This window comes from Triticum dicoccoides, chromosome 4B, assembly GCF_002162155.2.
Source record: "Triticum dicoccoides isolate Atlit2015 ecotype Zavitan chromosome 4B, WEW_v2.0, whole genome shotgun sequence".
NCBI classification, from domain to species: domain Eukaryota; kingdom Viridiplantae; phylum Streptophyta; class Magnoliopsida; order Poales; family Poaceae; genus Triticum; species Triticum dicoccoides.
In genome coordinates, this window is record NC_041387.1 from 27,741,952 (window position 1) to 27,814,040 (window position 72,089).

General features: G+C 46.8%; 2 protein-coding genes across 2 annotated transcripts; both read right to left on the minus strand.

Annotated features, from left to right (window-relative positions):
* Positions 1-21,704: 21,704 nt before the first annotated feature.
* LOC119294771 (protein OPAQUE10-like) lies at positions 21,705-26,095 on the minus strand. Its single transcript, XM_037573031.1, has 8 exons — positions 25,668-26,095; positions 24,319-24,410; positions 23,752-23,902; positions 23,474-23,605; positions 23,205-23,339; positions 22,543-23,100; positions 22,277-22,431; positions 21,705-22,117 (listed from the first exon to the last, which is right to left on the minus strand). Exons 1-8 carry the CDS (start codon positions 25,797-25,799, stop codon positions 21,982-21,984), a joined length of 1,491 nt encoding a protein of 496 aa, XP_037428928.1. The 5' UTR covers positions 25,800-26,095; the 3' UTR covers positions 21,705-21,981.
* Positions 26,096-27,171: 1,076 nt separating this feature from the next.
* LOC119294770 (mitogen-activated protein kinase kinase kinase 1-like) lies at positions 27,172-33,338 on the minus strand. Its single transcript, XM_037573030.1, has 9 exons — positions 31,978-33,338; positions 30,739-30,823; positions 30,547-30,609; positions 30,254-30,411; positions 28,902-28,977; positions 28,760-28,819; positions 28,516-28,623; positions 27,645-27,911; positions 27,172-27,513 (listed from the first exon to the last, which is right to left on the minus strand). The coding sequence occupies exons 1-8, from the start codon at positions 33,219-33,221 to the stop codon at positions 27,705-27,707; spliced, it is 2,001 nt and encodes a 666-aa protein (XP_037428927.1). The 5' UTR covers positions 33,222-33,338; the 3' UTR covers positions 27,172-27,513; positions 27,645-27,704.
* Between the last annotated feature and the right edge of the window lie 38,751 nt (positions 33,339-72,089).

Genomic DNA, 72,089 nt, shown 5'->3' on the forward strand with positions numbered 1-72,089 from the left:
GTGGCTATCACGCCCTGCTCGGACGAACCGCATTTGCAAAATTCAATGCGGTGCCGCACTACGCATATCTCAAGCTCAAGATGCCAGGCCCTCGCAGAGTCATCACGGTAAATGGAAACACCAAACGCTCTCTCCGAACGGAGGAGCACACAGCGGCCTTGGCGGCGGAAGTACAGAGCAGCCTCTCCAGGCAACTCTCCAATCCGGGTGTTAAACGTCCGGACAACGTCAAGCGCGCCCGCAGCAACCTACAACAGAGCAGGCCAGCACGATCCGAGCAAGCATAGCAGTGCGGCCCCAACCCCAGCCCTCGCCAGATGGTGATATCGGTACCATGCATACATAATTACGCTTTGAAAATACCATGGGCATAAGGGGAGGGGCACAACTATGGCACGCCCAGAATGCGGCTCAACCGCACTTAGGGGCTCCTTATTCCGCCGTTTTCCGTTTAATTTTTTTTACGCTTTCAGGACCCACCTATTCGGAAGGCCTGTCCGGCAATACACTCGCCGAACACACGATGCAACAGCCAGGGCGAGAACAAGCCGCGTCGAATGTCCAGGTGGCCTCTATAACGAGTTAAATACCTGTTTTTACTTAAAGACCCGCAGCCTGCCCCTGGAGGGGGACATGTCAAATAATCCCATCTCTTGCTTATTGCACTATTTGTATCATTCTGCTTTCATAGCAGCCCTTTTTCATAAATAAGACATAGCTCTTATCCTTTATTATATTCATCTATTTCTATACATATATGTTCAGTCATGACATTACGCAACCATACACTTTGGTACGGCCAATACACCAGGGGCTTAAGTACCCCATAACATGGTGTGAGAAGACCGAACACTCTCCTGAGTGCGGCACCCCGAACTTATAGCATTATATGCATCGGCTCCGAATCATGTCTTGGGTCAATAGTTGGGTTTGCCCGGCTCCCATGTTTTGGTACCTTACGTTCCGCAATGTTGGCTAAGGTAGCGCTGGGAGAACTACTGCGACTATGCCCCAGTTGAGCTGGGTTAACACCTCAGTAGAGAAAGCTAAAACTGACCGTCATGATAGTGCGAGAGACCGGTCGCTGTTCGCGAGGTTTTTCGAGTCCTTAAAGACTTATGCCGCTTAGAGCGGGGAGCCGGATTTATCTGGCCAAGGCGTGGATAGCGCCCCGAACTCGGTCTTCTGAATACTAGGGGCTTCACCGAAATTTAAAATTATAGAATTCTATGGCTAAGTGAGAGTGATAAAGCATTATAAGTCCGATGGCCTGGTTCGTTGTGCTGAGCGCCTCCCTAGATGGACCCAAGAATGGGAACAAGAGCGCTTAGGTTTATCGCGAACACCCCAGCACTCGTGGCATGGGGGTAGAAGCCGACGACTTGCATCTCTCAGATTTGATAAACGTCCACACAGAAGGTAATATTTTAAATCAACAAGCGTTGCTTAACGCACATGAACAAAGTTTTCAGCGTACAGGATAACATATGCGAGTCTACTCAAAAATTACATCTTTGGAGCACTCATCCGCTATACGGCGGGCACCCTTCAGGACGCCCTTATAATACATCTCGGGCGTGCGATACTCCTTGCCCGGCGGTGACACGTCCGTCAAAAGCTTCTCCGCGTCCAGCTTGCCCCAATGCACTTTAGCATGGGCAAGGGCCCGACGGGCACCTTCAATGCAGACGGAGCGCTTGACGACCTCAATCCACGGACACGCGTCCACCAGCCGCCGCACCAGACCAAAGTAGCTCCCAGGGTTGTCACGCCCAATATGCGACCCCATCCAAAAGGAACTCGAAGGTCCCACCAAGGATAGACCCGCATATTGAAACGCTTTTGCAAGGTGGATATCATTACATCAACATTACATAATAGATGGGGATACATACATAAGGCATACAATGCCACATGAATACAACATCACAATACATAAGAGCATTATCCGATTACGGATGAATCACAAACATAAACTCAAACGACATCCACCCTGCTAGCCCAGGCTGCCGACCTGGAACCTATCCCCTGATCGAAGAAGCAGAAGAAGAACTCAACGTAAGCAAGCATCGCTCTTGCGTCATGATCATCGCATAACCTGTACCTCCAACTGTTGTTGTAGTAATCTGTGAGCCACGAGGACTCAGCAATCCCATTACCATGGGTATCAAGACTAGCAAAGCTTAAAGGGAAAGGAAGGGGTAAAGTGGTGAGGCTGCAGCAGCGGCTAAGCATGATATGGTGGCTAACATACGCAAATAGGAGCGAGAAGAGAGCAAGCGGAACGGTCGTCAACTAGTAATGACCAAGAAGTGATCCTGAACTCCTACTTACGTCAAACATAACCCAGAAACCGTGTTCACTTCCCGGACTCCGCCGAGAAGAGACCATCACGGCTACACACGCGGTTGATGCGTTTTAATTCGGATCTGTGTCAAGTTATCTACAACCAGACATTAACAAATTCCCATCTGCCTATAATCGTAGGCACGGCTTTCGAAAGATTATACCCTGCAGGGGTGTCCCAACTTAGCCCATGACAAGCTCTCGCGATCAACGAAGGAATATACCTTCTCCCAGGAAGACCCGATCAGACTCAGAATCCCGGTTTACAAGACATTTTGATAATGGTAAAACAAGACCAGCAAGACCGCCCGATGCGCCGACAATCCCGATAGGAGCTGCACATATCTCGTTCTCAGGGAAACACCGGATGAGACAGGCTACGAGTAAAACCAGACTTCGAGTTTCCCCGAGGTGGCCCCGCAGGCGTCTCGGTTCGGACCAACACTTAGACAAGCACTGGCCCGGGGGGGCTAAAATAAAGATGACCCTCGGGATGCGCGACTCCCAAGGGAAAAAGGGCTAGGTGAGGCAAATGGTAAAACCAAGGTTGGGCCTTGCTGGAGGAGTTTTATTCAAAGCGAACTGTCAAGGGGGTCCCATAAATCACCCGACCGCGTAAGGAACGCAAAATCCGGGAACATAACACCGGTATGACGGAAACTAGGGCTGCAAGAGTGGAACAAAACAGTAGGCAAAAGGCCAAGTCTTCAACCCTTTACCAAGTATATAGATGCATTAATAATATAAGAGATATTGTGGTATCCCAACCAAAATCCTGTCCACCATGGAGAAATCTTCAACTTCACCTGCAACTAGCAACGCTATAAGAGGGGCTGAGCAAAAGCGGTAACATAGCCAAGCAATGGTTTGCATAGGAAAGGTGTCAAAGGTTAGAGGTTCATGGCAATTTGGGATGGCTTGATAAACAGGTGATAGGTAGCGCAGCAAAGCGATAGGACGAAGCAACTAGCATAGAAAAGATCGTAGTGAGATCCAGGGTAGCGATCATCTTGCCTGAAATCCCGCTAGGAAGAAGAACGAGTCCATGAAGAAGACGAGCGGGAGTAGTCGAACGAATCCTCACAATCGCAACATTACCGGAACTAAGAAGCAACACTGGAAAGAAACAAACACCATGGTAAACACACAAGCATAATTATGGCATGATGCACAATCGAGTATGATGCATGTCCGTTTTAAAGAGGCATGGCATGGCAAACTGCAACACACAATACTACAAATTAAATGGAGCTCAATATGCAACGAGTTGCATATTGACAAAACACCACATGCAATTATTTAGTTTGATCTCGGTTATGTACCCAACAATATTAAATGTTATTAGCATGGCAAGGGGGTGAAACATAATGAAACTACCTATCTAGGCAAGTTTAAATGAGGCCGGAAACAACAAACAATAATTCCGGAAAATTCCCATGTGCATATTTTAGATTCGGTACTGTTCTGCCCTAAACACAATTTTAATGTTGTTAAACAGCAACATAAAGTGCACCATGTTAATCTAGGCATTTTTCCACCCCATTTACATATAAAGTTTATTAAAATTGGAGCTACGGTTATTTAGTTATGAAATAAATCATTTTAGCATGGCAATTAAGCAAATTAATGCAAACAACATTTTAAACATTCCAAACATGGATGAAAGTGGCATAATGTGAAACTAGATGAAATTCTAAGCATTTTACATATTAAAATCATTTTAATCCGATGCATGGTTCTAAAGTTATTAAATGCATGATGCTTAGGGGTTTTCTGCAATTCTGTCAATTCCTTGGAAAATAGGAAATTCACAGAACAGAAAAAAAACATAACTGGTCGAATCTGGAGGGCTGGGGGGCCTCACCCATGGGCTCGGCCCAGTCGGTGTAGGAGGCCTGGCAGGCCGGCTTGGTGGTGAGGCTGGGCTGCAGGGGCACGCTGGACCGAAGTCGAGGCCGGCCAAGGCGCGGGGCAGCTCACATCGGGCCTTGGCCCAGGTCGGTGTAGGAGGTGAGGCCGAAAGGGGCGCTGGGCCTGGGGGCGCAGTCAGCGCGAGCGCTCCCCTCGCTCGCTCGATGGAGACGAGGCAGAGGCCGCGGCAGGGGACGACCGGAGTTGCGGGGACGGGGATCTCCGGCGCGGAGGTGAAGGACGGAGGGCGGAGACGGCGAGATCCGGCGGCGTCGAGCTCCATGGCGGCGAGGTCCCTGGGCGGCGGCGGCGGCCGTGGCATCCTGCGGGAGAGAGAGAGAGGGACGGCGTCAGAGAGAGAGGAGGAAACCGGACGGGGGCGGCGCGCAGCTCACCGACGGCGGAGATCCGGCAGTGCTCCAGCGGCCTCGGGCTCGCAGGACGCAGGGCCGGCGGCGCGCTCCTCATCCCATCGGGATTGAGCGGGAGGGGCGAGGCGAGCACCAGGGGCGCGGGCGCTGGCTGCGAGCGGGATGCGGGCTCGGGCGGGCCTCCCAGGGCCCGATCTGGGTCCTGGCGGCCTTGGCGGCGCTGACCGGTGGGGGGAGCGAGGCAGGGACGTGTGGCGCAAGGGGATTGGAGGGGAGCTGCAGCTGGCTGAGGTGGCGCCCTAGGAGTGGCTGGAAAGACGTGGCGACGGCGGCGCCAAGTGGCGGAGGCGGGATGGGTCGGCGCGGAAAACGAGGATAAGGTGGGAGGTGGCGGCTGCGGGAGGTTAGGGGAGGCTAGGGGCTAGGGTTGCCCAATTTAGGAAGGAGGGGTGTTTATATAGGGGTAAGGCTAGGGTTAGGGGGGTTTTGGAGGGGTTTCGGACCCTCGGATCTCGATCTGGCGGCTCCAGACGCGAGGGGGGAGTATGTTGGACCTAGGGGGCTGTGTAGAATGCCTTGGGCTGAGAAGAGAGGGATGAAGTGCGGCCCGGCACGGTTTTCGGATACCGAAAATGTCTGACGTATATACCGACTATATCGCGGTTATATATTTAACGGTTGGGCAATCAAACGAACTCCGAATGCGATGAAACTTGGCAGGCGCTCCGTCTACACTATAATAAGACCGCACGACAAGTTGCAACCCATTCCGAGAACATTTTTATGCCACTTATAAAATAATATTTCGGAGGTGCCGCGGGCGCGTGCGAGTGTGGTCGGGCTCAGAACGGACAACGGAGAGAACCGGCGGAACCCGAACGGATGCAAGTTTTTGAAAAACATGCAGATGAGTTGCAGATGAAGTGCAGATGATGACATGAGACGAGATGCATAACAAGAACAAAATGCAAAACAACAGACAAAAACCCAACCACGGAGGAAATAATAAACCACATAGCCGGAATGGCAAGAGTCGGAGTTACGAATATGGAAAGTTGTATCCGGGGCGTTACAACACTCCACCACTACGAGAGGATCTCGTCCCGAGATCTAGGATGGCACCGGAGAGAAACGGAAGAGGAAGAGAAGAGGTAAAACTAAGTTGCTTCTTTGACGAATGAGTGAAACCACGAACCTTGAGAGGTTGAGGATTATGAAAGAAAGAAAACAACGAAGATGAACAAGATTGCAAACAATCTGTTAGAAAAAAGGAACAAGGAACATTACGAGAACTTGAAGGTTGCAAAGACATGAATCAAGAGTTTAATGGACAAGATAGAATTCGAATCCACTCCAGTTAAAACAAGATGAGAGAGGAAGAATTTGGGCAGCACTCCGGTTGAACAAGGAAGGAATATGATTTGAACTTGGAAAAATGAAAGCACTTGGATGAGACTCCGGTTAAAAGAGGAATGATAGACACAACACTCCGGTTAAGTGGATAAGCATGGAAAAGAACATGATCTTGACAAAACAAGATGATGAGTGAAAAGAGCAACATCACAATGCCTCCGGAAGAAAGAATAGAAGACAGATCATTGGAATAACAGAATGGAGGAGAAAATGCCAACTTCTGCCACAATTGAGCTTGGAAAGCATCCTTGCAAAGAAGATTACAACGGGGTTGTTGGAAAATCAACAACGAGAAGGGCAAGTTTGTAGTGGGCTTATGGAAAACATCTCAAGACTATGAGGTGACATTCTGCCACTAACGAAAACAATTGCTTGCTTGAGAACAACGAAGAGATGAAAAACCTCTTTCACAGAGAAGGATATGGAGAAAGCTTGGATCATTGATAAGCACCACAATAGCAACATCCCTTAGGGAAGGCTTTAGGTGAAATATGACACAAGATAACTCCAACGAAGAGATTAATGGATTTAAAATACCTCATGATCAAAGAGAAAAATGATGGTTTTTAACATATCTCATTCTTGACAACATGTGAATCATGAAACACGAACTCAAATTGTCAAGAATGACATAACACCACCTCAAGAGATAAGGTAGAAGGAATTGCACTTCGAAATGCAAAAGAAGAATACTTGAACTCCTCAAAACAAGACATGTGTTGAGCACCATGTTTATTTGTTTGAGTATAGCTTGGCGGATCTTAGCTCTGAGAGAAATCTTGAAGAACAAAATGAGAATGAAAGAAATCCTTGATGAACCATCATGTAGAGCCTCCATGAAGAACTCCGGTAATAAAAGGATGATAAAAAGAAAGAGAAGTTGAAAACACAAGGTGAAGCCTTGCGATGATTTAGATGGAGCGTTGCGATGATATAATGCGGAAAACTTGGAACTCCGGAAAAGAAAAGATGAAACATCTCGAACCGGGAAATGTGACATGATGAACAACTCCGGAAAGAAGAAACTAGATTACTTGGATGAAACAATAATAAGAATTACGTTATGCCTATCCTTCACCAATTTAAATTGATGACAAGCAACGGATTTGGCATACTACTTATTCTCGTAGAAAGGATTAAGAGGGATATAGCGTAAACTTGAGAAGGTATTGATGGAACCACCGGTGGGATTTGTTAACAATGAATGAATTGATAAATTGATACGATAACGAAGAAAGTGAAATCTTGAACGAAGCATCGAAAGAATTGAAAACGAACGAAGTAAAGGGGTGAATCACCGGTAAGAATTAGAGAACTAATGAAGATACTTGAGGGAATTTGATACAAGAGAACGAAGAGATCACAAGCTGATTAGAGAATACTTGAGCAGTGTACCGGTAAGATTTGGATAACGAGAGCTGAAGGTTGAGAATGAGGAATTATGACATGATGGCCTTCGGAGGAAAGAAATGGAAACAACTCATGAAATGCTCCGGATGGGTGAAAAGAATTCTCACAATCAAAAACAATTATGAGAGGATGGCATCAAGCTAGAACCATGAATCTTGAAGAGAATGGAGCAAGATTTACGAGAAACTCTTCTTCGGTCTTCACATGTTGAGAATGATGATGAGAACCACCATGAATTGTTGAGATACTCTGGAACAAAGAAGAATAGTAATGATGAACCAACAATGAAAATATTCTGAAAGCGATCTAGGATAAGGAATATGACTGATGAAAATTCATTCTTACGTCAAACTCTGAAAAGTATTTGGAATAGCTCCGGAATAATTAGAAGAGTCAGGTAAGATCCTGGGAAAAGACCTGTGGGTTAGGGCCCACTAAAAATAAAACACCGTTGGAAATGATTTTAAAGAGAGATTGCACCGGTTGAATTAAATAGCTTGAATGAGATAATGATCTCCAAATAGATTCAGCGGATTAAGAATGGAAACACAAATCTTCTGAGATATCTTCAACACTCTGGAACACATGAATAGCAAGAGGTGAGTGATTGAGAGGTGCACCAGCATGAGAAAGCATTTGACACGAGGAAAGGAATATGATCAACACTGAAAGCTTGAATTGGATCCACCAGAGAAGAAACAACAATGAAGGATGATGAACTTAAAACTGTTGAGCATCTTCTTGGGAAATCACCGGATAAGAACATTGATTGAAAAGAGTGAAGAGACTTCACATCCATAAGATGGATACTTGATTAAGATATCTGAGTCCTTGAAGAAAAAGGGTGGGAGGGTGGGAAAACAAAGGCATCTTGGGGAAAATGGAACAAACACCGTTGAGAAAACTTAGAATTGATCTTGCGGATGTTGAAAATGATCGGCTCCACTTGAAGAGAAGCACACCGGTTGGAGAAGAATTAACATGACGATCTCGATGATCAAGAAGGATTAGTACTCACATAGCAATATGAGAACACCGTTTAGGAAAGGTATGGATTCAACATTTGACTTCGAAGCAACTCGAATACCACAAATAAAACAAAACAAAGGATTTGGCTTGCAGAATAAGCCGGAACAAACATATGATAGAGATTCCGTCTGAAGTTTTCGTGGTGGGGCCCACACGGGCTCGAGTGTACAGCACCATCATGTACAAGGCAGTGCACATGACATAAGAAGTGTCCCCGAACCAGCATAGCCAAGGGTTCTTTAAGACACAACGAGACCACTGTAAAAACGACCGTGGAAATGCGGACCACTAGACGTCGAACCCCAATCTCATATCATGCATCTGTCGAAAAGATATTCTAGGAGCTACTTGAATTCCCACCTATAAACTCCCGAAAATTTCTGGTTATGCAATCTGGTGTTGGGGATACAGGGGAAGCAATATATCTCACCCAAACTAACAATTCCTACATCCAGCTGTATCCATCCATCAACACATAATCAAGAAAACTCCGGAAATCGTGTACCTCAACCTTCGAAAAGCATCCGTTATACGAGTTATGGCAATACTCCCGAACTCCCCAGTACTGGGTGACGTCGAGGTTATCTCACCAACAACTGCATAAAAGAGATTTTCGATGTCGGCAAAACTCAGGTATTCCAGAACTGCAATGATAAAATTGTGACGACAACACCTCGGAGCTCAACTCCCCGGGTCAAAGCCACATAATAGACAGGAGGCACCAAGAACAATGTTCTCGTCACAAAACCATCGGAACAATTCCAAGATACCCGCGTGATCCTAAAAAAAATAGTGAAATTTGAGGAGAGGAAAGACAAAACATCTACGTCAGGAGACCTCACCAGAGCGACGAAGGGGGCTGAGGAGTAAAAAGAATCCTACTCTCCAATATATATAATCCTAAGACTCAAAAATAGTTTTCTTCTAGACTCAACAACGGCCAACAATCAAGGGGGCTCCTATGGTCGGTCGAGGCTCTGATACCAACTTGTCACGCCCAATATGCGACCCTATCCAAAAGGAACTCGAAGGTCCCACCAAGGATAGACCCGCATATTGAAACGCTTTTGCAAGGTGGATATCATTACATCAACATTACATAATAGATGGGGATACATACATAACGCATACAATGCCACATGAATACAACATCACAATACATAAGAGCATCATCCGACTACGGATGAATCACAAATAGAAACTCAAACGACATCCACCCTGCTAGCCCAGGCTGCCGACCTGGAACCTATCCCCTGATCGAAGAAGCAGAAGAAGAACTCAACGTAAGCAAGCATCGCTCTCGCGTCATGATCATCGCATAACCTGTACCTGCAATTGTTGTTGTAGTAATCTGTGAGCCACGAGGACTTAGCAATCCCATTACCATGGGTATCAAGACTAGCAAAGCTTAAAGGGAAAGGAAGGGGTAAAGTGGTGATGCTGCAGCAACGGCTAAGCATGATATGGTGGCTAACATACGCAAATAAGAGCGAGAAGAGAGCAAGTGGAACGGTCGTCAACTAGTAATGACCAAGAAGTGATCCTGAACTCCTACTTATGTCAAACATAACCCAGAAACCGTGTTCACTTTCCGGACTCCGCCGAGAAGAGACCATCACGGCTACACACGCGGTTGATGCGTTTTAATTCGGATCTGGTGTCAAGTTATCTACAACCGGACATTAACAAATTCCCATCTGCCTATAACTGCAGGCACGGCTTTCGAAAGATTATACCCTGCAGGGGTGTCCCAACTTAGCCCATGGCAAGCTCTCGCGATCAACGAAGGAATATACCTTCTCCCAGGAAGACCCGATCAGACTCGGAATCCCGGTTTACAAGACATTTTGACAATGGTAAAACAAGACCAGCAAGACCGCCCGATGCGCCGACAATCCCGATAGGAGCTGCACATATCTCGTTCTCAGGGCAACATCGGATGAGACAGGCTACGAGTAAAACCAGACTTCGAGTTTCCCCGAGGTGGCCCCGCAGGCGTCTCGGTTCGGACCAACACTTAGACAAGCACTGGCCCGGGGGGGCTAAAATAAAGATGACCCTCGGGATGCGCGACTCCCAAGGGAAAAAGGGCTAGGTGAGGCAAATGGTAAAACCAAGGTTGGGCCTTGCTGGAGGAGTTTTATTCAAAGCGAATTGTCAAGGGGGTCCCATAAATCACCCGACCGCGTAAGGAATGCAAAATCCGGGAACATAACACCGGTATGACGGAAACTAGGGCGGCAAGAGTGGAACAAAACACTAGGCATAAGGCCAAGTCTTCCACCCTTTACCAATTATATAGATGCATTAATAATATAAGAGATATTGTGAAATCCCAACCAAAATCCTATCCACCATGGAGAAATCTTCAACTTCACCTGCAACTAGCAACACTATAAGAGGGGCTGAGCAAAAGCGGTAACATAGCCAAGCAATGGTTTGCATAGGAAAGGTGTCAAAGGTTAGAGGTTCATGGCAATTTGGGATGGCTTGATAAACAGGTGATAGGTAGCGCAGCAAAGCGATAGGACGAAGCAACTAGCATAGCAAAGATAGTAGTGAGATCCAGGGTAGCGGTCATCTTGCCTGAAATCCCGCTAGGAAGAAGAACGAGTCCATGAAGAAGACGAGCGGGAGTAGTCAAACGAATCCTCACAATCGCAACATTACCGGAACTAAGAAGCAACACCGAAAAGAAACAAACACCATGGTAAACACACAAGCATAATCATGGCATGATGCACAATCGAGTATGATGCATGTCCGTTTTAAAGAGGCATGGCATGGCAAACTGCAACACACAATACTACAAATTAAATGGAGCTCAATATGCAACGAGTTGCATATTGACAAAACACCACATGCAATTATTTAGTTTGATCTCGGTTATGTACCCAACAATATTAAATGTTATTAGCATGGCAAGGGGGTGAAACATAATGAAACTACCTATCTAGGCAAGTTTAAATGAGGCCGGAAACAACAAACAATAATTCCGGAAAATCCCCATGTGCATATTTTAGATTCGGTACTGTTCTGCCCTAAACACAATTTTAATGTTGTTAAACAGCAACATAAAGTGCACCATGTTAATCTAGGCATTTTTCCACCCCATTTACATATAAAGTTTATTAAAATTGGAGCTACGGTTATTTAGTTATGAAATAAATCATTTTAGCATGGCAATTAAGCAAATTAATGCAAACAGCATTTTAAACATTCCAAACATGGATGAAAGTGTCATAATGTGAAACTAGATGAAATTCTAAGCATTTTACATATTAAAATCATTTTAATCCGATGCACAGTTCTAAAGTTATTAAATGCATGATGCTTAGGGGTTTTCTGCAATTCTGCCAATTCCTTGGAAAATAGGAAATTCACAGAACAGAAAAAAAACATAACGGGCCGAATCTGGAGGGCTGGGGGGCCTCACCCATGGGCTCGGCCCAGTCGGTGTAGGAGGCCTGGCAGGCCGGCTTGGTGGTGAGGCTGGGCTGCAGGGGCACGCTGGACCGAAGTCGAGGCCGGCCCAGGCGCGGGGCAGCTCACATCGGGCCTTGGCCCAGGTCGGTGTAGGAGGTGAGGCCGAAAGGGGCGCTGGGCCTGGGGGCGTGGTCAACGCGAGCGCTCCCCTCGCTCGCTCGATGCAGACGAGGCAAAGGCCGCGGCAGGGGACGACCGGAGTTGCGGGGACGGGGATCTCCGGCGCGGAGGTGAAGGACGGAGGGCGGAGACGGCGAGATCCGGCGGCGTCGAGCTCCATGGCGGCGAGGTCCTTGGGCGGTGGCGGCCGCCGCGGCATCCTGCGGGAGAGAGAGAGGGACGGGGTCAGAGAGAGAGAGGAGGAAACTGGACGAGGGCGGCGCGCAGCTCACCGACGGCGGAGATCCGGCAGTGCTCCGGCGGCCTTGGGCTCGCGGGACGCAGGGCCGGCGACGCGCTCCTGATCCCATCGGGATCGGGCGGGAGGGGCGAGGCGAGCACCAGGGGCGCGGGCGCTGGCTGCGAGCGGGATGCGGGCTCGGGCGGGCCTCCCAGGGCCCGATCTGGGTCCTGGCGGCCTTGGCGGCGCTGACCGGTAGGGGGAGCGAGGCAGGGACGTGTGGCGCGAGGGGATTGGAGGGGAGCTGCGGCTGGCTGAGGTGGCGCCCTAGGAGTGGCTGGAAAGATGTGGCGATGGGCGGCGCCAAGTGGCGGAGGCGGGATGGACCAGCGCGGAAAACGAGAAGAAGGTGGGAGGTAGCGGCTGCGGGAGGTTAGGGGAGGCTAGGGGCTAGGGTTGCCCAATTTAGGAAGGAGGGGTGTTTATATAGGGGTAAGGCTAGGGTTAGGGGGGTTTTGGAGGGGTTTCGGACCCTCGGATCTCGATCTGGCGGCTCCAGACGCGAGGGGGGAGTATGTTGGACCTAGGGGGCTGTGTAGAATGCCTTGGGCTGAGAAGAGAGGGATGAAGTGCGGCCCGGCACGGTTTCCGGATACCGAAAACGTCCGACGTATATACCGACTATATCGCGGTTATATATTTAACGGTTGGGCAGTCAAACGAACACCGAATGCGATGAAACTTGGCAGGCGCTCTGTCTACACTATAATAAGACCGCACGACAAGTTGCAACCCATTCCGAGAACATTTTTATGCCACTTATAAAATAATATTTCAGAGGTGCCGCGGGCGCGTGCGAGTGTGGTCGGGCTCAGAACGGGCAACGGAGAGAACCGGCGGAACCCGAACGGATGCAAGTTTTTGAAAAACATGCAGATGAGTTGCAGATGATGACATGAGACGAGATGCATAACAAGAACAAAATGCAAAACAACAGACAAAAACCCAACCACGGAGGAAATAATAAATCACATAGCCGGAAATGGCAAGAGTCGGAGTTACGAATATGGAAAGTTGTATCCAGGGCGTTACACAGGCATGGCTTCTCTAGGCCACAGCCGAACTATGAGGCCCTTCATGGCCTGTTCGGCCACCTTGTGGAGCTCGACCAGCTGCTTCAGCTGGTCGCTCAGGGGCACCAGATGTTCAGCCTCAGCATACTAAGACCAGAACACCTTTTTCGTCGAGCTCCCCTCCTCAACTCGGTAGAATGCGGCAGCATCAGACACACTACTGGGGAGATCGGCGAACGCTCCTGGAGAGCTTCGGATTCGGGTAAGTAACAGATAATTTACTTTTATGTTCTTGCTTTACATAAAGAATGCCTTACCCGCCGCTATCTTCTTCATCGCCTCGATCTCCTGGAGGGCCTTCTGGGCTTCGGCCTTAGCGGTTTTGGCACTCTCAAGAGCCAAGGCGAGCTCGGACTCCTGAGTCTTCGAGTCACGCTCCAAACTCTCGTGTTTTTCCACGAGAGCCTGGAGCTCTTGCCGCACCTCCGCCACCCACGCCTCCTGCTTCTCTCGCTTGGTGCGCTCAAGGGCCACACTGTTTTCGGCCTTGGAGACCGCCTCCTTCAGGGTTGCCACCTCGGCCGTGGCCCCTGCAACATTTATGTTGGTCCTGTCATTATTTGCAACCAAGTATTTCTATATACATTTACATGCGGTACTACGTGCCCTCTTTATCCTCGAGCTGCTTCTTGGCACGACCGAGCTCGCTCTCAGACCGCTCGAGGCTTTCCTTCAATGCATTGACCTCCGCAGTCAGTGCGGCAGAGGTCAGCAGCGCAGCCTGCATTCCCATATTGACATATTTTTATTAGACTCCTGCGTATATATTTTTAGATCCTCAGCTCGGCTTTTCTTTCCGAACGCCGAACTGAGCATCAGGGGCTACTATCTATGCGGTAACATTTTTTATGTGTTTTGAACACGTACCTCAAAGCCTGTTAACAGACTTGTACAGGCTTCTGTCAGCCCCCTCTTGGCGGACTGAACCTTCTGAATCACCGCACTCATAACAGTGCGGTGTTCTTCGTCGATGGAGGCGCCGTTAAGCACCTCCAGCAAATTGTCCGGCGCCTCTGGACGGACGGGGGTCGCCGGTGTCGTAGGCTTTCCCTTCTTATGAAGGCACCGCCTGTCGGACTCTGGAACTGTTGATGGTTCCGGAGCCGTGTCCGGCCCGGGGCCGGACTTAGATCCCTCTGGGGCTTTACCCCCTTTGGGCCTGGAGTCCGAGAGGTCGCCTTTAGGCGCCTCCAGGACCACCTCCTCCTAGTTCGGTCCCTTTTGGGACTCCACCTCGGCGTCGTCCGCAGGGAGCGGGGAGGAGGCCGTCGGAAGTGAAGCGCTATTCACATCCGACGAATTCAGGGAGCCGCTCGACGAATCACCGAGCTGAGCTCTGGGCGGACTGCATAATTAAATTCGGCGTCAGAAGCTATCGAATAATAGAGGAGCGCCATAAGTCATTCGGGTAGCCGGACACTTACGATTTTGCCAGGGGCTTGACCCTGGATGGCCATTCCTCCCCGCCGTCTTCGGCATCGGAGGCGTAGTCCGGCAGAAGGGTCTTCCCCTTCTTGGACCCTCTGGCCTTTCTTTTCTTTCCTCCCCCTGTTGGAGGGGGAGAGGCTTCTTCTTCTTCTTCCTCCTCCTCGTCTTCGGAGGCGGAGGGTGCGTCGGGGTTGTCGGGCGATGAATCCGACACCACCAGGCGCCGGGAGCTCTTTCGAGTCCCCGTGGCCTTCTTCTTGGCCTTCTTCTCCGACACCACGTGAGGTGCCGGAACCAGCAGCCCTGTCAATCGGGCGTCCGCTGGGTCTTCTGGTAGGGGAGCCGGACAGATAACCTGCCCGGACTTTTTCAGCCAGTCCTGTCAAAGGTAGGGGACTTTAGATCCCGCATAGAGTCAAACTATGAAAGACAAGAGTCCCGTAAAGGGTAGAATAGCTTACCTCGTTGGCCTGGCGCCGCGAGCTGAATCTGCGATCCTCGGTAGCGAACGCGGGGGCCTCGGCACCCTTGAACAGCACCTTCCAGGCATCTTTGTACGTGGTGTCGAAGAGCCTGCTCAAGGTTGGGTGCTATGCCGGATCGAACTCCCACAATTTGAAGGCCCGTTGTTGGCATGGGAGGACTCGGCAGATAAGCATGACCTGGACTATGTTGACGAGCTTGAGGTTCTTGCTCACCAGCTTTTTGATGCAGGTTTGGAGTCCGGTCAGCTCTTCCGAATCTCCCCACGTTAGGCCCGTCTCTTTCCAGGAGGTGAGCCGTGTGGGAAAGCCAGATCGGAATTCGGGGGTCGCTTCCCATTTGGGGTCGCGCGGCTCGGTGATGTAGAACCACCCCGATTGCCATCCTTTGATGGTATCTACGAAGGCGCCCTCGAGCCATGTAACGTTGGCTATTTTGCCCACCATGGCGCCTCCGCACTCTGCTTGGCGGCCGCCCACGACTTTCGGCTTGACATTAAAAGTCTTCAGCCATAAGCCGAAGTGAGGCTGGATGCAGAGGAAGGCCTCGCACACGACGATGAACGCCGAGATGTTGAGGATAAAGTTCGGGGCCAGATCGTGGAAGTCCAGGCCGTAGTAGAACATGAGCCCCGAACGAACGGGTGAAGAGGAAAGCCCAGTCCACAGAGGAAATGAGGGGGGAAAACAACCCTCTCATGGGGCCTGGGGGTGGGATGAGTTGCCCCGCATCTGGAAGCCGGTGCGCGATGTCGTCAGACAAGTATCCGGCCGTCCTCAACTTTTTGATTTGCCCCTCTGTGACGGAGGAGGCCATCCATCTACCTCCCGCTCCGGACATAATTGGAGAAGGTTGAGGTGGGAAGTGCGGGCTTGGGCGTTGGAGCTCGAGCGCGCAGGAACGGATAAGCAAAGGAGGAAGAAGGCGTAAATGGAAAGGGTAGATCCTTATCCCCTTATATGGGCGGCCGAAACTGCGAGCCCCCACCAGCCTAATAAAACTCGCTTATCTCCCAAGCGCCGCGGTTAATGGCGCGGTTGGGTTACCCACGCCCGTATTGATGAGAATCCCAGAATAAGGGGACACGATCTCTGCTTTGACAAGACGTGCCAAGGAAACTGCCTCGCTAAACGCGCTGAGGTGGAACAGTAAAACGATTCGAATAAAAGCCTGGCCGTGGCGTGATGTCACGCTGTGGAATACGTCAGCAGATTAGATTGGTGCAAATATTATTCTCTCTACAGCGGTATGTGGAACTTATTTTTGCAGAGCCGGACACTATCCTTGTGTTCAACATCTTCTATGAAGTATTCGGAGGAGGAACCCTCCTTGCAATGCCGAAGACAACTTGCGCGCCGGACTCGTCGTCATTGAAGTCTGGTTCAGGGGCTACTGAGGGAGTCCTGGATTAGGGGGTGTCCGGATGGCCGGACTATGACCTTTGGTCGGACTCCCGGACTATGAAGATACAAGATTGAAGACCTCGTCCCGTGTCCGGATGGGACTTTCCTTGGCGTGGAAGGCAAGCTTGGCGATACGATATGAAGATCTCCTCCCAATGTAACCGACTCTGTGTAACCCTAGCCCTCTCCGGTGTCTATATAAACCGGAGAGTTTTAGTCCATAGGACGAACAACAATCATACCATAGGCTAGCTTCTAGGGTTTAGCCTCTCTGATCTCGTGGTAGATCAACTCTTGTAATACCCATATCATCAATATTAATCAAGCAGGAGTAGGGTTTTACCTCCACCGAGAGGGCCCGAACCTGGGTAGAAACATCGTGTCCCTTGTCTCCTGTTACCATCCACCTAGACGCACAGTTCGGGACCCCCTACCCGAGATCCGCCGGTTTTGACACCGACACCCTTCTTTAAACTAGTGGTTTCACTAACCATCAACAATTGATGCTCCTTCTTGATTTCTACATTCGCGGTGTCGAACATTGCGAATATCTCAAGGATCATCATATCTATCCCTGATATGTTATAGTTCATCACGAAGCTCTAGCAGCTTGGTGGCAATGAGTTTGGAGAAACATCACTATCTCATCTGGAAGATCAACTCCCACTCGATTCAAGTGATTGTTGCACTCAGACAATCTGAGCACAAGCTCAACGATTGAGCTTTTCTCCCTTAGTTTGCAGGCTAAGAAAATCGTCGGAGGTCTTATACCTCTTGACGTGGGGACGAGCCTGAAATCCCAATTTCAGCTCTTGGAACATCTCATATGTTCTGCGACATTTCAAAAATGTTTTCGGTGCCTCAATTCTAAACCATTTAACATTACTGAACTATCATGTAGTCATCAAAACGCGTATGTCAGATGTTCGCAACATCCACAGACGATGTTCGAGGTTCAGCACACCGAGCGGTGCATTAGGGACATAAGCCTTCCACGCAGCAATGAGGACAATCCTCAGTTTACGGACCCAGTCCGCATAATTGCTACTATCAACTTTCAACTAAATTTTCTCTAGGAACATATCTAAAACAATAGAACTAAAGCGCGAGCTACGACATAATTTGCAAAAACCTTTTGACTATGTTCAGGATAATTAAGTTCATCTAATGAACTCCCACTAAGATAGACATCCCTCTAGTCTTCTAAGTGATACATGATCCAAATCAACTAGGCCGTGTCCGATCATCACGTGAGACGGACTAGTCATCATCGGTGAACATCTTCATGTTGATCGTATCTACTATACGACTCATGTTCGACCTTTCGGTCTCTTGTGTTCCGAGGCCATGTCTGTACATGCTAGGCTCGTCAAGTCAACCTAAGTGTTTCGCGTGTGTAAATCTGGCTTACACCCGTTGTATGTGAACGTTAGAATCTATCACACCCGATCATCACGTGGTGCTTCAAAACAACGAACTTTCGCAATGGTGCACAGTTAGGGGGAACACCTTCTTGAAATTATTATGAGGGATCATCTTATTTACTACCGTCGTTGTAAGCAAATAAGATGCATAAACATGATAAACATCACATGCAATCAAAAAGTGACATGATATGGCCAATATCATTTTGCTCCTTCTGATCTCCATCTTCGGAGCTCCATGATCATCATCGTCACCGGCATGACACCGTGATCTCCATCATCATGATCTCCATCATCGTGTCTCCATGAAGTTGTCTCGCCAACTATTACTTCTACTACTATGGCTAACGGTTTAGCAATGAAGTAAAGTAATTACATGGCGTTATTCAGTGACACGCAGGTCATACAATAAATAAAGACAACTCCTATGGCTCCTGCCGGTTGTCATACTCATTGACATGCAAGTCATGATTCCTATTACAAGAACATGATCAATCTCTTACATCACATATCATTCATCACATTCTTTTGGCCATATCACATCACATAGCATACCCTGCAAAAACAAGTTAGACGTCCTCTAATTGTTGTTTGCATGTTTTACGTGGCTGCTATGGGTTTCTAGCAAGAACCTTTCTTACCTACGCAAATGCCACAACGTGATATGCCAATTGATATTTACCCTTCATAAGGACCCTTTTCATTGAATCCGATCCGACTAAAGTGGGAGAGACTGGCACCCGCTAGCCACCTTATGCAACAAGTGCATGTCAGTCGGTGGAACCTGTCTCACATAAGTGTACGTGTAAGGTCGGTCCGGGCCGCTTCATCCCACAATACCGTCGAAACAAGATTGGACTAGTAACGGTAAGCATATTGAACAAAATCAACGCCCACAACTACTTTGTGTTCTACTCATGCAAAGAATCTACGCAATAGACCTAGCTCATGATGCCACTGTTGGGGAACGTAGCAAAAATTCAAAATTTTCCTACGAGTCACCAAGATGTATCTATGGAGAGACTAGCAACGAGGGGAAGGAGAGTGCATCTACATACCCTTGTAGATCGCTAAGCGGAAGCGTTCAAGTGAACGGGGTTGATGGAGTCGTACTCGTCGTGATCCAAATCACCGATGATCCTAGCGCCGAACGGACGGCACCTCCGCGTTCAACACACATACGGTTGGGAGAGACATCTCCTCCTTCTTGATCCAGCAAGGGGAGGAGAGGTTGATGGAGATCCAGCAGCATGACGGCGTGGTGGTGGAAGTAGCGGGATCCCGGCAGGGCTTCGCCAAGCGCAAGCGGGGAGGAAAAGGTGTCATGGGAGAGAGGGAGGCGCCAGGGACTCAGGTGCGGCTGCCCTCCCTCCCCTCCACTATATATAGGGGCCTAGGGGGCGCCGGCCCCTTGTAGATCCCATCTAGGGAGGGGGCGGCGGCCCTAGGGGTTGATTAGCCTCCAAGACAGGTGGAGGCGCCCCCACCCCTTAGGGTTTCCAACCCTAGGCGCATGGGAGGCCCAAGGGGGGGCGCACCAGCCCACCAGGGGCTGGTTCCCACGCCCCCTCAGCCTATGGGGCCCTCCAGGATAGGTGGCCCCACCCGGTGGACCCCCGGGACCCTTCCGATGGTCCCGGTACAATACCGATGACCCCTGAAACTTTCCCGGTGGCCGAAACTGGACTTCCTATATATAAATCTTTACCTCCGGACCACTCCGGAACTCCTCGTGACGTCCGAGATCTCATCCGGGACTCCGAACAACATTCAGTAATCACATACAAGTCTTCCTAATAACCCTAGCGTCACCGAACCTTAAGTGTGTAGACCCTACGGGTTTAGGAGACATGCAGACATGACCGAGACGGCTCTCCGGTCAATAACCAACAACGGGATCTGGATACCCATGTTGGCTCCCACATGCTCCTCGATGATCTCATCGGATGAACCACGATGTCGAGGATTTAATCAACCCCGTATATAATTCCCTTTGTCAAACGGTACGTTACTTGCCCGAGATTCGATCGTCGGTATGCCGATACCTTGTTCAATCTCGTTACCGGCAAGTCTCTTTACTCGTTCCGTAACACATCATCCCGTGATCAACCCCTTGGTCACATTGTGCACATTATGATGATGTCCTACCGAGTGGGCCTAGAGATACCTCTCCGTTACACGGAGTGACAAATCCCAGTCTCGATTCGTGCCAACCCAACAGACACTTTCAGAGATACCCGTAGTGCACCTTTATAGCCACCCAGTTACGTTGTGACGTTTGGTACACCCAAAGCAGTCATATGGTATCCGGGAGTTGCACAATCTCATGGTCTAAGGAAATGATACTTGACATTAGAAAAGCTTTAGCATACGAACTACACGATCTTTGTGCTAGGCTTAGGATTGGGTCTTGTCCATCACATCATTCTCCTAATGATGTGATCCCGTTATCAACGACATCCAATATCCATGGTCAGGAAACCGTAACCATCTATTGATCAACGAGCTAGTCAACTAGAGGCTTACTAGGGACATGGTGTTGTCTATATACCCACACATGTATCTGAGTTTCCTATCAATACAATTATAGCATGGATAATAAACGATGTCCACCGGCAGTCTATCAGGGTTCAAGTCCTGATGCTCTTATTTGTCCTGAATTTATTTCAATATTTTCCGGCAATGTGTGTTCGGTGGCAGGAGACATTCCGGTCGACTACGAGGTGCCTACAGTGACTTCGTAAAATCTCAAGATAATATGCCTGCTCAGTCTCTGGAAGGTGCTCATAGGGGTAGGGTATGCGTGTGTGCGTTTATAAGGGTGAATGTATGCGCGTATATATGAGTGCTTGCGTCTATACTGTGTTAAAAAAATATAAATGTATTTTCATAAGGCATGTGCTACTTAATATATAATACATGGCATTTGACCTTTTCGCAAAAGATACAAAATTCTCTATACCATGTCTACAAATCAACACCGAGACATCAGACAGCTCAAGATGTTAACATAGACATAATAAAAACTCAGGCCTCATTTGGTTTGGAGAAATTTTGTAGGAATTTTACAGCAAAAGATTTCTATAGAAAAAAAATCCTTTAGAGTTATTTGGTTTGTAGGAGTAGAATCCTATTCCTATCAAGGAATTCTTTCTATCCTCAACAATTCATAGAAAAATAAACATTAGTCTAGACTTAATAAAAAAAATCATTTTCTTAGGATATGAAAGAAAAATCATATGATGTGAACCAAAGGACATCTCTTTTCCTATTCCTATTCATAGGATTTGAGATACATAGCATCTCATTAACGAAAAAGGCTTTCGCCCCGCTTTATATATAAAGCAACAACCCCCAAACAAACAATCCATACAACACAACATGACATCTGATTTTGTACAAGTTTCCTATTCCTATGATATTTCTACAATATGAAACAAAGGAGGCCTCGACAACTCAGAATTGACAAAACCGTATTAATCTGCTGTGAAAAATAGCCATGACAACGAGTGAAAGTAGGCAAAAGCTAGCTCAAAAATTTGGACATATTTCACCTCCATGACAACGCAGCCTGAAGCTATTAGAAAGTTGCTCTGAATTATGAACAGTGATAAATCACCTATACAATTCTTTACACGGAAAGAACGGTAATATATATCACATTTAACTTTAGGTCACTTGACGCAGCTCTATAACCAAATTAGGATACCGCTGGTATATAACGCTCCATAAGTACAGTAGATATGAATTTACATCAGACATAACCTTTCAAATTGCGCCCGTTTATTCGGCATGTCCCTCCTGTCAAACCTTGAGCCAGCCGCCTGGATACACCTCGGTTGTCTTTCCGTTGTCCACATTGTTCGCCCTCGAGTCGCTCTGAATTGATTTCTCAGAAAGTGAAGGCAAAATAGTTGTAAAGCTTATCCCCTTGCTCCTCCTGCAGCATTAATAGACGGTTTCAGAAGATCTTTTTTTTTTTGAAAAGGGGGTTTGCCCCGGCCTCTGCATCAAAAAGATGCATACGGCTCTGGTTTCAGAAGATCTAGTAATGTCCTGCACGTCAGATTGCTGTGTAATGCTCACAATGATCCCATACCTGAGATGAGCTACTAAGAACACGGCGCCGATGAGCGTGATCCCTCCAGCAACTGACTTCAGCACCCCTTTCCCTGATTTGGGAGCATTGTTCCCGGTCCCCTGAGCATTGCTGTTGCTTTCAGTTGTTCCCGGTTCGTCAGATTTGCAAGCGTCCTGGGTTAGTGAAAGCAAGATAAATGTTATTGTTATATTGTGGTAGTCCAGACAAAAAGAAATAACAATAAGAGTAGCATCCAAAATGCTTGGCATTTTATCAGGAAATACCATGTGATCCTTAGTGCTGAATTCATGTTTCAGCTCTTGGCTTGCGCTGTCATCTTTTTCTGGATGGTCAGTGAATATTTTCCCATTTCCCTGAACAGAATCATGTGAAGGTTCGACGTGTCCATCATGAATCCTTTCGGACACTTTGACAGGAGGACCGTCCAAATCATTCTTGCAACTGTCGGAAGCTAAATAACTGTTTATGGAGTCTGATTCTTCTGAACTTAGTGAACATTTATTTGTTCTAGTTGTTGAACACCGATCTGTTGGTGAGAGTAGGTTCTCATGAAAAGGAGTCGAATTCCTAGTATCAGCATCCATAACACCAGCTTCAAGTGATCCCGCTGATTCGGCTAGCGACTTCTCCTCGGGCATTTCATGCCCACTGTCTCCATAGCCTTCTCTTTCTTCCTTGGGGGCATCGCCCAACTGCAAAAGCTCGGAAAGTTTGTCGTCATCAAGAGAATCCTGAGGCCCTAGCACAAAGAGACTGCTCTCTGCTTCATCAGAGTCATAATGTCGGTCGCTTTGTTCATCATTCTGTCCTTCAAATATGCTCTGTGGAAAATAGGGATTGAAAGGAATAATATTGATCAGTCGGCAAGAACATGCAAAGAAAACTGAAACCATTGTTACAAAGAGTTTGCCAGCTAATGCACTACTTTAGAAATGGCACGCGGACTGTGCCCACTCGAACAAGATGAACTGCATTGTGGCTGCTCCAGACTTCTGCGGATGCCTCCAACAATATAGTTGGGCATGGCTATTGTGTGGGTTACAACATCAAAATCAGGCACCTGTCACCAGGGAGCAGAAACACTTGTTTTAGAACTACAGTGTTTATTGGTCAATGAAAATTTGACCGAAAGGTTTTTATTTTGCAGAAAGAGAGGCATTGTTGAAATAGGTTGGATTCAAATCTAGGACTTACGTTCAGCTGCATCATGCCAGCCTTTTTAGACAGTGAGCGTATGCACATACACACTTTCCGAACATTTCTTTTCTCGACCACATCAGAAGGGGTAAACAAATCAATTCCAGCTAATCCAAGGGTTTGGCATACCTGGAAAATAAAATAAAATGATAAACCTGCCCTTTCGAAAGAAAATAAATATCAAGCCAGTAAAGTGAAAATTAATGCACTTATAAACTGAAAATAAAGATGACGACTTGACTGAACTGCTACGAGTAACATTAAATTATCAATACCTTTAGAAACGAGTCTACTTTTGGATATGGAGTATATTTCCCGTTAGTTTTACCAAAAGATGGCCTCTCATAAATATATACTTTTGATTGCTTGAGTTGTTCTTTGTTCTTTCTGAGTAGCCTCTTCCATATCACTTTGGAAACTTGAAATCTGTCGGCATAACAAACAGAATTAAGATATCAAAAAAAAAATTATGAAAAGCTAAGGAAATAAAAATGTGTCAGAACATGTGACTACTTTGATTAATATTGCCCATATAAATTAAGGTAAAGGATTGGGAAGTGTTAAGCATTATTTTTCCGAACAGTTGGCTCATAATGTAGACATAAGCCCACACTTGTAAAGAACCAAAGTTGCCTATTAGGCATTATTAGCTAAAGCATATCATTCACTGCAACCCAAGATTTCTTAGTTGCACATTACATAACTGGAAATTCATACAAAAAACCTACTCCCTTTATAAAGAAATATAGCTCTTATATTTCTTTAGAGAGGGAGTACAAAGTAATACCAGGTAGTAGGATTGCACGCTAGAGAAGTAGAAAGTGATGATGAATGGATCTTACAGCAATTCCCCGTCACCTAGGAGGTCTGCTACCAAAATGTCTTCATCAAACCTGACATGGAGAACTTCGCCAAGCCAGATTTTTGTTTGTTTCTGAAACAAACACATAAATAAAAAGGGAAGCCAAAAAATCAAAAAAGGCGTCAACACAAAGGCAAAATAATTATATATAGTATATATAAGCACAATAGAAGATATTCCGATGTACAGAAGCAGGATAGCGACAGAAAAAAAGGTGGTTAGTGCAGAGGTATATGTATAACCAACAAGAAAAGTATTTCCAGTACAGGATATATAACAGAATTAAAAGATGTGCTGGTAAGCATGTGCACACAAGCCCATAAGGATATATAAAAGAACAGAATGAAAGAACTTTTTATTTTGCGAAAACAGAATGAAGAACTGCACTACACTCTATACTACTCCTTCCATTCCTAAATACAAGTCTTTTTAGAGATTTCAATATGGACTACATACGGAGCAAAATAAGTGAATCTACACTCTAAAGTATGTCTGTAACTCTGTATACATCCGTATGTAGTTCATATTGAAATCTCTGAAAAGACTTGTATTTAGAAACGGAGGGAGTATTTCTTATATGATATACAGCCTAAGTATTGGTAGTTACTAAGAATGTTTGCGGATGAGTGTAGGATGCATACTTTAGGTGTACATTTTAAAAATTTTCTGTTGTATATACAGCGCAATACGATTGACACTCATAGGAGAAGAAGTTAGCTAGTACGGTACAGTTTTATCCAATGTTGACACATAATTGTATGAAGAAAAAAAAAGTTCAACAGAATGCACAGCGCAACCTCGTGTTTATGAGACACAAATTTGCTGTACAAAATGCACACATCAACGTCTTGACAAATTTCTGTAGTAAATCGGACGTCCCATTGCAGTGGTTGGCAAGCACCGCATCCATCCATCCATCTCTTTCGAGTGCACGGATACGATCGACACTTGGGCGTTGATTATCTTGGCAAAACAGCTCGAACATGCGCATCGTTTCCACGCCGTCGAATCAGAGCATCCTATCCTGAACACCACTCGCGATACAGATCGCCAGGCCAGACCGTCCACGCACGTAGAACGCGCCGGGGCCATCGTCGGCGACAAATTAGGGAGCAAAGCCGGCCAGAAGAAACCCAGCGCGCGACGCCGGCCGGCCTGCCGGCACGCGCTCCGGCTCTGCCACGCCGGGAACCTGGCGCTGCGGGTGCGCCGGGAGAGAGTGCACTACTGTTCCATTGACCCTCGGCTCCCCGACGGTCGAACCAGGCGGCGAGTGGATAAAAATCGTAGTAGTACTTGGCGAAGGTGGGTTTGGACTGGCCGACTGACCTGCAAGAAGGCGTCGTCGAGCTGGCGGAAGCTGGACGCGGGCGACGCCTTGTCCACGCGCACCACCCCCGCCCCCGTCCCCGGCGCCGCCGGCTCCCCCTGCTGCTGCTGCTGCTGAGGCCCCCTCCTCATGGCGATGGTGATGGTGCTGGTGCTGGTGCGGCGCGTCCCTCGAGAAGAGATCCTCTCGGCCTGGCTGCCGCTACTTGCTTGCTTGAGCGGCGGTGGAGCGCGCGGCGATGCGGGCGGGTGCGGGGGGCGGCCACGCGGTGACCGCGTGTCGCGCGCTGCGCCGGAATAAGCGCGGCCGCTACGAGGCCCCCGCGCGTAAATCACTCTACTGTACTACTGCTGCTCGCCTTTTCTATTGCAATCCCGTGATGCGCGCGCCTATCGCTGGGATTTCGCTCGGCTTGCCGTGCGTGCGGCGGCCAGCCAGAGCCAGGTGTGTGCGCATGCAACGTGCACGCACACTTCCGAGACAAGGGGGGCTGGCGTGCTCCATCCAGGCCGGGCCGGGTATGGGTTTTACGGTGCGGGCGGTGCTGCGTGCCGGGTCGCCGTCTGGCTCATCACGAGTTCACGACTTACACGAGCAGGCGGGACAAAACCGGGAGACGGAGGAGACGGCGACGGGGCTGGCGCCGTGGGCGCCCAGTCCGCCATCCGTATCGTATGGCCACGGACCGTGGCTGCTGCGAGTAGCACACTCCAGAGTACAGACTGGTAGACGACATACGAGCACGGTGTTCACTCGTGTCCTGTGATGCAGGAGACGAGTCCTCTGGGAGAAGAGGTTGCTTATCCATCTCGACCACGTACGGCCGCAGATAGTCTGGCTGTCAAAGGTCTCGAGTTACTACTACTTCGTGTCGTACGGCAAATGCAATTAGCATTTCACCCAAAGTTTACTCCACCAAAATATTCAACGAACAGGGTAAAGCACACTCTACATACGGAAGGATTTAACCGATATAGTACTGTCGGCTGTTTAGTCAAACCGCAATTATTTAGCGACCGACCACCATGTGCAAGTTAATCATAGTAAATCCAACGGGACCTCAATCACATTCCAGTTTTCAGGGCAGGTAATACAGTTAGCATCCCATTTGATGATCCAGTCAGCAAACAGAATGCTAAGGGCATGTACAATGGTTCTATCTTAGCAATGCCACGTAGGATAAATGATGAGGTGGAGGAGAGAGAAATCATAAAAGAAGGCTTGTCTTCTCTTAATTAAGAGAAGGCAAGAGATGATCTGTTAGCACAATATGTCTCACCATATTTTTAGGAATAACTAGTTATTGAAGATAAGGTTAAGAGATGACCCATTGTAGACATGTTTTTTTGCCATCTCTAAATTACATGCAAGATTTAAGATAAAACTACCTTATCGACCATTGTACATGCCCTAAGATCAATGCCAGTTACTCCCTTTCCACCGTACAGTACAGCGAATAATCACCAAACAAAATTACGGAAAATAAGCGATAACACCACAAAAAATGCAAAATTTCCACTCACTAGAAGAAAAGAATACCGCTATACCATGCGATAGTAATGCTCCGGTTGATTTAGGAGCAACAAGCAGCCATGGGGTAAAGAATAATAGCCAGTGGTCAAACATTTACAAAGCAGCAGGACACCCTAGCAGCACTGCAGTTCCAACTCTCTCCTCCACTAAGTTGTACAACAAAATCTATCGAAAACTTTGCCTATGAAAAAAATGCACAAACAATCCAACAAACATGGTCAGTGCTCAACCTCACCCATCATCCTATTTGACTGCACATGCTCAACTACGTCCTCCTAAAGTACTGCCCCCCATGGTGGAGATCATGAAGATCTGCAAAAACGATAGGCTATATGATAAAATGGAACAATGGTGTGCAGAACTGGCATTGACTAAGTATAAATGAGAAAGCTAACATCTAGGATGCTTGTACACAATACGTTTGGCATAAGTAGACAGCTTACCAAATCAGGAGATGAGCCGTGGACCGTGGTGGCACAAACAGAGAAACCACACTATCAATACTAGGGCCTATTGATCGGAGGAGACAAAGAATCAAAAGAAGCTCGAAGTGGCCGGTTAACAAATGGGTGCGCCAAAAGTTGTGATGCGGAAGGTCGCTCGTCTGGATCGACTCGTACACATTGGCGTATGAAATCTTGAGCTTCTGCTGACAAGTGGCTGGGAATGGGTGGTTGTTCTCCTTTGCCAATCATAAAGAAAGCATTTGTCTACAAGTAGCAAAGAAGCATTAGTTGGGAGCCGACAATCAACACCAAGTAGGTTAAATTTCAACGAGTTATCCAGATTATCATTCGGAGAGAAGTACACTCCATAGAAATAATCACAAGCACGCTTTTTGGAACCCAAATCATCAGACACAAATAATGTGCTATTTTCACCGTAATAAAAAATAGAAAAAAAAGAACACATAATTTTGAAGGCACAGGGTTATCATTGTTATATGTACCAAATATAAAAATTAGAATAGCTATATCTGATAAATGATTCAGGCTTGGAAGGGGGGAAGGTGATGATTTCCCCATGTTCTGCCTCAGCAAGTGCATGGACAGCTCCCAAATCCCTAAATATCAATTAACTTAAAGAAAAAGGACAAGATCTGCTGGCATCCTACCGCATCTTTATTAGAAAGTCAAATAGCGAATCAGAGTTTTTCTGCAACTTAATTATAACATTTTTCACACCCAAAAGTTCAATGCCCTAGACAACAAAGGTCTCATGCATAATAAAGTTAACGATGCAACATACTTAATTTTCTGTGTGGCAAGTCAATACCAGAGAACTAAAACATGTGAAGTTGAAAATATGACATACCCACTCGACATTGGGATATGGTATTTGGCGGGTTAGCATTTCCAACACAGTGCAGCCCAAGCTCCACATATCAGCTGCAGGCCCATATGTTTTTCTAGGATTAACAACCTGAAAGTGGGAAGGTGCATTTAGAACTTGGGCGCTTATTAAAAGATACCACAAGATTATTCCTGAAATATCGCCAAATAACATAAAAGTTGAATAGTTTGAACCTGATCAGCATGGGCTAAAGTATGACTATTACCTCAGGTGCCATCCAATAAACACTTCCTTTGCATGATCTCAGCATATTAATTTTAGACATCTGAAATTAAGAGAAAATACCACATAAGACAATTTGCCATTTGAAGACGCGCAAATAATCTCGTAGAAGAAACAAGGCTCACCTCCTTTGCCAACCCAAAATCTGCAAGTTTTACCGATCCATTTGCATGAACCAATATATTGGCGCATTTGATATCTCTGAGTATAAAGAACTGTCTCAATTAATCAAAAGTATTTGTATGAACTGGCATCAATTTTATGGTAATTTAGGATTAGACCCTCTAAACACAGGTAATTCTATGATTTGACATTTCACCCTCTTTATTATTTTCCCTTGATGTTTTTGCTTCTTTTCCACCCGTTTGATATATCAACTTTGCCCTCTATAGCTATATGCCAACGCCTACCATTTTACTTACAACACAAGAGCCTTTTCAGAAAGAAAAAAAACAGGTGTTGTGCCTTGGAGTTCTCAGCGAGCACATTGAGGGGATCTATTAATTTGCTAGTAGTATGAAGGTCCAGAGATAGCTTATTTATTGATCTGATCTTTGCTGAATAGGGTTAGGCAATTGTGGTGCACATGTGCGTGCGTATGCGCCTGCAGGCTTCAGATGCTTCGATATGTATGGTGAAAGGCACTTGTGTAGTTTTTAAAAACAATAAAGAACTTCATTTATGTAGAGGGCAAAATTGGTATTTCAAGTGAGTTAAAGATGCACAAAATGAAGGGAAAATAAATAAAGTGATCAAAATGCCAAATCATAGAATTACGGGTGTTTAAAACAGCAAATTCTCCTAAATGTTAAAGTGGTGTATTCTCAGTATATCCATCAAAAATGACATGTCCAATGCAAAACAGAAAGAGACAAAATGGGATGAAAAACAGAAATCAAGCAGTGCCTGTATTTGACCAAGCAAGCCAGCGGCGCCTTTTCCAGGGTACCAGTCAGAGGGTCAAGTGTTTACTTGCTCTGATGTAGAGAATCCAAAATGATGACGGTGAACGAATTAGTTGCTCTGTTTCTAACAGGCTGTACCTCATTGATCATTGTTGTGTATTGTTGGCTTCACAATCCCAAACTACAGTACAGATGATACGCATACAAACCATGTAATGCACTGATTTTTTAAATAAATTATTAAAAAAATATTCTCCTCGCATCTCACCCTCCCACTTGACCCAAAATGAACAAAAAGAAGGTAGAGCAAAAGAGCTTTATTTGCTTATGATCCAAAAGAACCTACTTAACCTCCAGTAGTCTATGGTGGATGCCACCTTAAGAAGATGGAGCAGGTACTAGCTTTTGGAAAGCAAACTTGCTCCCTATGTGCTATTCACATAATAAGTGCATGACCCATGAGAGCAAAAACTCATTATTCAATACTAGAAAAGTGGTTGAAAGGATGAAATTTATTGGCTCATGAGCACTGATTATTTTCAAGATAAATCATAAGAGAAGCAGCATTATACCTGTGGACCACATTCCTCTCATGGAGATAAACCAATCCATTGAGAATCTGCCTTGTGTACGCAGAGACTTGTGAGTCTCGCAGTTTATACTTTTGATAGAGGGATGAAAGAGAACCTTGTGTAACAAGCTCAATAAAAATGTAGAGTTTTGATTCTTCCTGCATTTACATTTTGAACATCATTATACACAAATAAAACAAATTTTATATGTGACATAAGGATTGCTTAAAGAAAAAAAAAATCCAGAATCGTAATGCATATAACCTAGTAACATCAAAAGGAGTGTGGAATACCTTGTCAGTTCCATAATACTGGACTATGTTTTCATGTTCAAACTGACTAAGGAGAGCGATTTCCTAAGAAACAAAAAACAAACATAAAATCAGGCAATGAAATATATAGCTTTAGAAGATATCAGAGCATGTGAAATGTGCATAGACAATAGTTGATATCATAACTGAGACAAATCAATAGCAACAGCTAACCTGTTCAAGTGAAAGAATAGATTGCTGTGCATTGCTTCCTTGGTCAAGCAACGATACTTCCTTAACAGCAAAGAACGCACCTTCACTGCAGAAATATTCAATAACAGAGAGCAAAATATATTAAATGCTTACCAAATGGTACAGCTGAAACAAGTACACTTGCTCACTCCTAAAGAATAGGTATCAAACATTAAGTCCTTCCAATATTTTCATGAATAGAGAAGTGTCTACTGTGCAGGGATAATCAGAAGGCATGTTTTGTAACGCTCAGCTGATTGATAATGTTGTTTTGCATTTTAGTAGCTGAACAAAAGTCAAGAGTTGGGTATCAATCAATCTCAGTCAGTAAAGGGTCAAATCACCGTATCCTTTGCTTTTGTATATACAATATGCCATATTATTTTTCTTCCAGAAACAAACTGATTCCCTCAAGCCCATCTTAGTTCTTCCTAGATCAGCCAAACAGTAGAAGATAAAGCAATCAGTAATCACTCTACTAGATCCCCTCTGCAGATTACTGTGAGCTTTATGACATATGAATAATCATGGTCAGAACATGTACAGAAGCATGCCGTGAGCAATCAACATTTGTTGTACCAGACATGTTACTACGGCAGACAGCAGTAACACATCCAGACTGCAGTGGTCTGCTGCCTCGCCTGGCTGCGCTAAATTACAGAAATGGGCTTGATTGGACAAATCCCTGTTCCTACCCCCAGAATATAGCAAGGTGTGTATACTAAATAATAAGGTTTGAAGGGCCAAGGTTAAATCTATTCCGTATTATATTCTCAATATACCATGTTCATGTGTGTGTGTGTGTGTGTGTTACGAAATTGAGCGACCAGTGCATATCAGATCTTTTCTGAGCACCTCCACCCCAAAGCCCAAACCAACTACTACACGCATGCTTACCCAAATAAATGTTTGATAATCTACCTGTAGAATGATATAGTTCTCCCCGCAAAAAAGAATGATATAGTTCTGCGTACTTGTAAACTCTAGCACATACTAAATGATCTGATGCTGCCCTGTTATAGTGATGGTACAATGGGGCTGTTTGGACTAACTAAGCTTATCTGTAGACAAACTAATCATAACACAAGGCGAATAAACAGGTTTACTTCCAGGTTATGCCTAAATTAGACAGAAGAGCCCAGTACCTCCTTGGACCATTCAGAATTTAAAACATATAAGGTGCATGAACAATAAAATGCCAATAATAACATTGCTACTTACTCACTGATCCCTTCGTACACCATCCCGAATGAGCCACTTCCCAGAAGTGCACCACGCATCCATGACTTGATGTTCCGCTTGAACTTGCCATTCGGCGAGATGACGAACACGGCCTCTGTATTCGTGCTAGATGCATCATCATCATTTGTTGTCGACAATGAGGATGTCCCGGTGAACCCTTCAAAGGTCTCCCCTACCCTCCAGCCTTTAAGCTCCCCCTCAAGCCCCGTCAATCCTTCATCGTTCTCCTCAGGATTATCCTCCTCTGTGTCTGACATGTGAGATGTTTCAGCATGTCCATAGGCCATTCTCAGTTCACTATTCTCCTCCGTGGGAGCGAACGAGTTCACAATGTCCCAGGCCGACCCGCTCATGATCTCAGCCACAGACGACTGCCTCGCCGGTGGCGGCGCGAGTCCCGTGATCGGCGGAGGCGGGGAGAGCACTGGCGGCCGGACGCCCCGGATCCCGACCTCCCCGCCGCCCCTTCTCGGCGAGGGAAGTGACAAGGCCGCGACGGGCGCCGCAACAGCAACCGCACGGGTAGCTTTGGGGGATTCCTCCGGCGGCGCGATGATGGGTTCGTCCACCGAGTCAGTGGCAGTGGCGGTGGAAGCGGAGGAGGAGTGGATGGACTCCTCGGGAATGGGGTCGGGGAAGGAGTGAGGCGCGGGCCACGGGACCTCGGGGGCGGAGACGGTGCGGACGACGGGGGCGGGCTCCTCCCCGGGAGGAGCCGACGAGTCCGGGTCCGGGCGGGGGCGGGCGAGGAGGTCGGAGCTGGAGCGCGCCTTGCGGGCCTCCCAGGCGGCGACGGGGATGGCGAAGTCCTCGGGCCCCGACAGCCCCAGGCTGCGGCAGAGCTCGTCGACCTCCCCCTCCGCGCTGCCGTTGATGCGGAAGTCCGCGCGGCCGCCCCTGGCCGCGAGGTCGAGCGAGCGCGTCGGCCGGGCCCCCGGCGAGCGCTCCGACGACGAGGTCGACCACGAGGCGGACACGGACGTCGCCGCCGCGCCCACCTCGTAGTCGATGTGCTTCGCCGCGTTGCGCCGCTCCAGCCGCGGGCTGCGTCCGCGGCTCCCGCTCCCGCTCCCACTCCCGCTGCCGTGGCCGCTCCCGTGCCCGCTCCCGCCGCCGCTGCGGCGGCTTCTGCCGGAGTCCATGGCGGCGGCGGCGGCGTCCCCGCCGCGGCGGCCGGAGGAGGAGGCGGGTGAGGACTGCTTGCTACGGGCCCACGAGAACATCTGGATCCATACGCCGGGCCGAGGCTGGCTGCCCGGCGCCGGATTTGAGGCCCCGCGCCGCAGGATTTGGGGATTGGGGGGCTCCCGTCGCCGTCGGCCTCGGCGGCTTGCGGCTGCTTGCGGGGGAGGAGAGGTGGCGTGCGCGCTCGCTGGCGCGCGGTGGGTAAATAATTTTCCGACGCGGGCGGTCCCGCGGTTTCAATGCCAGGTGGGCCTGCGCCGTCGCGGGGCCCGCTGGCAGTCGCGTCGGGGTCGGGCCTTGCGTGGTCTCGTTGGGGAAGGGGACGTCGGGGTGGCTGGACGCGGGTTGACTGCGACGACCGGCGGTGGATTGGCCCGCGGTTACAAGGACGGACGGACGGGGTCGATGCGCGTGGGCCCCGCCCGTCAGCGGGGGACGCGAGCGGTGAAAATGGCTGCTGTTTGCGTGGACGTGAGGCCAGTGGTAGTGGACTAGTGGTAATAAAGCGTGTGAAAGCGCGCCGTCGCCGGTCCGTCCACCGGCTGTCAACGGCGGTGGCCGGCGGCGCAGCCGCGCAGGCAGGCAACAGAATTCGAGGGCGTCTGGGTCGGGTATCTGGGGACTGTTAGCACATGGCGCAGTGATAACAGTAGGCAAGTGGTGGCCATTGTAGTACAAGTTGTAATGCAACCCAAAACAAAAGGCGAGTGTCAATGGACGTTGCCACTTTGCTTGCCAGTGGAAAAATTGTGCTGCTTGCCTGCTTTCACTCGCCTTTTACAGTCTCGGAAATGTTGATTGCTGGACGGAGAAACGGTGTGGGATCATGTGTGTCTGGAACAAGAATGTTGCGCCGTTCGGGTGGATTGGTTTGGCTGCCGTTCCCTCGATTGATTGGCAGCTTTGGCGCTGGCCTCCGGCGTGGGACAGATCGGCCGAGCTTTTGTTAACTTTCTCCGGCGGTGCCCGGCCGTGTCTACGTGTGCGTGTGGCTCATGTGCTTCCAGCTCGACGGCGACGTGGGCGCGCGCGTTCACACCCGTGGAAGTGGAAGCGACGAGTGTGGATGACGCTCTTGGCGCGATGGTCACGGGCGTGCTGCGTGCATACGTACGTCTCGGTGCTGCTTTTTTTTTTCCTTTCTTTTTTCCAAACGGTCGGTTTATTCTGTTCACGTGACGCTGCTGGCGGCTAAAGCAGCATGGTGCCACCACGTGGCGAGTTATTCGTTCTTGTGTATTTTTTTTTAGAATTTTTTTTTAGAATTTTTTTTTAGAATTTTTTTTTAAGAATTTTTTCATTCATATCACGAATCAGTACAAAGTAGTTGACCCTTACAAGCACACTGAACACAAACACAAAGGACCATGAACACCTAGAGTACCCTAAAGACAACCATAACACAAGAAGATCTCCGGAGCCCTGTGTCATCATCCCTGAATCTTGAGAGAAGACCCCTGCAGCAGAAGGATCTGCAACCAGTCGCAAACAGGTCATCATCTTCGACCACGGTACAATTGCCGCCACGCTGCTTCCTCCTTTTTTGACACCAGCGATGAGAGGGCATGGACATCAATCCAACACACCTGCAACAGTCGTCGCCATCTTTGGCTTCGAGTACCGTGAAAAGTGTCCCTTCCGAAAGGAAGAGAACTCGAGTCATCCGACCGGTCTAGCACCACGACCAGGCCATCCGCCCGGGCAAATTAGGATCTCCCACCAACATCAGCGCATAGGAAGAAGAAGAACAACAACAGCAAATCATACCAACAAGCAAGAAGAAAGGTCTTCGTCTCGCTGCATCCATCGCCCATCTGAGGACCCAAACGGCCAATGCCGATGGACCTCCAGCCACCATAGCCCGCGACCTCGACGATATCCGGGGATCCCAACCCCGCTGGCTCCTAGACGCAGGCAAAAGCCTCGCCTGATCGCGAACGGAGCCCGCTGAAACTTATTTCGACGCGATACCAGCGCAACGGCCTCGGCAGCGTCTCCCTCAACCCTAACCCTACCACACACCCACCTAGCGAACAGATCCGAGGTTCCTCCTCCCTCTCGCCGCCGGAGCGGCCGACGGAGAGAGAGGGAACCGACGGCGTCACCGGCGGCGCGCAAGGGAAACCTGGTCGCCTCCTTGATCGCCTCGTGCGATCCTATAATCGTGGGATTACGTTACTCTCTTGTTGGTTGCCCTATTCGTTCTTGTATGTTGCACTATGCAAGTCGTCCTAGTACGTGGTGTACCATAGGAGATTGCCGCGAAAGCAACCCATAGGAGGCTCCTCCTCCTACGGTCCTACAAGAGAGGGCGTCGCAAGGATCACAATGAACTCGGAAGAATCCATTCGCGAAAAAAACTCAAAAGAATCTGTGGGGCACCAAATGCACCCTAAAGGCTTCCCTAATGCACCTCCATAATAATTGGGGTATCACATAGGAAAAGAAGATGTCACACAAGGGCATACCATTGCTCGACCCGTTACACCTCCTCAATTTCGTGTCCAACGACAAACTACTCAAAAGGAGTTGTCAAAGAAAGATAATAACATTTAGAGGGACGCGATGAATGTGTGCATCACAATGATGTAGAGGCTGGAGGTTTTAACCTCCTTTTCAAAAAGCAAATTGGAAGGACCCGAGATTTTGAGGCTTCCTCCATGGAGGCCCCAACCAACCTTTGGTACAATGACCATGATGAGAATATTTGTAGCGTGGCAAGCAATCAAGATATAGAATTCTAGACACCTGGAGAGATGGATCCGGGAACTAATGCCAAGGGGGCACGCCACACGTTTGTCTTGTCCATCCTGAATGACGATGATGGAATGGAATATTTCATAGGATGTTTGTGGCAGGCACATCCAGAGCACTGCACGTGGAGAAGAGAGTTGTGAATTCCCCTATGGGAGCTCTCGGGTCGGACTAAACGTCTAGCACGAAATGGATGGACTCTTCATCCTCCACCTCATGTCAGGCTTCCTCCTATATAAGGTGTTTAATTGATATGATTGGATCACCCGTAAAACTTGGGTTATGTTTGTGTCAGCTTTAGGAACCGGTTCCAACTCCGAGAAAACTGGATCTGAACAAACAACTATTTCAAATCAGCTTCAGTGGCAAAACTCCAATCCAGTTCGGGCCATTTCCAGTATAATTTTCTAAAGTTCTTCCTAGTGTACTTCAGTGACAAAATTGGTTCTGCAAATCAGATTTGCTAGTGAAGCAAATCATAGCTGATTAGAAGCCCGTTGAAGCTGAAAAAAACAAGGCCTTGGGATCCCTCCCATGTGGAGCACTAGAGGGCGAGTACCCTTGGAGGCGCTTGTCTTAATAAGATGAAGCCACATGCCACCCTTGTTGCGAAGGATCTTCCAAACCTATTTCATCACGAGCACATTCATTTTGCGGGAAGCCATGAACTCACTCCACCTTGGTCCCTAGGCCTGCAAATGTGCTCTCATTTGACCATTTGATATTTTCCTCTCCGCATGGTCACCTTGGCGCGGAAGGTACAACCATATCAGGCTGGTCACAATGGGCAAGAACATAAGATAGTAACTTACACACTTTTTTAGACTATGTTACTACCTCCATAGTGGGTAGGAACATCTATGTAGTGTCATGCAACGATGTATTTATTAGGTTATAGACTCATTGTTTCTTGGAGTGTGTGATGTTCCGGTAACTTAGCTAGTTCCCACAAGCACCTCTCTTTTCATTAAATACGTGCCACATAAGCAAAGTTGTATTAAAGTGTGTGATGTTATTCCTAAGTTCCTTCCCACTGTGACCAGCCTCAGGAACATGGGAGACTAGGGAGATTGCAGTTTTCACCTGGAAATTAGCACAATCCAATCACCATTATCGTATCTCTTTCTTCCTCCACAAGAAAAGCTTAGACCGTCCGATCTATATCTGACGGATAGAAAACATTGCAATTTTGTAAAAAGATACCCGCACTTCTCTCCACATTTGCAGATAAGGACTTCCCTCGTTCACCCTTATTTCCCACAACCTCATTGTTGAGCAATTAAAAAAGGAAGTCTCTGGAACAATCTGGCATGGTGGCCGCTGCCGATGTCGTCCATCCCCATGCCTCCGCTCAGTCCGACCACCAATCACCACCACACCCCACTCCTCCTCACCTTATCTCTCCTCTTTCTCGAGATATCATTAGTTTCTACGCATGGGATTACTCCCGCATGGGTCAATCACAACAGGTGTTTTATAACAAAATGCGTCCTGATGTTCTGTGCAATGCACGGGCATCTTGCTAGTTGGGTTCAATGTCTTGGTTGGGGTTGTGTGGCGGAGGCGATTCCCTTAATAGAAATAATGTCTCTCACGTTCTATCCTCGTCCCGATGGTGCGTCTAGCATCATCGGAGGGCGTGTGGAGGTGTGTTCTATCGGATCTCGCGGGATTCGATCGGTGCTGGTCTCCGGTGGATTTGTTTGCATCCGGTCTTCGTTCGTCTTCGTTTGGGTGTTTACACGTTTGATCCTTCTGATTTACGGCTTTCTTCATCGGCGGTGGTTGTTACTCTGGTGCGCTGGTCCTATGTGACCTTAGCATGACGACTTTCCGACTGTCTACTACTAAGGGTTGCTCGGCTTCGGTAAGGGAGGGGCGATAACGGCCGCACGCCTTTGGTTCACTTCAGTGATTGCAGTTGTCACTAGGTGGTGCACGGACATAGTTGTAATTTTTATTATCTCTGTTGTTATTTGTACTGCCATGAGAGTCTAGAGAGGCAAGATTTGATGAGCAAGTCTAGCAGGCAGCAGCCGGTATTTTGTGATGGCTGACTTTGGGTAGTAGTTATGGCTGTCCTTTCTGATTAGATGTTAGACAAGGAAGAAATTAAACTGCCTGTCAAAAATAAGGGAAGACATTAAACTGAGTCGGGCCCACCCACCAAAGACCGTTGACGAGATGCCATATATTAGACCACGTTTTCTTCCACAGTACTATTCCATGCATCCCATGAAACAGTAGTCAATGCATCCCATAAAACCTTGCCTTGCATGTCCCTTTCACATTAGCCATCCAGCCTACGTTATTACTACTTGAAAAAAAAAAAACCAGCTAGCTGCCTCTTGGCTGTGACGAGAGAGACTGAGAGCGACCGAGCCGAACTGCTCGATCCCGCTAATGTGGCCTCGCCGCGCCGGCCACCAATCTCAGCCACAAACCGTGTGCCTGCGGTCTCGCGTGATCGCCCCCCCTATATTTACCCTCCTCCCACGCACGACCATACGACGATACGACGACACGGTCCAGTCTTCGGACGCATGCCGATGCCGACGCAGACGTCCATGGATGCCGCCAGGACGGTCGTGGTGACCGCCTACCAGGAGCTGCCGCGCCGCCGTTCCGGCAGCCACGGCGCGTCCTCGTCCAGGACGCGCTCGGCCTCGGGCGGCTACAACAACCGCCGGGCGATGCTGCTCGCGTACGCGCAGCACCTGCGGCGGCGCGGCGGGCAGAGGTCGTCGTGTTCGGGGCCGCCGCGCGTGCTGGAGTGGGGCGAGTGGAAGCGGGCGGACGATCCCGGCGCCGGCGCCGGCAACGACGACATGGTACGGATCGGCAAAACATTTCTTATTTCGTTGGATCATGCACGGCGTGCATCTAATTAACGCGTGCTCGATCAGCAGGTGGTGGCGGGGCGGAGGAGGGGTTGCTGCGCCAGGCTCCGGCTGTGGGCACGGATTTGGATCAGGACGTTTTTCCGGCGCGTCAGGAGGATCAGGGAGAACGCCTCGTGCAGGAAAGCGGACTGAACGGGTTGGTCATGTACGGCAATTCGACGATACGAGGAGGATGAGTTGGTTGTTCATCGGCGAATTAGCGCCTGCATGCATCTGCATGTGTCCCGGAATAGAACTCGTACGTGCATCTCCACGTGAACAACATGTGCACTTGACATAACAAAAAGGCAGATTGGTAGGGTAGGCCAGTGTTTGCGTAACATTCTAAAATTTAGACATGAGTTTTTTTTTACGAGAAAACTTCCAATCTATTCATCTTCAATCATGGCAGTACAACGAACATCAGAAATAATAAAAATTACACCCAGATCCGTAGACCACCTATCGACGACTACAAGCACTGAAGCGAGCCGAAGGCGCGCCGCCATCATCGCCCCTTCCTCATCGGAGTCGGACACAACTTGTTGTAGTAGACAGTCGGAAAGTCGTCGTGCTAAGGCCCCATAGAACCATCGCACCAGAACAGCAACCGTCGCTGATGAAGAATAATGTAGATCGAAAAAATCCAACCTGAAGACACACGAACATAGACGAACAATAACCGGATCCGAGTAAATCCACCGAGGATAGATCCGCCGGAGACATACCTCCACACGCCCACCAACGATGCTAAACGCACCACCGGAACGGGGGCTAGGCGGGGAGACATTTATTCCATATTCAGGGAGATGCCGCCGTCTCGTCTTCCTGAGCAGGACACAAACCTAACAACTCGAAGGAACGACTAACAACGAAGCCCTACCGCCGGCCCTTGCCCAGATCCACCGCGCCCCCATGGCCCTAAGGCCACGGGAGACGAGACGGACCTGCGGCGGCGCCGGCGAGAGGCACAAACCCTAGCTTTGTTTTGGATGAGGAGGAGGCGGCGGCTGAGGTAACACGCGTTAAAATTTAGACATGAGTTGAAGGTGCTTGCTCATGAATTTCTATGGTACTTCTGTCTCTCTTGAAAGAGCCGTACACGGATCTGGAAGACTCCTGAGCTAGGACCTTCCAAATTAAGAAGGATAGAGACGTCTCATCTCCAGTGCTCCGCCGGCAAGGTCAGTGGATCTCCATTGTCTCTGGTGGCTGCGCAGTGACCACGGGGACCATTGATCTTGATGTTGGATGCGAGGTTGGTTTTGGTGGTGTAGCAACCGTCGCGGACAATAGGCTCTAATGCTAGCCGTTCGATCCATGATCCAACGACCCATAATACCCCATTCATGGCGTCATCCGAGGTGTGGGAGCCCATGCTATTACCCCTTGGTTGGTGGTGTAGGGTCTGTTTTTTTATGCCACTACGATGCACGCAGTGATGCCTCACGTATCCACCCATGGCTAGCCATAGTTTGCCTATGGTGGAGCTGAACATCGAAGAGGAAGACAACCCAACTAAGGGCATCTCTAGCCCTTCCCTCTCCCAAAAGCCCCTCCAACCCTTTACTCCTTAAATTTGAGGAGTTAAAAAAGTGTGCACCTAGCCCTTCCCCTGAAACTTAACTTCCTAAATAAATCTTTGCTAATTCTTCCATCCATTTGCATAGATACTCCATTTCAACTTGATATTCCCACGATAAGTTAATTTGAAACTCGATAATTCCAATGAACACATTTCAAGGACACTTAAAATTCAAAGACACTATAGGTCGAAATGAAGTAATGGTCCAAATAAAACATGATAAAAGTACAAGAATCAAGTGTTTTGAAGTTGTCACAAGTGCTCAGTGTGATCATCTTGGAGTTGGTGATGAGCTTCTCGATCTCATGATGCGATGCTAGAAATATTTGTATCATGTTTGCTTGATGTTGTGGCTAGACATGTTCCCCATTGTAGAGGCACCAAAATTTCTTCGGCTGTCCTCTCTCATACTCGATGATCACGTGGTGCATGACAATACATGTTGTCTTGATCTACCATAGTAACAATGGGTTCCAATACTCAATAGGTCCACACACAATCACAAACCATTCTTAAGCACACTGAAAACTCTCTCAACATCCTTCCCGGCGGGTTCTTGGCACTTTGCAAAGTGAGCTATGTGGTTGCCTACTGTAGGTGAATTGTCTTCACAAATTTGACCCATGGAGTACAGATGCTACCAGCAAGGTAGTAGCCATGTTGTACTAGCGTCCATTGACAACATAGTTACAAGGTGGAGCTTGGCAATTAGCCGACAACAAGCAGGGTCGGCTCTATATTTCGGAAGGCCCTAGGGAGAACTCGATGACATGGGCCCCTAAGTCCTAAGGCTACATACAAAGAATTAGAAATTTGTACACCAGAACCCTAATCATATATACTGAAATTGGGGATAGATCATGGATAATATGTATGTGAAGATGGTTGTACTCATGGTCGCGGTTTCGCTGATGTCATTGCCGGGCATGAGCAAGGGGGCCGGCGGCACGCTGGGTGAGGGAGTCCTGGATTAGGGGGTATCCGGACAGCCGGACTATATACTTTGGCCGGACTGTTGGACCGTGAAGATACAAGACTCAAGACTTCGTCCCGTGTCCGGATGGGACTCTCCTTTGCATGGAAGACAAGCTTGGTGATTCGGATAATGGATTTCCTTCTTTTGTAACCGACTCTGTGTAAACCCTAGCTCCCTCCGGTGTCTATATAAACCGGAGGGTTTAGTCCTTAGAGGGACAATCATAATCATCATAGGCTAGCTTCTAGGGTTTAGCCTCTACGATCTCGTGGTAGATCAACTCTTGTAATACTCATATCATCAATATCAATCAAGCAGGAAGTAGGGTTTTACCTCCATCAAGAGGGCCCGAACCTGGGTAAAACATCGTGTCCCTTGCCTCTTGTTATCATTAGCCTTAGATGCACAGATCGGGACCCCCTACCCGAGATCCGCCGGTTTTGACACCAACGTTGGTGCTTTCATTGAGAGTTCCTCTGTGTCGTCGCTGTAGGGCTTGATGGCTCCTTCAATCATCAACAACAACATGGTCTAAGATGAGACTTTTCTCCCCGGACAGATCTTCGTGTTCGGTGGCTTCGCACTGCGGGCCAATTCGCTTGGCCATCTGGAGCAGATCGACATCTACGCCCCTGGCCATCAGGCCAGATTCGGAAACTTGAACTACACGGCCGATATCCGCAGAGACTTGATCTTCGATGGATTCGGGCCTATGCCAGGAGCGCCGAGCAGTCACAACGAGCACGGCTTAGACCTGCTGTCGGACAATACTCAGGATATCGCGCCTGCAGGAGCCCTGGACCTGAATCCGGGGCAGATCGCGTCGTCCGAGGACGGGGGGATGGACCCCGCCCCGGAGGCCGCACACTTATCAGTGATAGAGCCGAACACAGACTTCATCCCCAAGGAAGCTTGTGTCTCTGAACCCCTGGACTTGTGTCCGGTTGTAGGTCCCAGACCGCGTGCCCCCGAGCCCGCCGATTCTGGCTGGGCTCCGGTAATGGAGTTCGCCACTGCGGATATCTTCCAGCACTCACCCTTTGGCGACATGCTGAACTCATTAAAGTCTCTCTCTTTGTCAGGAGACTCTTGGCCGAACTATGTCCGGCTTGAGTGGAAAGCAGGCGACGAGGGAATTCGTTGCCCACCCACCACCCACTTCATCGCCATGATCGATGATTTGACCAACGTGCTTGACTTTGACTCTGAAGACATCGACGGTGCGGACGACGATGTAGAAGAAGAACAGGAACCACCGCCCACGGGGCGGTGGACAACTACCTCCTCATATGATATATATATGGTGGACACTCCGAAAGAAACCAATGGCGATGAGGCAATGGAGGACAACCCCTCAAGGAAGAAAGCAAAGCATGGGCGTCGTCGGCGCCGCTCCAAGCCCTACCACATCAATACCGGCACAAGAGACGAAAACAATCCGGATGTGTCGAAGATGAATACAACCCCGATCAACCTGCCTTCGAGCAGGCCGAACAGGAGGACGGGCAGGTCAGCACAGACGAACAGGCGACGGACGGATATCCGGAGGAGGACAACTACATGTCCCCCTCCGAAGACGAGATTAGCCTCGGCGACGACGAGTTCGGCGTGCCCGAGGACCCCGTGGAGCAGGAGCGCTTCAAGCGCCAGCTTATGGCCACTGCGAGGAGCCTAAAAAAGAAGCAGCAGCAGCTCCAAGCTGATCAAGACCTGCTCACATACAGATGGACTGAAGTCCTGGCAGCCGAGGAATATGGACTCGAGCGCCACACGGCTGACCGGCCACCTCGTGGCCGGGATAAAACGGCGTATCAGCCTGAATACCAGCCCGCACCCCCACGCCAACACACTACGGCCCGGGGCAATAGGAAGGACCTGCAAGATATACTGGAAAACAAGGCAGGACAACCAAGATCGATCTACGGATCGCGGGGGCGCGCCCCAACATATAACGATGATCGTTACGCCGGATATACTATCGACAAGTCCGGCGGGCCGAATACAGCCAACCGGACTCAGTCGAACTGTGTAGCCACATAGCCCGGCATAGAGGCGCCGCACACCCCCTCTGCTTCACTGACGAAGTGATGGATCATGAATTCCTAGAAGGGTTTAAACCCGTAAACATCGAATCATACGATGGCACAACAGACCCCGCAGTATGGATCGAAGATTTCCTTCTCCACATTCACATGGCCCGCGATGACGATCTACATGCTATCAAGTATCTTCCCCTTAAGCTCAAAGGACCGGCCCGACACTAGCTAAACAGCCTGCCGGCAAATTTCATTGGCAGTTGGGAAAACCTGGAGGACGCGTTCCTCGACAACTTCTAGAGCACGTACGTGCGACCAACGGATGCCGATGACTTGAGCCACATTACCCAACAGCCCTGAGAGTTAGCCAGGAAATTCTGGACTCGGTTCCTAACCAAAAAGAACCAAATAGTCGACTGTCCGGACACCGAAGCCCTGGCGGCCTTCAAGCATAATATCCGTGACAAGTGGCTCGCCCGACACCTCGGCCAGGAAAAACCAAAGTCCATGGCGGCCCTCACGACACTCATGACCCGCTTTTGCGCGGGCGAGGACAGCTGGTTGGCTCGCAGTAGCACCGCGCTAATAAATTCCGGCACCTCAGATGTCTGCGACAATAACGGCAAGCCACGGTGCAACAGACATAAGCGACGGAACAACGATGACAATGCTGAAGACACGACAGTCAACGCCGGATTCAGTGGCTCGAAATCCGGTCAGTGGAAAAAGGCATTCAAAAGAAACAATCAGGGACCGTCCAGTCTGGACCGCATACTTGATCGCTCGTGCCAAATTCATGGCACCCCGGATAAGCCAGCAAACCACACTATCAGAGACTGCTGGGTGTTCAAACAGGTCGGTAAAATAAACGCCGAAAACAAGGACAAAGGGCTGCACAACGACGATGACGAGGAGCCCCGTCGTCCGAACACGGGGGGACAGAAGAAATTTCCTCCCCAGGTGAAAACAATCAACATAATCTATGCCACCCACATTCCCAAACGGGAACGGAAGCGAGCACTACGGGACGTCTATGCGATGGAGCCAGTCGCCCCAAAATTCAACCCATGATCAGCCTGTCCGATCACCTTTGATCGTAGGGATCACCCTACCAGCATCCGTCACGGCGGTTCAGCCGCATTTGTACTAGACCCAATCATCGACGGATTTCACCTCACGCGAGTCCTTATGGATGGCGGCAGCAGCCTGAACCTGCTCTATTAGGACAAAGTGCGCAAAATGGGCATTGACCCTTCGAGGATCAAGCCCACCAAAACCACCTTCAAAGGTGTAATCCCAAGAGTAGAGGCCCGTTGCACGGGCTCCATAACACTGGAAGTGGTCTTCGGATCTCCGGATAACTTCCGAAGCAAGGAGTTAATCTTCGACATTGTCCCTTTCCGTAGTGGTTATCATGCACTGCTTGGACGAACCGCATCCGCTCGATTCAATGCGGTACCACACTATGCATACCTCAATCTCAAGATGCCAGGACCTCGTGGGGTCATAACAGTCAACGGAAACATGGACCGCTCTCTCCATACAGAAGAGCATACTGCAGCCCTCGTGGCAGAAATACAAAGCAGCCTTCTCCGGCAAACCACCAATCCAGCGACAACAACCCCGAACACCATCAAGTGAGTCCGGAGTACCCTGCAACAGGATCGCCAGGCACGCCAAGAGCGCGACTAGTAGTCCGGCCTCCGCTCCAGCCCCATCAAGGCAGGATTTGTTGGGGAACGTAGCAGAAATTCAAAATTTTCTACGCATCACCAAGATCAATCTATGGAGATACTAGAAACGAGAGAGAGGGGAGTGCATCTTCATACCCTTGAAGATCGCGATGCGGAAGCGTTACAAGAACGTGGTCGGTGGAGTCATTCACGAAGCGATTCAGATTGCGGCCGAATCCGATCTAAGCATCGAAGAACGGTGCCTCCGCGTTCAACACACGTGCAGCCCAGTGACGTATCCCGTGCCTTGATCCAGCAAGGAGAGAGGGAGAGGTTGGGGAAGACTCCGTCCAGCAGCAGCACAACGACATGGTGGTGATGGAGGAGCATGGCACTCCAGCAGGGCTTCGCCAAGCACTACGAGAGATGAGGAGGAAGAGGGGTAGGGCTGCGCCAGGAGAGAGGAAAACTCATGTGCTTGGCAGCCCCAAAAAACCCACTATATATAGGGGAAGGGGAGAGGGGGCGGCCCCCTCCAGATCCCATCTAGAGGGGAGGGGCGGCGGCCAGGAGGGATGGCTTGCCCCCCAAGCCAGGTGGAGGCGCCCCCTCCCCTAGGGTTTTCAACCCTAGGCGCCTTGGGCCCTTGGGGAGGGGCGCACCAGCCCACTAGGCGCTGGTTCCCTCCCATGTTCAGCCCATCAAGCCCCCCGGGGCAGGTGGCCCCACCCGGTGGACCTCCGGACACCTTTCGGTGGTCCCGATACAATACCGATAACCCCCAAAACTATTCCGGTGACTGAAACTGGACTTCCCATATATAAATCTTTACCTCCGGACCATTCCGGAACTCCTCGTGACGTCCGGGACTCTGGACAACATTCGGTAACCACATACAAACTTCCTTTATAACCCTACCGTCATCGAACCTTAAGTGTGTAGACCCTATGGGTTCGGGAATCATGCAGACATGACCGAGACAGCTATCTGGCCAATAACCAACAGCGGGATCTGGATACCCATGTTGGCTCCCACATGTTCCACGATGATCTCATCGGATGAACCACGATGTCAAGGATTCAAGCAATCCCGTATGCAATTCCTTTGTCAACCGGTATGTTACTTGCCCGAGATTCAATCATCGGTATCCCAATACCTCGTTCAATCTCATTACCGGCAAGTCACTTTACTCGTTCCGTAATGCATGATCTCGTGACTAACTACTTAGTCACATTGAGCTCATTATGATGATGCATTACCGAGTGGGCCCAGAGATACCTCTCCATCATACGGAGTGACAAATCCCAGTCTCGATTCGTGCCAACCCAACAGACACTTTCGGAGATACCTGTAGTGCACCTTTATAGCCACCCAGTTACGTTGTGACGTTTGGTACTCGCAAAGCACTCCTACGGTATCCGGGAGTTACACAATCTCATGGCCTAAGGAAATGATACTTGACATTAGAAAAGCTTTAGCAAATGAACTACACGATCTTGTGCCATGCTTAGGATTGGGTCTTGTCCATCACATCATTCTCCTAATGATGTGATCCCGTTATCAATGACATCCAATGTCCATGGTCAGGAAACGATAACCATCTATTGATCAACGAGCTAGTCAACTAGAGGCTCACTAGGGACATGTTGTGGTCTATGTATTCACACATGTATTACGATTTCCAGTTAATACAATTATAGCATGAACAATAGACAATTATCATGAACAAGGAAATATAATAATAACCATTTTATTATTGCCTCTAGGGCATATTTCCAACAGTCTCCCACTTGCACTAGAGTCAATAATCTAGTTCACATCACTATGTGATTGTAATGAATCCAACACCCATTGGGTTTGATCATATCTCGCTTGTGAGAGAGGTTATTAGTCAACGGGTCTGAATCTTTCAGATCCGTGTGTGCTTTAAAAATCTCTATGTCATCTCCTAGATGCAGCTACCATGTGCTATTTGGAACTATTCCAAATAACTACTCTACTATACGAATCCGGTCTACTACTCAGAGTCATCGAGATTAGTGTCAAAGTTTGCATCAGCGTAACCCTTTACAATGAACTCTTTTACCACCTCCATAATCGAGAAAATTCCTTAGTCCACTAGCTACTAAGGATAACCTTGACCACTGTCCTGTGATCCATTCCTGGATCACACTTGTACCCCTTGACTGACTCATCGCAAGGCACACTTTAGGTGCGGTACACAACATAGCATACTGTAGAGCCTACATCTAAAGCATAGGGGACGACCTTCGTCCTTTCTCTCTTTTCTTCCGTGGTCAGGTCTTGAGTCTTACTCAATACTCACACCTTATAACACACCCAAGAACTCCTTCTTTGTCGATCTATTTTGAACTCCTTCAAAATTTTGTCACGGTGTGTATTCATTTGAAAGTACTATTAAGCGATTTTGATCTATCCTTATAGATCTTGATGCTCAATGTTCAAGTAGCTTAATCTAGGTTTTCCATTGAAAAACACTTTTCAAATAACCCTATATGCTTTCCAGAAACTCTGCATCATTTCTGATCAACAATATGTCAACAACATATACTCATAAGAAATTCTATAGTGCTCCCACTCACTTCTTTGGAAATACAAGTTTCTCATAAACTTTGTATAAACCCAAAATCTTTGATTATCTCATCAAAGCGTATATTCCAACTTCGAGATGCTTACTCCAGTCCTTAGAAGGATTGCTGGAGCTTTGCATACTTGTTAGCATATTTTAGGATTGTCAAAACCTTCTGGTGTATCACATACAACCTTTCCTCAAGAAAATCATTGAGGAAACAATGTTTTGACATCCTATCTGCAATATTTCATAAATAATGCAGTAACTGCTAATATAATTCCAACAGACTCTTAGCATCGCTACGAGTGAGAAAGTCTCATCGTAGTCAACTCCTTGAACTTGTCGGAAAACATCTTAATGACAAGTCGAGCTTTCTTAATGGTGACACTTACCATCATCGTCCGTCTTCCTTTTAAAATCCATATGTACTCAACAGCTTTACGACCATCGAGCAGTTCTTCCAAAGTCTACACTTTGTTTTATACATGGATCCTCTCTCGGATTTTATGGCCTCGAGCCATTTGTCAGAATCCGGGCCCACCATCGCTTCTTCACAGCTTGTAGGTTCATTGTTGTCTAGCAACATGACCTCCAAGACAGGATTACTGTACCACTCCGAAGCAGTACGCGTCCTTGTCGACCTACAAGGTTTGGTAGTGACTTGATCCAAAGTTTCATGATCACTATCATCAGCTTGCACTTCAACTGGTGTAGGCGCCACAAGAACAACTTCCTGTGCCCTGCTACAGATTAGTTGAAGTGATGGTTCAATAACCTCATCAAGTCTCCACCATCCTCCCACTCAATTCTTTCAAGAGAAACTTTTCCTCGAGAAAGGACCCGTTTCTAGAAAAAATCACTTTTGCTTCCGGATCTGAAATAGGAGGTATACCCAACTGTTTTGGGTGTCCTATGAAGATGCATTTATCCGCTTTGGGTTCGAGCTTATCAGCCTGAAACTTTTTCACATAAGCGTTGCAGCCCCAAACTTTTAAGAAACGACAACTTAGGTTTCTCCAAACCATAGTTCATACGGTGTCGTCTCAATGGAATTGCGTGGTACCCTGTTTAAAGTGAATGCGGTTGTCTCTATTGCCTAACCTATAAACGATAGTGGTAATTTGATAAGAGACATCATGGTATGCACCATATCCAATAGGGTGCAGTTATGATGTTCGGACACACCATCACACTATGGTGTTCCAGGCGGTATTAATTGTGAAACAATTTCCACAATGTCTTAATTGTGTGCCAAACTTGTAACTCAGATATTCATCTCTATGATCATATCATAGACATTTTATCCTCTTGTCACGACGATCTTCAACTTCACTCTAAAATTACTTGAACCTTTCAATAATTCAGATTTGTGTTTCATCAAGTCAATATACTCAGAATCTACTCAAATCATCTGTGAAGTAAGAACATAACGATATCCATTGTGTGCCTCAGCACTCATTAGACTGCACACATCAAAATGTATTACTTCCAACAAGTTGCTTTCTTGTTCCATCTCACTGAAACCGAGGCTTTTCAGTCATCTTGCCCATGTTGTATGATTTGCATGTCTCAAGTGATTCAAAATCAAGTGATTCCAAATGATCCATCTTCATGGAGTTTCTTCATGCGTATACACCAATAGACATGGTTCGCATGTCTCAATCTTTTCAAAAACGAGTGAGTCCAAAGATCCATCAACATGGAGTTTCTTCATGTATTTTATACCAATATGACTCAAATGGCAGTGCCACAAGTATGTGGTACTATCATCACTATCTTATATCTTTTGGCATGAACATGTGTATCACTACGATCGAGATTCAATAAACTATTCATTTAGGTGCAAGACCATTGAAGGTATTATTCAAATAAACAGAGCAACTATCATTCTCCTTAAATGAATGACCGTATTGCGATAGACATAATCCAATCATGTCTATGCTCAACGTAAACACCAAATAACAATTATTTAGGTTTAACACCAATCTCGATGGTAGAGGGAGTATGCGATGCTTGATCACATCAAGCTTGGAAACACTTCCAACACATATGGTCATCTCACCTTTAGCTAGTCTCCATTTATTCCATAGCTTTTATTCGAGTTACCAACACTTAGCAACCGAACCAGTATCTAATACCCTGGTGCTACTATGAGTACTAGTAAAGTACACATTAATATAATGTATATCCAATATACTTCTATCGACCTTGCCAGCCTTCTCATCTACCAAGTATCTAGGGTAGTCCTGCTTCAGTGAACATTCCCCTCATTACAGAAGCACTTAGTCTCGGGTTTGGTTTCAACCTTGGGTTTCTTCACTAGAGCAGCAACTGATTTGTCATTTAATGAAGTATCCCTTCTTGCCCTTGCCCTTCTTGAAACTAGTGGTTTCACTAACCATCAACAATTGATGCTCCTTCTTGATTTCTACTTTCGCGGCGTTAAACATCATGAATATTTCAAGGATCATCATATGTATCCCTGATATGTTATAGTTCATCATGAAGCTCTAGCAGCTTGGTGGCAATGACTTTGGAGAAACATCACTATCTCATGTGGAAGATTAACTCCCACTTGATTCAAGTGATTGTTGTACTCAGACAATCTGAGCACAAGCTCAACGATTGAGCTTTTCTCCCTTAGTTTGCAGGCTAAGAAACTCGTTGGAGGTCTTATACCTCTTGACGTGAGCACGAGCCTGAAATCCCAATTTCAGCCCTCGAAACATCTCATATGTTCCGCGACGTTTTGAAATCGTCTTCGGTGCCTCAATTCTAAACCGTTTAACATTACTGAACTATCACGTAGTTATCAAAACGTGTATGTCAGATGTTCGCAACATCCACAGACGATGTTCGAGGTTCAGCACACTGAGCGGTGCATTAAGGACATAAGCCTTCTACGCAGCAATGAGGACAATCCTTAGTTTATGGACCCAGTCCGCATAATTGCTACTATTAACTTTCAACTAAATTTTCTCTAGGAACATATCTAAAATTGTAGAACTAAAGTGCGAGCTACGACATAATTTGCAAAAACCTTTTGACTATGTTCAGGATAATTAAGTTCAACTTATGAACTCCCACTCAGATAGACATCCCTCTAGTCATCTAAGTGATACATGATCCGAGTCAACTAGGCTGTGTCCGATCATCACGTGAGACGGACTAATCATCATCGGTGAACATCTTCATGTTGATCGTATCCACTATACGACTCATGTTCGACCTTTCGGTCTCTTGTGTTCCGAGGCCATGTCTGTACATGCTAGGCTCGTCAAGTCAACCTAAGTGTTTTGCGTGTGTAAATCTGGCCTACACCCGTTGTATGTGAACGTTAGAATCTATCACACCGATCATCATGTGGTGCTTCGAAACAACGAACTTTCGCAACGGTGCACAGTTAGGGGGAACACTTTCTTGAAATTATTATTATGAGGGATGATCTTATTTACTACCGTCGTTCTAAGCAAATAAGATGCATAAACATGATAAACATCACATGCAATCAAATAGTGACATGATATGGCCAATATCATTTTGCTCCTTTTGATCTCCATCTTCGGGGCTCCATGATCATCATCGTCACCGGCATGACACCATGATTTCCATCATCGTGTCTCCATGAAGTTGTCTTGCCAACTATTACTTCTACTACTATGGCTAACAGTTTAGCAATGAAGTAAAGTAATTACATGGCGTTATTCAGTGACACGCAGGTCATACAATAAATAAAGACAACTCCTATGGCTCCTGCCGGTTGTCATACTCATCGACATGCAAGTCGTGATTCCTGTTACAAGAATATGATCAATCTCATACATCACATATATTTCATTCATCACATCCTTCTTGGCCATATCACATCACACAGCATATGCTGCAAAAACAAGTTAGACGTCCTCTAATTGTTGTTGCAAGTTTTTACGTGGCTGCTATAGGTTTCTAGCAAGAATGTTTCTTACCTACGCCAAAACCACAACGTGATATGCAAATTGCTATTTACCCTTCATAAGGACCCTTTTCATCGAATCCGATCCGACTAAAGTGGGAGAGACTGGCACCCGCTAACCACCTTATACAACAAGTGCATGTCAGTCGGTGGAACCTGTCTCACGTAAGTGTACGTGTAAGGTCGGTCCGGGCCGCTTCATCCCACAATACCGTCGAAACAAGATAGGACTAGTAACAGTAAGCATATTGAAAAAATCAACGCCCACAACTACTTGTGTTCTACTCGTGCATAGAATCTACGCAATAGACCTAGCTCATGATGCCACTGTTGGGGAACGTAGCAGAAATTCAAAATTTTCTACGCATCACCAAGATCAATCTATGGAGATACTAGCAACGAGAGAAAGGGGAGTGCATCTTCATACCCTTGAAGACCGCGATGCGGAAGCGTTACAAGAATGCGGTCAGTGGAGTCGTTCACAAAGCGATTCAGATCGTGACCGAATCCGATCTAAGCACCCAAGAACGATGCCTCCGCGTTCAACACACGTGCAGCCCAGTGACGTCTCCCGTGCCTTGATCCAACAAGGAGAGAGGGAGAGGTTGGGGAAGACTCCGTCCAGCAGCAGCACAACGGCGTGGTGGTGATGGATGAGCGTGGCACTCCAGTAGGGCTTCGCCAAGCACTGTGAGAGACGAGGAGGGAGAGGGGTAGGGCTGCGCCAGGAGAGAGGAAAACTCATGTGCTTGGCAGCCCCAAAACCCCCACTATATATAGGGGAAGGGGAGAGGGGGCCGGCGCCCTCCAGATCCCATCTAGAGGGGAGGGGCGGCGGCCAGGAGGGATGGCTTGCCCCCCAAGCCAGGTGGAGGCGCCCCCCTCCCCTAGGGTTTTCAACCCTAGGCGCCTTGGGCCCTTGGGGAGCGGCGCACCAGCCCACTAGGGGCTGGTTCCCTCCCATGTTCAGCCCATCAAGCCCCCCGGGGCAGGTGGCCCCACCCGGTGGACCTCCGGACACCTTTCAGTGGTCCCGGTACAATACGATAACCCCCGAAACTATTCCGGTGACTGAAACTGGACTTCCCATATATAAATCTTTACCTCCGGACCATTCTGGAACTCCTCGTGGCGTCCGGGATCTCATCCGGGACTCCGAACAACATTCGGTAACCACATAGAAACTTCCTTTATAACCCTAGCGTCATCGAACCTTAAGTGTGTAGACCCTACGGGTTCGGGAATCATGCAGACATGACCGAGACAACTCTCTGGCCAATAACCAACAGCGGGATCTGGATATCCATGTTGGCTCCCACATGTTCCATGATGTCAAGGATTCAAGCAATCCCGTATGCAATTCCTTTGTCAATCGGTATGTTACTTGCCCGAGATTCAATCGTCGGTATCCCAATACCTCGTTCAATCTCGTTACCGGCAAGTCACTTTACTCGTTCCGTAATGCATGATCCCGTGACTAACTACTTAGTCACATTGAGCTCATTATGATGATGCATTACCGAGTGATCCCAGAGATACCTCTCCGTCATACGGAATGACAAATCCCAGTCTCGATTTGTGCCAACCCAACAGACACTTTCGGAGATACCTGTAGTGCACCTTTATAGCCACCCAGTTATGTTGTGACGTTTGGTACACCCAAAGCAATCCTATGGTATCCGGGAGTTACACAATCTCATGGTCTAAGGAAATGATACTTGACATTAGAAAAGCTTTAGCAAACGAACTACACGATCTTGTGCTATGCTTAGGATTGGGTCTTGTCCATCACATCATTCTCCTAATGATGTGATCCCATTATCAATGACATCCAATGTCCATGATCAGAAAACCATAACCATTTATTGATCAATGAGTTAGTCAACTAGAGGCTCACTAATGACATGTTGTGGTCTATGTATTCACACATGTATTACGGTTTCCAGTGGTTTCCAGTTAATACAATTATAGCATGAACAATAGACAATTATCATGAACAAGGAAATATAATAATAACCATTTTATTATTGCCTCTAGGGCATATTTCCAATAGGATTCGTGCCGCGCGTACACGAGGCCCGCCCAGGTGGAATCTGTTTACGATCGTTATACCTGTTTTATATACCTACACGAGGCCCGCCCTTGGATAAGATATGTAAAATAGTCCTATTTACTTCTGTCTAACGCATTCATTGTAAACATACGCTCAGACGTATTATTTATGAATGGGAGATAATATATAGCGTCAGCTTATTATTGCTATTTGCACATTTTTTCCTATAAATGTTTATTTAATATTGCACCCGTACACCTTGGTACGTTCAGTTTGCCAGGGGCTTCTTATGGCGCCCCATAATACGGCAAGATATGTCCGAACACTTTTCAACAGTGTGGCACCCTGAATTTATAGCATTATATGCATTAGCTCCGAATCATGTCTTGGGTCAATAGTTGGGTTTGCCCGGCTCCCTTGTTTTGGTACCTTATGTTCCGTTATATCGGCTAAGGTAGCGTAGGGAGAACTACTACGATTGTGTCCCGGTTCTTCCGGATGAGCACCTCAGTAGAGAAAGCCGAAAACTGACCGGCATGATGCGGCGAGAGCTGGTCGCTGTTCGAGAGGTCTTAAAATCCTTAAAGATTTTTTCCTCTTTAGGCGAGGAATCGGCCTCGTCCGATTTAGGCGTATATAGCGCCCCAATTCGGCTTTCCGAATTCTAGGGGCTTCGCCGAAATTTAAAATTGTAGACTTCTATGACTAAGTGAAAGTTATAAAGCCGCATAGTCCGATTGCTTTGTTCGCTGTGCCAAACACCTCCTTCAGGGACCAAAAATTTGGATAAAGAGTGTCTGGGTTTTTTTCCACGAACACCCCAGTACTAGTTATGTGCGGGCGGAAGCCGACGAGTGGCCTACTTTCAGAATTTTATAAACAGCCGAACAAAAGGTAATATTTTAAATAAAAAAAAGCGTTATATAGTGCAAATAAGTTCGTCTTTATATTACAAAAACGACAGAAGTACATTTATTCAAAGATCGTGTCCTTGGTACATTCATCGTCCACGAGACGAGCGTCTTTCATAACGCCATCATAATATTTTTCAGGACAACGATGCGCCTTGCCCTCTGGTGGTCCATCCTTCACCAGCTTCTCCGCATCTAGCTTGCCCCAATGCACCTTCGCACGGGCAAAGGCTCGGCGGGCATCCTCAAAGCAAACGGATCGCTTGATCACTTCAAGCCACGGACAGGCAGTTACCATCCGCTTTATCAGGCCGAAGTAGATGGCGGGCAGGGGCTCACCAGGCCACATCCGGACTATCAAATCTTTCATAGCCACTTCGGCCGCCCTGTGGAGTTCAACCAATTGCTTCAATTGGTCACTCAGAAGCATCGGGTGTTCAACTCTAGCATACTGGGACCAGAACAGCTTCTCCGTTGAGCTCCCCTCCTCGGCACGGTAGAACTCCGCGGCATCTGATATGCTGCATGACAGATCTGTGAATGCCCCTGGAGAGCTCCGAATTCGGGTAAGTAAAAGAAACGTCTCCTCCACATGCTTGCTTTGCATAAAGAATGTCTTACCCGCCGCTATCTTCTTGGCCGCCTGGATTTCCTGCTGGGCCTTTTTAGCTTCGGCCTTGGTGTCTTTCATGCTCAACAGGGCCTTCGCAAGTTCAGACTCCTTTGTCTTGAAGTCACGCTCCAAGGACTCGAACTTCTTGCCGAGCTCCTGGAGCTCTTATTGTACCTCGCCCACCCTAGCATTTTGCTTTTCACGCTCAATGCGCTCCATCGCCGCCTTGTTTTCAGCCTCGGATAGCGCTTTCTTCAGGGACGCCACTTCGGTCGTGGCCCCTATTGCACAATCATGACGCTTTTTTGTTAGCATCCCAAATTTTGTCTATTCTTTATGATATGTGAACGAAGTATCACTTACCTTTGTTCTCTTCGAGCCGCCTCTTCATGAGGCTGAGCTCTCCTTGGGCCTGCTCGAGGTCCCGTTGAAGTCCGGTGACCTCCGCTGTGCGGGCAGCAGCGGCAAGCAACACCGCCTGCTTATTCACATAGATACCTACTATTAGACTCCTGCGGATTTTAATTGACCCTCCGTTTGGCTTTCCTTTTCGAACACCAAATGGAGTATCAGGGGCTACTGTCTATCGGGTGATAATTTTCCAAACTTTTAATTACTTACCTCAAAGCCTGTTAGGAGGCTGGTACAGGCTTCGGTCAATCCGCTTTTGGTGGCCCGAACCCTCTGAATCACCACACTCATAAGAGTACGGTGCTCTTCATCCATGGAAGCGCCGCGAAGCGCTTCCAGCAGACTATCCGACGCCTCCGGCGTAACAGAAGTTATCGGCACGGACGGCTCGCCCTCCTTGGCGAGGGGCAGCCTGCCCAAATCCAGAACCTTTGGGGGTTCCGGTATAGTGTCCGGCTTGGAACCTGGCTCGCTGCGGCTCCCGTTGGCACAATCCGCGGGGATCTTACGCCCCGTGTGCCCGGCGTCTGGAATTTCGCCTTGGGGCGTCTCCAGAGTCGCCTCCCCTGCTCTGGGAGCCTCTGGGACAACACCTCCATGTCATCTGCAGGCCAAGGGGAAGTGGCCGTTGGGAGCGAGTTCATCGCCGAATCGCTCAAGGACCCATCCGAAGAGGATACCTCAGGATGGACCCTGGCCGGACTGAATATACGTGTTCGGTGTTATAACAGACTATGAAGCGAAGTCGCACTAAAGTACAACAGAGTGCGGATACTTACAATCTTAGTAGGGGATTCCCCCTGGGCAGCCACTCCTCCTCGCTGTAGGCGGCCGTGGTGGAGTAATCCGGAAGGGATGCCTTGATACGTCCATTTTGCATCATGCTTTTATATCAATATTTATTGCATTATGGGCTGTTATTACACATTATATCTCAATACTTATGGCTATTCTCTCTTATTTTACAAGGTTTACCATGAAGAGGGGGAATGCCGGCAGCTGGAATTCTGGCTGGAAAAGGAGCAAACATTGGAAACCTATTCCGCACTGCTCCAAAAATCCTGAAACTCCACGAAACCTGTTTTTGGAATTAATAAGAATTATTGAGCGAAAGAAATACATTAGGGGGCCCACACTTTGGCCAGGAGAGTGGGGGGCGTGCCCCCCCCTACTGGGCGTGCCCCCTGTCTCCTGGACCCCCTGGTGGGCCCCCGGTGTCCATCTTCTGCTATATTAGAGCCTTTACCCTGGAAAAAATCGTGGGCAAGCTTACGGGATGAAACTCCGGCGCCACGAGGCGGAACCTTGGCGGAACCAGTCTGGGGCTCCAGCGGAGCTGTTCTGCCGGGGACACTTCCCTCCGGGAGGGGGAAATCATCACCAACGTCATCACCAACGATCCTCTCATCGGGAGGGGGTCAATCTCCATCAACATCTTCACCAGCACCATCTCCTCTCAAAATCCTAGTTCATCTCCTGTATCCAATCTTGTATCAAAACCACAAATTGGTACATGTGGGTTGCTAGTAGTGTTGATTACTCCTTGTAGTTGATGCTAATTGGTTTACTTGGTGGAAGATCATATGTTCAGATCCTTAATGCATATTATTACCCCTCTGATTATGAACATGAATATGCTTTGTGAGTAGTTACATTTGTTCCTGAGTACATGGGTGAAGTCTTGCTATTAGTAGTCATGTGAATTTGGTATTCGTTCGATATTTTTATGAGATGTATGTTATCTTTTCCTCTAGTGGTGTTATGTGAACGTCGACTACATGACACTTCACCATTATTTGGGCCTAGAGGAAGGCATTGGGAAGTAATAAGTAGATGATGGGTTGCTAGAGTGACAGAAGCTTAAACCCTAGTTTATGCGTTGCTTCGTTAGGGGCTGATTTGGATCCATATGTTTAATGTGTGGTTAGGTTTACCTTAATACTTCTTTTGTAGTTGTGGATGCTTGCAATAGGGGTTAATCATAAGTGGGATGCTTGTCCAAGTAAGGGCAGTACCCAAGCACCGGTCACCCACATATCAAATTATCAAAGTACCGAACGCAAATCATATGAACGTGATGAAAACTAGCTTGACAATAATTCCCATGTGTCCTCGGGAGCTCCTTTCTCATTATTAGAAATTGTCCAGGCTTATCCTTCGCTACATAAAGGATTGGGCCACCTTGCTGCACTTTACTTACTTTATTTACTTGTTACTCGTTACTATTTATCTTATCACAAAACTATCTATCACCTACAATTTCAGTGCTTGCAGAGAAAACCTTACCGAAAACCGCTTATCATTTCCTTCTGCTCCTCGTTGTGTTCAACACTCTTACTTATTGAAAGGACTACGATTGATCCCCTACACTTGTGGGTCATCATACCTTTCCCTTCTTGGGCGTCCTAGCCTCCCCCTCTGGGGCGACTTTCCTTTTCTTCTCCTCCCCAGTGCGGGGAGGCGGAATTTCCTCGTGTCCCCCCCCCCCCGCCTCCGCGAGAGGAATCTGCCTTGTCGTCTTTGGACGACGAGTTTATGACGGCCTTGTGCCGAGGACCCTTCCTAGTCCCCTGGGTCGCCCTCTTAGGCCCTTCGGCCTCCTCGGGTGGGGCGGCCCCTTCCTTTTCCTCCTCCCCTTCGGGGGAGGAGTGTGCCTCGTTGTCTTTGGACAAGGCGTACGGTACGACCTTATGCCGGAGACCCTTCCTGGTCCCCGGGGCCTTCTTTTCGGCCTTCTTTTCCTGCGCCTTGTAGGGCGCCGGGACTAGCATCTCCGTCAGGAGAGCATCTGCTGGACCTTCTGGCAGTGGAGCCAGACAGTCAATCCGCTCTGCCGTCACCACATGCTCCTGATTAAATACACACGATGACTTAAGATCCTCCCATGAGTACGATGGGGAAAAACTACATCTGGTGATCGTTAGAAAACTCACCGGACGGGGGAGCCGCGTGGTGTGAAGTCCGCGGTCCTCGGATGTGGGAGGAGGTATTTCGGAGGCCTTGAATAGAGCCTTCCATGCGTCCTTGTGTGTCGTGCCATAGAGCTCTCGAAGTGTCTGGTGTTCGGTCGGGACAAACTCCCACAGATTAAATGCCCGTCTTTGGCAAGGAAGAATCCGGTGGACAAGCATGGCCTGGACTACGTTGACAAGCTTGATTTTCTTGTCCATCATATTCTTGATGCAGTTCTGAAGTCCGGTCAGCTCCGCAGGCTCACCCCAGACCAGGCCCTTCTTTTCCCAAGAGGTGAGCCGCATGGGAATTCCGGATCGGAATTCGGGGGCCACCACCCATTTGGCGTCGCGTGGCTCGGTGATGTAGAACCACCACTATTGCCACCCTTTCACGGTCTCCATGAAGGAGCCATCGAGCCAGGTAACATTGGGCATCCTGCCCACCATGGCACCTCCGCACTCCGCTTGCTGGCCGCTCACGATCTTCGGCTTCACGCAGAAGATTCGTAGCCACAAGCCGAAGTGGGGCTTGATGTGGAGGAAGGCCTCGCACACGACGATAAACGCCGAGACGTTGAGGACGAAATTTGGAGCTAGATCATGGAAGTCTAGCCCATAGTAAAACATGATCCCGCGGACAAAGGGATGAAGTGGAAATTCTAGTCCACGGACGAAGTGGGCGAGGAACACGACCCTCTCATGGGGTCCCGGAGTCGGAATGATCTGCCTTGCGTCCGGCAGCCGGTGCGCGATATCTGTGGCCAAGTATCTGGCCGCCCAGAGCTTCGTGATATGCTCCTTGACGGTGGAGGCCACCCACTTGCCTCCTGCTCCGGACATGTTTGGCTGTGCGGCGGAGGTGTGAGCTAGGGCGCTGGAGCTCGAGGGGGCAAGAATGGATAAGCGAAGGAGGAAGAAGGCGTGGGTGAAAATGGGGAATCCTTATCCCTTTATAGAGGCGACGAGAATGGTGCGCCTCCCCACTTGCTCGTTGAGGATTGCTTATTTCCCAAGCGCCACGATTGATGGCGCGGTTGGGTTACCCATACCCATATTGATGGGAATCCCGTGATAAGGGGACATGATCTCTGCTTCGACAAGACGTGCCGAGGAAACCGCCTCGCAATATGCGTTGTGGCTGGTTGTGGGAAAACAGTTCGAATAATGACTCAACCATAGTGTCATGTTGTCTAAAGTTGTCAGCAGATTACGTTTGTGGGATATCATCCTCTCTACGGTGGTATGTGAAGATCATCTTGCAGATCTGGACATGATTTAAGCGTTCGATAATTATTTTGGAGTATTCGGAGATGGAACCCGCCTTGCAATGCCGAAGACAAAACTGCGCGCCGGACTCATCGTCATTGAAGCCTGGTTCAGGGGCTACTGAGGGAGTCCTGGATTAGGGGGTATCCGGACAGCCGGACTATATACTTTGGCCGGACTGTTGGACCGTGAAGATACAAGACTCAAGACTTCGTCCCATGTACGGATGGGACTCTCCTTTGCGTGGAAGACAAGCTTGGCGATCCGGGTAATGGATTTCCTTCTTTTGTAACCGACTCTGTGTAAACCCTAGCCCCCTCCGGTATCTATATAAGCCAGAGGGTTTAGTCCTTAGAGGGACAATCATAATCATCGTAGGCTAGCTTCTAGGGTTTAGCCTCTACGATCTCGTGGTAGACCAACTCTTGTAATACTCATATCATCAATATCAATCAAGCAAGAAGTAGGGTTTTACCTCCATCAAGAGGGCCCGAACCTGGGTAAAACATCGTGTCCCTTGCCTCCTGTTACCATTAGCCTTAGACGCACAGATCGGGACCCCCTACCCGAGATCCGCCGGTTTTGACACCAACACTGGGCGCACAACGCTACACCAGGGGCAAGCCAGCAAGGCTCCCGCACAGCGCAACGGTGACATGATCCGCATCCCAGACAAGGGAAAGTTTAAACCAAAAGCTGAGTAGTTAAACAATGTGTAAATTCCACATAGAACGACCTTCTAGTTCATACCTTAGTGGAAAGAGTAGTCGAACTTGACGTTAAAGTATTGTGAAGTTTCACTGACTAGTGCCCGTGATAATATCTTAATGGCGCCGAACTTGATGGCCACCGCCTCCTGCTACGTCTCCAATGTATCTATAATTTTTGATTGTTCCATGCTATTATATTACCCCTTTTGGATGTTTATGGGCTTTATTTTACACATTTATACCATTTTGGGACTAACCTACTAATCGGAGGCCCAGCCCGTATTGCTGTTTTTTTGCCTATTTTAATATTTCGAAGAAAAGGAATATCAAACGGAATCCAAACGGAATGAAACCTTCGGGAGCGTGATTTTTGGAACGAACGTGATCCGGAGAACTTGGAGTGCAAGTCAAGAAGCTTGCGAGGCGGCCAGGAGACAGGAGGGTGCGCCCACCCCCTCTGGGCGCCCCTATCTCCTGGGCCCCACATGCGGCCACCGATGTACTTCCTCCTCCTATATATACCTGCGTACCCCGAAACCATCCAGGGAGTCAATGAAACACAATTTCCACCATCGTAACCTTCTGTATCCGTGAGATTCCATCTTGGAGCCTTCAACGGCGCTCCGCCGGAGGGGGAATCGACCATGGAGGGCTTCTACATCAACACCATAGCCCCTTCGATGAGTTGTGAGTAGTTTACCATAGACCTTCGGGTCCATAGTTATTAGCTAGATGGCTTCTTCTCTCTTTTTGGATCTCAATACAATGTTCTCCCCCTCTCTTGTGGAGATCTATTCGATGTAAACTCTTTTTGTGGTGTGTTTGTCGAGATCCGATGAATTATGGTTTTATGATCAAGTTTATCTATGAGAAATATTTGAATCTCCTCTGAATTCTTTTATGTATGATTGAGTTATCTTTGCAAGTCTCTTCGAATTATCAGTTTGGTTTGGCCTACTAGATTGATCTTTCTTGCCATGGGAGAAGTGCTTAGCTTTGGGTTCAATCTTGCGGTGTCCTTTCCCAGTGACAGCAGGGGCAGCAAGGCACGTATTGTATTGTTGCCATTGAGGATAAAAAGATGGGGTTTATATCATATTGCTTGAGTTTATCCCTCCACATCATGTCATCTTTCTTAATGCATTACTCTGTTCTTTATGAACTTAATACTCTAGATGCAGGCAGGAGTCGATCAATGTGTGGAGTAATAGTAGTAGATGCAGGCAGGAGTCGGTCTACTTGTCGCGGATGTGATGCCTATATACATGATCATGCCTAGATAATCTCATAATTATTCGCTTTTCTATCAATTGCTCGACAGTAATTTGTTCACCCACCGTAATACTCATGCTATCTTGAGAGAAGCCACTAGTGAAACCTATGGCCCCCGGGTCTATCTTTTATCATATAAGCTTTCAATCTACTTTTATTTGCATCTTTACTTTTTGCATCTATATTATAAAATATTAAAAATATATTTATCTTATCATATTATCTCTATTAGATCTCACTTTTGCAAGTGGCCGTGAAGGGATTGACAACCCCTTTATTGCGTTGGTTGCGAGTTCTTTGTTTGTTTGTGTAGGTGCGTGGGACTTTTGAGGAGCCTCCTAATGGATTGATACCTTGGTTCTCAAAAACTGAGGGAAATACTTACGCTACTATTGCTGCATCACCCTTTCCTCTTCAAGGAAAACCAAGGCAAGCTCAAGACGTAGCAAGAAGGATTTCTGGCGCCGTTGCCAGGGAGGTCTTCGCTCAAGTCAAGACATACCAAGTACCCATCACAAACTCTTCTCCCTCGCATTTACATTATTGCCTCTCGTTTTCCTCTCCCCCACTTCACCCTTGCCGTTTTATTTGCCCTCCCTTTCCCAATCTCTCTCTCTTTTCCGCTTGCCTTTTTCTATTTGCTCGTGTGTTAGATCGTTTACCTTGTCGTTATGACTAGTCCTCCTATCCTTATTATTACCCCCGAACATGAAATTCTCAATTTTAAGCAAAGGGAGGGAGAAAATTTAAAAGATGCTTGGCATAGAATTTGCAATGCTCAAAATAGATCTACTAGGAAGCTTTCTACTTTCGTTATTCTTCACAATTTTTATGTGGGCATTACCCCTTGGAATAGATGTGTTCTTGATACCGTTGCCGGAGGGGATTTGTTGAGTAGCCATACATTTGATGCTTATAATGCTATGTTAGATTTGTTTGGCCCACCACCTCTTTTGGTTAATGGAACTATTTTAACTTTAGAGCACGTTATGCAACGACTTGAGATTATTGAAAATAAAATTGCCACTTTTGAGTTGATTGAAAATTTGGATAAAAAGATTCATAATCACATTACCCAATATGCATCTAGGGTTGGAGTTACTTTGAAAAATCTTAAGGAGAAAGAACCAATAGTTAATGAAAAAATAGATCTAGATTCTGCAAGAATCGGTAAACTTGAGGATATCATTACCAACTTAGGTTCCACGTTTTCCTCCATGAAAAACACTCCAAAACCCCCTACCAAAACTGCCCAGTTTATTTATGTTCCTAAAAATAAGGGTGAATCTTCTAGTAAGGGAGATGCGGATCTCAAATCCATAAGTGTTCATCCCAATTGTCTCTCTATCGTTAAGGAACCTTTTGCTACAAATGAATTTCTTGAATTTTTGCCTAAAGGTTTAATCATTGCTAAAAAGGGAGAAATCCTAAAGATTATAAGTGCTCTATTGAGGAATTGAGTGCCAAATACGGCACTACTTAGATCTATCTTCGCTTTTATGCCTAGCTAGGGGCGTTAAACGATAGCGCTAGTTGGGAGGCAACCCAATTTTATTTGTGTTTTTTGTTTTTGTTACTGTTTAGTAATAAATTTTGCATCTACCTTCTGTTTAGATGTGTTTTTATCTTTTAATTAGTGTTTGTGCCAAGTAGAACCTATAGGATAACCTATGATGATAGTTAATTTGATTTTGCTAAAAAACAGAAACTTGCGCACACGAAATTAGTTTTGTTAAATCACAGAAACGTGCTTTTCCGTTGATTCTTTTTGTTGATAATCAATATACAAATTGTCCAGGACTTACTATTTTCGTAGGATTTTTAAAGTTCCATAAATTTGCATTAGTTACAAATTGACAGATTCTGTTTTTCGTGTGTTGTTTGCTTATTTTGATGCATCTATGGCTAGTAAAATAGTTTATAAACCATAGAGAAGTTGGAATACAGTAGGTTTAACACCAAAATAAATAAGGAATGAGTTCATTACAGTACCTTATGTGGTGGTTTTGTTTTCTTTCACTAACGGAGCTTATAAGATTTCCTGTTGAGTTTTGTGTTGTGAAGTTTTCAAGTTTTGGGTAAAGCTTTGATGGACTATGGAATAAGGAGTGGAAAGAGCCTAAGCTTGGGGATTCCCAAGGCACCCCAAGATATTCAAGAATAGCCAAAAGCCTAAGCTTGGGGATGCCCCGGGAAGGCATCCCCTCTTTCGTCTTCGTTTATTGGTAACTTTACTTGGAGCTATATTTTTATTCACCACATGATATGTGTTTTGCTTGGAGCGTCATGTATTATATTAGTCTTTGCTTTTTAGTTTACCACAATCATCCTTGCTGTACACACCTTTTGGGAGAAGCCCACTTGATTAGAATTTGCTAGAATACTCTATGTGCTTCACTTATACCTTTTGAGTTTGATAGTTTTTGCTCTAGTGCTTCACTTATATATTTTAGAGCACGGCGGTGGCTTAATTTTGAAGAAATTGCTAGTCTCTCATGCTTCACTTATATTATTTTGAGAGTCTTTTAGAACAGCATGGTATTTGCTATGGTTACAAATTTGTTCCTAGAATGATGAGCATCCAAGTTGGGTATAATAAAAACTCTCATAGGAAGTGAATTGGATGCCATGATCAATTTGATGCCTGATAATTGTTTTGAGATATAAAGGTAGTAATGTTAGGGTCATGCTAGTGGGTAATTATGAAATTGAGAAATACTTGTGTTGAAGTTAGCAAGTCCCGTAGCATGAACGTATGGTAAAAGTTGTGTGACAAATTTGTTGCATGAGGTGCTCTTTTAATTGCCTCCTTATGAGTGGAGGTCGGGATCGCGCGATGGTTAACTCCTACCAACCCTTCCCCTAGGAGCATGCGTAGTAGTACTTTGCTTCAAGGGCAAGTAAAATTTTGCAATAAGTATATGAGTTCTTTATGACTAATGTGAGTCTATGGATATACGCACACCCATCCTTTCACTTTGCTAGCCTCTATTATACCGCGCAACTTTCGTCGGTATCATGCACCCACTATTTACCTTCCTCAAAATAGCCACCATACCTACCTATTATGGCATTTCTATAGCCATTCCGAGATATATTGCCATGCAACTTTCCACCGTTCTGTTTATTATAACACACTTCATCATTGTCATATTGCTCTTTGCATGATCATGTAGTTGACATTGTATTTGTGGCAAGGCCACCTTCATAATTTTCATACATGTCGCTCTTGATTCATTGCATATCCCGGTACACCGCCGGAGGCATTTATATAGAGTCATATCTTGTTCTAGCTTTGAGTTGTAATTCTTGAGTTGTAAATCCATAGAAGTGTGATGATCTTCATTATTAGAGCATTGTCTCAGTGAGGAAAGGATGATGAAGACTATGATTCCCCCACAAGTCGGAATGAGACTTCGGACTTTACAAAAAGAAAAAAAAGGAGAAAGGCAAAAAAAAGTCCAAAGAAAAAAAAGAAAAAGAAGAAAAAAAGGAAAAAGAAAAGAAAAAAAATAAAATGAGAGAAAAAGGGAGAAGGGACAATACTACTATCTCTTTTTCCACACTTGTGCTTCAAAGTAGCACCATGATCTTCATGATAGAGAGTCTCCTATGTTGTCACTTTCATATACTAAGTGGGAATTTTTCATTATAGAACTTGGCTTGTATATTCCAATGATGGGCTTCCTCAAAATGCCCTAGGTCTTCGTGAGCAAGCGAGTTGGATGCACACCCACTTAGTTTCTTTTGTTGAGCTTTCATATATTTATAGCTCTAGTGCATCCGTTGCATGGCAATCCCTACTCACTCACATTGATATCTATTGATGGGCATCTCCATAGCCCATTGATACGCCTAGTTGATGTGAGACTATCTTCTCCCTCCTTTTGTCCTCACAACCACCACCCTATACCATCATAGTGCTATGTCCATGGCTTGCGCTCATGTATTGCGTAAGAGTTGAAAAAGTTTAAGCGCGTTAAAAAGTATGAACCAATTGCTTGGCTGAAACCGGGGTTGCGCATGATGGGAGTATTTTGTGTAATAAAAATGAAGCATGGCCTAACTATATGATTTTGTAGGGATAAGCTTTCTTTGGCTATGCTATTTTGATAGGACATGATTATTTGTTAGTATGCTTCGAAGCATTATTATTTTTATGTTTTATAAGCTTTTATCTTGAATCAATTGGAGCTGAACGTTCATGCCACAATAAAGAAGATTACATTGAGAATTATGCTAAGTAGCATTCCACATCAAAAATTCTGTTTTTATCATTTACCTACTCGAGGACGAGCAGGAATTAAGCTTGGGAATGCTTGATACGTCTCCAACATATCTATAATTTTTGATTGTTCCATGCTATTATATTACCCCTTTTGGATGTTTATGGGCTTTATTTTACACATTTATATAATTTTTGGGACTAACCTACTAACCGGAGGCCCAACCCATATTGCTGTTTTTTTGCCTATTTCAGTATTTCGAAGAAAAGGAATATCAAACGGAGTCCAAACGGAATGAAACCCTCGGGAGCGTGATTTTTGGAATGAACGTGATTCGAAGAACTTGGAGTGCAAGTCAAGAAACTTGCGAGGCGGCTAGGAGACAGGAGGGCGTGCCCACCCCCTCTGGGCGCGCCCCCTATCTCCTGGGCCCCACAGGCGGCCACTGACGTACTTCTTCCTCCTATATATACCTACGTACCCCGAAAACATCTAGGGAGCCAACGAAACACAATTTCCACCACCGTAACCTTCTGTATCCGTGAGATCCCATCTTGGAGCCTTCGTCGGTGCTCCGCCGGAGGGGGAATCGACCACGGAGGGCTTCTACATCAGCACCATAGCCCCTGTGATGAGTTGTGAGTAGTTTACCACAGACCTTCGGGTCCATAGTTATTAGCTAGATGGCTTCTTCTCTCCTTTTGGATCTCAATACAATGTTCTCCCCCTCTCTTGTGGAGATCTATTCGATGTAAACTCTTTTTGCGGTCTATTTGTCGAGATCCGATGAATTGTGGGTTTATGATCAAGTTTATCTATGAGAAATATTTGAATCTCCTCTGAATTCTTTTATGTATGATTGAGTTATCTTTGCAAGTCTCTTCGAATTATCAGTTTGGTTTGGCCTACTAGATTGATCTTTCTTGCCATGGGAGAAGTGCTTAGCTTTGGGTTCAATCTTGCGGTGTCCTTTCCCAGTGACAGCAGGGGCAGCAAGGCACATATTGTATTGTTGCCATCGAGGATAAAAAGATGGGGTTATATCATATTGCTTGAGTTTATCCCTCTACATCATGTCATCATTCTTAATGCGTTACTCTGTTCTTTATGAACTTAATACTCTAGATGCAGGCAGGAGTCGGTCGATGTGTGGAGTAATAGTAGTAGATGCAGGCAGGAGTCGGTCTATTTTTCGCGGACGTGATGCCTATATACATGATCATGCCTAGATAATCTCATAATTATTCGCTTTTCTATCAATTGCTCGACAGTAATTTGTTCATCCACCGTAATACTTATGCTATCTTGAGAGAAGCCACTAGTGAAACCTATGGCCCCCGGGTCTATCTTTTATCATATAAGCTTTCAATCTACTTTTATTTGCATCTTTACTTTTTGCATCTATATTATAAAATACCAAAAATATATTTATCTTATCATATTATCTCTATTAGATCTCACTTTCACAAGTGGCCGTGAAGGGATTGACAACCCCTTTATTGCGTTGGTTGCGAGTTCTTTGTTTGTTTGTGTAGGTGCATGAGACTTTTGAGGAGCCTCCTACTGGATTGATACCTTGGTTCTCAAAAACTGAGGGAAATACTTACGCTACTATTGCTGCATCACCCTTTCCTCTTCAAGGAAAACCAACGCAAGCTCAAGACGTAGCACCTCCTACGGTCCATCTGCCGTGCACGGGCGGGGCTGCGAGTTGAGCACTGCTGCCGAGAAATAGGCCCCAACCCCATACCTTAGTCCATGTCGATCCGTGATCTTCCCCTTGAATGCCATGTTGTCATCTGTGAAAATCTTAGCCTCCTTCGATTACCACATGAAGTTCCTGCATGGCTTGTCGAACGCCAGATCCAATAGGTACAATGCGCATTGCCGCCTCGTGAGGTGAGGCGGCGTACTTCAGAGAGGCATCACACGGGAGGTTAGTGATCGGATAGGCGCGTGCCACAAACGCAACACACACATCTCCAAGGGTGCGCTGGGCCGGTGCCGTTAACCGCCGACAAGGATAGGGCAAGTAAGAGGAGTGGGTGATGACGCCGGTTGGGTCATACAGGTTAATTATTTCTTAATGTCCATCATGCTCTTAATTATAAAGTGGTACAAACTGATCTTGACCGTTGATGTATTTATGTGGGTATACCGAAGTAGAAGTGAAAAACTATATGAAAGGATCTCTAGAGATGTAACAACATAATTCCACTTGAATGAATTAGAAAAGATTCTTTGACTGACATATTCGCCAAGTAACAATACTGAGCTGCCCCTTGTTTGATGTTCTCGTAGAAACTTTTCGACTTTAGTCTCTCTTTTTCTCCCATAAATTTTCTGTTTTATTCTTGCCACGGGGGAAATCACAGTCGAGGGCAGTTGCCAAAACGCTTGGAGATTCCTGTGAAAAGGGATTCTTCTTTTTGTTTGTGTGGGAAAACACTTGTATTACTCATAACTCAGGGTTACAACTATGTTTACATAGAGATTTGAAATTTTCTGCATTACCCTATCCAAACAGCAGTATTGCCCTGAGTAAAACATTTTAACATCGGACATATTTGAATAGTGCAACTTCATCGCCCACGAAAATTCCAAAGTGCATAAAGGCGCCCTAGACTGTGATGAAATCTGTGCGCTTAATTCAGCCACCAAGTGAAGAACCATGTGCACCGGTCACTATGCGCGAAGGCTGAATTGCTCACCTTGAGTATGAATAGAAGTGGCCGTAACCAGGTTTACGTATTAAACTAACTGACATTTTTCTGATGCCGCTCATTCCGAATGCAGTGGAGTGTGTGCGTGTCTTGCCGCCTCATCGAAGAAAGTTTAGCGATAGGAAGTAAATAAGAGGGTTGCGTAGTGAGGTGAGTTAATCATGGCATGGACAAGCTCGCTTCATCGCTTTGCTAGCACTTGATGCTCGACATCCTACTTGAATTCCACGCCCAGACTGACCCAACAAAAAACAGGGAGCAAATGAAAACAGAGGTGGGATGCTGAGACAATGAACTCTAGGACAACTGGTATACTAATATACCTTATATTTTAAAATGAAGAGAGTATATATGGACATGAGTTTGAGTTGGTACGTCCCCAGAAAGAAAAACAAAGGAGTTTGAGTTGGCACGTGAAAAGAAGTAATTTTACAAGCAGTAGTTACCGACGTTGCAAACAATACCAGGCTATGTATATCACTCCCAGCAAAAAAAAGGACTTCGTACCACTAGAGAGTAGCGAATGTTTACAGTGTGTTCATACATGTATGATAATAGATCTGATTCGAACTTGAGCCAAGTTTAAAGTCTAATGATTCTTCCACCTACTAACCTACTACACCATAATGTATTGGTGTTCATTTGTTAGGATCACTTCAGCTCCACAAAAGAAAATGGTAAAGTGTGATCCAGATGCTATTTACTTCTAGGATGGCATTGTCGCCGGCTCGAAACATATTTTTGGAACACTTCACGAGAGTACATAATTTCATAGTCCCTAGTTGTGGGGTTTTCATATTTTTTTTGAGCATTTAACAAAAAACTACCACAATTGGGGTTTCGATCCCACGGAACTATCACTTCAAAACGCCAACCTTTATTTTTTGGTAAAAACTACAACTTTTGGATAGTGGCTGGTTTAGACGATTTAAACACGTTTATGAGAGGCGGGGCCCACTTGTTAGGCTGCTGTGGTGGGAAAGTCAACTCTGTTTATTTTGACTATTATATTTATGGTAATTACAGGTTGGACCCACATGTCAGCATCAACCTTCTTCTTCCTCCTTTTTAAGCCTTGATCTATAGAGCAACCATTCAATGGTAATTTTCATTTATATAAATAATGTGTTACAAAGGAGGGAGAAAAATAAAGAAAAGTAAAGTCGTAAAACAAAGGAAAAAAACATTACAATGCCAGCTCTAGGTATAGCAACGTCTGGTAGATGAGCAACTATCCAATCTTGAAGACAAGTAGCATGCTTGTCCTTAATTCCGTGTCTGGGTATGCCGAGGTCCTACTTGAGAGTTGAGATAGTGTCTCCAAGACTGAATAGTATGATTGACATGTTTGAAACTTCTTATATTTCTAGCAGGAATGATTGTTCCCAACAGCTTAATGCGAAATTACAATCCCAATGCAAGTGCATGAGTGTTTCTTCAGTGTTCCATATAAATAACTTGTCACAGCCATTGCCCTATTTTTCATGGGTTTTGTGTTGCATTGTAGCTAGCTAGCGTGAGAGCCCACTTGCAGGGTCAAGAGGGACATCTTTATCAGATGTGTATCCATAAGACTTGACATCAATGAAGTGAAATCTGAAATTGTCCCACCTTCCTTCTTTGAAACACACTTAAAGTTCATCTTCTTACTGTCATTCTTCTCTCATCACAAGATCCATCTCTTGATGCACATCCCTCCAACGAGGGTTAAATAGTGTGCAGAATAAGGGTCTTCCGACCCGACTGTATTCGAGTGACACTATGTCACCATCAACAAGCCGTTGTGGTTTTCTTCGATAGCACGACAAGTTGATTTTCTTAGTAACATAGGTCGTTTTATTTTGGAATTTTTTTTAAGGTGAGACAGGAGACACCTCCATGAGCAATGATGTTGTTGCTATGTTCGCTCACCAAGTCATCTATTCTAGATAGCATTTTCCTTGTTTGTTCTTATCAAGATTCACATATATCCATATTAACCCTGTCGAAATTCATATGCAACACGAGAGACAAATTTAAGCCAAAAGTCGAGTAGTCGAAAAATGTGTAACTTCCACCTAGAACGACACTCTAGTGCATAATTCCATGGAAATAGTAGCCGAGTACTCTCTCCGTGCTAGAAAAGAAAGCGTATAAATTTTGTGTTAAGCCAAACAATGCAAAGTTTGACCAAGTTTATATTAAAAAAAGTACCATTGTAGAGAAGCCACAAAATTTTCCCGGTTTGGATCTTTCACAATCAAAACATTAGTGTACTATGGCTAACATTCACCCTAGTGTGACTCCTTTTAATCACAGGTCGGATGTGACTTATAAAAGCACAAGTTCATTTCTATGTTAGATGCACAAGTTTATTTCTATGTTTGATGCACAATCAAAACATTTGGAAGTGATTCTAACCAAAGATAATTTGGCAAAGCGAAGATGGATGGGTAGTTATCGATGTTGCTTCTGTGAGCAGGATGAAACGATACAACACCTCTTTCTCGATTGTCCTCTCGCCAAGCTTCTATGGTGTGCGATTCATATATCTTTTAATGTCAGCCCTCTAACTAGTATTAACACATTATTCGGGATGTGGTAAATGGAGTGGAGCCAAATACCGCGAGACATATTTGGATAGGACTATGCGCACTACTTTGGGCTATATGGAACTACAGAAATGATATGATCTTTAACAGACAATATTTTATCAATTTTTTGCATGTTATTTACAGAGTCACTGCTTGGATCCGTACGTGGTCGTTACTCTCTCATGTAGAATCCATGGAGATTTTGGTTATCGGGTCAACCGGTGGGAGACAGTAGCATGGGTTATCTACAACCGGTTTGGATGGCGGTGCAATAATAGGCTAGGTGTTTAGTCATCTTATCCTGTTTTTTGCCGGTTGTGGCAATTTTTACCTTCATTTTATTTGTGCCCTTTTGTGAGCTGGTACTGAATCGCAGACTTTATTTTTACATTGTTGCTTAATAAATGGTTGCATGCATTATTTTGATGCGGAGGACAGGGGCTTTCCTCCTTCTCAAAAAAATGGGTCATACAGTTTCAATAGGGTTATACCTGACCTAATTATTTCTTAATTGCCATCATGCCATTAATTATGAAGGGGTTACAATCCAATCTCAATCGTTGATGTATTTAGAAGGGTGTATCAGCAGAAGTGAAAAACTATATGGAAGCATATATAGAGATGTAACAACATAATTCCACCTGAATGAATTAGAAAAGATTCTTTGACCAGCATATTCTCCAAGTAACAATATTGAGCTGCCCCTTGTTTGATGTTCTCGCAGAAACTTTTCTTTGTGACTT

Coding starts and splice junctions, on each gene's coding strand:
- LOC119294771 (XM_037573031.1), bottom strand. CDS start 25,799: ATGAGGAGGGGGCCTCAGCAGCAGCAGCAGCAGGGGGAGCCGGCGGCG. Junction 23,606..23,751: donor AAGTAGACTCGTTTCTAAAG/GTATTGATAATT, acceptor TTTATTTTCCAG/GTATGCCAAACCCTTGGATT. Junction 23,340..23,473: donor CTGGCATGATGCAGCTGAAC/GTAAGTCCTAGA, acceptor CCCTGGTGACAG/GTGCCTGATTTTGATGTTGT.
- LOC119294770 (XM_037573030.1), bottom strand. CDS start 33,221: ATGTTCTCGTGGGCCCGTAGCAAGCAGTCCTCACCCGCCTCCTCCTCC. Junction 30,824..31,977: donor GTGTACGAAGGGATCAGTGA/GTAAGTAGCAAT, acceptor ATATTTCTGCAG/TGAAGGTGCGTTCTTTGCTG. Junction 30,412..30,546: donor AGTATTATGGAACTGACAAG/GTATTCCACACT, acceptor ATGTAAATGCAG/GAAGAATCAAAACTCTACAT.